Raw genomic sequence first — 72,089 nt, forward strand, 5'->3', positions numbered from 1 at the left:
TCCAAGATTTACAAGCAGCTCATGCAGCTCAATAACAAAAAAACAAACAACCCAATCCAAAAATGGGCAGAAGACCTAAATAGACATTTCTCCAAAGAAGACATACAGATTGCCAACAGACACATGAAAGAATGCTCAACATCATTAATCATTAGAGAAATGCAAATCAAAACTACAATGAGATATCATCTCACACCAGTCAGAATGGCCATCATCAAAAAATCTAGAAACAATAAATGCTGGAGAGGGTGTGGAGAAAAGAGAACGCTCTTGCACTGTTGGTGGGAATGTAAATTGATACAGCCACTATGGAGAACAGTATGGAGGTTCCTTAAAAAACTAAAAATAGAACTACCATACGACCCAGCAATCCCACTACTGGGCATATACCCTGAGAAAACCATAATTCAAGAAGAGTCATGTACCAAAATGTTCATTGCAGCTCTATTTACAATAGCCAGGACATGGAAGCAACCTAAATGTCCATCGACAGATGAATGGATAAAGAAGATGTGGCGCATATATACAATGGAATATTACTCAGCCATAAAAAGAAATGAAATGGAGGTATTTGTAGTGAGGTGGATGGAGTTAGAGTCTGTCATACAGAGTGAAGTAAGTCAGAAAGAGAAAAACAAATACCGTATGCTAACACATATATATGGAATCTAAGGAAAAAAAAAAAAAAAAGGTCATGAACCTAGTGGCAAGATGGGAATAAAGACACAGACCTACTAGAGAATGGACTTGAGGATATGGGGAGGGGGAGGGGTAAGATGTGACAGAGTGAGATAGTGGCATGGACATATATACACTACCAAATGTAAAATAGATAAGTAGTGGGAATCAGCCGCATAGCACAGGGAGATCAACTCGGTGCTTTGTGACCGCCTGGAGGGGTGGGATGGGGGAGGGGAGGAGGGGGGGAGATGCAGGAGGGAGGAGATGTGGGAACGTATGTATATGTATGACTGATTCACTTTGTTATGAAGCAGAAACTGGCGCACCATTGTAAAGCAATTATACTCCAATAAAGATGTTTAAAAAAAAAAAAGAAAAAGAAAAATTGGCTATGTATATCAAGATGTTCAACGGATTTTTGCTTATAATATTAAAAAAAATTTAATGCAGCCCAAATGTCCACTACTGAGGAAAGGTTAAGTCAATTATACTTTAACTAGATGGTATAATGTACAGATGGAAAATGATGATTATAAATATTGAATATATTTGTATTGAAAAATGCTTATTTCTATGTGGGAAAAGCAGAATGTATGTTGAATTCAGTTAAAGAATTATAGTAAACATAGGTGATACATGGAAAAATGAAAGAATGTGATATCCTGGGATGGCAGGATTGTGGGTGATTTTAAAGAATGCTACGATTGCAGTTTTAATGTTTTTATAGGCTTCATAATGGGACCACATTTTATGATCACAATCAGTATTGCATATTCAGGGGAAACTAATGTGGCTTCTTTGGTCCATTTTCTTTACTTAAGGTAAAGTTTACATACAACAAAATCTACCCTTATAGCAAACAGTTCAGAAAGTTAAAAAAAATAAAATTAAATAAAATTAAAAAAGGAAAAGATAGGAAATAAAGTTCTATCCCCCCAAATTCTATCATGCCCTTAAGAGTCAACCACTACTCCCATGCTCATCTTTGGATTTTATTCCCCCATAGTTTTGCTTCTGAAAGGACGTTTTATAGGTGGAATTATAGAATATGTAGCTTTTTGAGTCTTGCTTATTTCACTCAGCATAATGCATTTGTGATTTTAAAATGCTATTGTGTGTATTGGTAGTTCTTTCCTTCTTATTGCTTATTGGTTTCCCATTGTATAAATGTACCACCATTATTTTATCCATTCTCCAGGGGAGGGTCATTTGGGTTGGATGTAGTTTAGGACAATTACAAATAAAGTTGCTATAAAAACAAAAACAAAACAAAACAAAAAACAAACAACTCAATCCAAAAATGCGCAGAAGCCCTAAATAGACATTTCTCCAAAGAAGATATATGGATTGCCAACAAACACATGAAAGTGTGCTCAACATCAGTAATCATTAGAGAAATGCAAATCAAAACTACAGTGAAGTATCACCTCACACCAGTCAGAATGGCCATCATCAAAAAATCTAGAAACAATAAATGCTGGAGAGGGTGTGGAGAAAAGGGAACCCTCTTACACTGTTGATGGCAATGTAAATTGATACAGCCACTATGGAGAACAGATGGAGATTCCTTAAAAAACTAAAAATAGAACTACCATATGACCCAGCAATCTCACTACTGGGCATATACCCTGAGAAAACCATAATTCAAAAAGTGTCATATACCACAATGTTCATTGCAGCACTATTTACAATAGCCAGGACATGGATGCAACCTAAGTGTCCATCGACAGATGAATGGATAAAGAAGGTGTGGCACATATATACAATGGAATATTACTCAGCCGTAAAATGAAACGAAATTGAGTTATTTGTAGTGAGGTGGATGGACCTAGAGACTGTCATACAAAGTGAAGTAATTCAGAAAGAGAAAAACAAATACTGTATGCTAACACATATATATGGACTCTAAAAAACAAAAAAAAGTGGTTCTGATGAACCAAGGGGCAGGACAGGAATAAGACGCAGACATAGAGAATGAACTTGAGGACATGGGGAGGGGGAAGGGTAAGCTGGGACGAAGTGAGAGAGTGGTATTGACATATATACACTACCAAATGTAAAATAGATAGCTAGTGGGAAGCAGCCGCATAGCACAGGGAGATCAGCTTGGTGCTTTGTGTCCACCTAGAGGGGTAGGATAGGGAGCATGGGAGGGAGAGGCAAGAGGGAGGGGATATGGGGATATATGTATATGTATAGCTGATTCACTTTGTTATATAGCAGAAACTAACACACCATTGTAAAGCAATTATACTCTGGTAAAGATGTTAAAAGAAAGACATACTGTATCAAAAATAGAATATAAAATAATTGAGAAAATATACTTCAAAGACGTATCTATAATAGATATACCGATGTTCTGATGTGATTTTTACATCTTTATTATTGTTCATTCTGTGACTGGTAGAAAGAAATGTAGCATTATGCAACTGACTTGCTCTATGCCCTTGGAAACAGGCCATCCAAATTTGCTGTTTTGGGTATGTTCCCATACTCAAGTATTCTACTCCCCTTCCTCTGTTTTGTCAATAGCAATTTTTGCAAAGTTGTCATTACTTCGTAAAATTTTTCTCATTTTTCATATTAAAAAATGAGTTGTATGACTAGTTTCATTAACTCAGCCATTTTGGACCCATTAATTTCAAGCCCCTCCTTATTAGTTAGCAGCCTATTTTTGTATCATTGCTTATTCCCTAATTAATTCAAAATAATTCACGTTCTTTAATCATTCTTCCAACACAGAACTTTTGTTCCTTCTGTTATTTTATCCTTGAAAGCTTTTCTTTCTATTTTCTTTTGTTGTAGTTAAGAACGTAGCCTTTTTTAACCTTAAAAATTTAGTTGAGTCTTTAGTAAAAATATCTCCTTATTGATAGCAACCACCTGGCAGCAGTTGGGGAAAAAAAATTGAAGGATAGGTGTTCATGTACTCCTTTAACAAATAAGTTCATTAACATTTAGGGGTTGTCAGCAGAGATTCACTGACTCAATTACCTGTTGAAACCAAAACACAGGTAAAGAGAAAAAGCAAAGATCGCAAATGGCAGTAAGGAAAAATAATTTTACGTCTAATCCAGGTTAATGGTTGATTCAATCTGTATTGAATAAATAAATAGCTAGAGAAACAAACAAATAAAGGTTGACTGTATGATGCTCTCTCCCAAGAATCTGTGAGTTGCTGAATCCACAGGAACCAGCTACAATATACCCTATATACCCATTTTATAAAGCAAGGTTCTCTTAGGTCTTACTTAGCAATAAGTTTGATTTCTAGCCAATTATGAAATAAATGAAGAGAATAAGTCCTGACCACTTAATTACTGTCATATGAGATGATTATGTCCCAGCTCACATTTTTAGGATTCTTTTTTGTTCTACTCATAGTCTTGCACATTTGTTCTTATTGTTGTGTCTTAAGGAAAATAATTAAGAAACTCTGATGCCAGTACTACCTCCTGCCTTGTGAATATTTCTCTTAGGTACACTGTGTGAGTCAATAACAAAGTGTTTAGTATTTATATTATATACATAAATTTCATAAATTTATGACTGAAATTATAATATATGACACCCAATTGAGCTCTGAGAATGAAAACTGTCTTAACTGGTGCCTTTGTGTGAGTCTGCGACCTAATCAATTTAATTTTAATTTATCGCCACTGTGCCTTCTTGCTAATTGTTCATATATTTTTAAGGAATATCTACCATGAAATATACTGTGGTAATTTTTTTATTTTTTATTTTTATTCATTTATTTTTGTGTTTTTATTTAAGATACAGTAAAACTGACATTTCAGGGAGAAACATGCAGTTGCATGAGCCTTAACCATGTACAAATTTGTTTAATCACCATCACAATCAGAATACAGAACAGTTCCATCACCCCATAAAAGTCCTCATGCTACTCTTTCATTGTCACCCCATTACCCATCTCTGCAACCACTAATATTTTCTCTGTCACTATAGTTCTGTCTTAAGAATATCATACAAATGGAATTATACAGTAGGCAGACTTTTGAAACTGGCTTCTTTCATGTATAATGCCGTTGAGCTTGGGGGTTAGGCAAGGAGTTCTTGGACGTGATACTGACAGCACAATCTATAAAACAAAAAAAATAACAAATTGGACTTAATAAAAATTTTTAAAATTTAGTATGTAAAACACATTGTTAAAATAATAAAAAAGATAAGCTACAGACTAGGACATATTTACAAATCATATATCTGGCAAAGGATTTGTATCTAGAATATATTTTAAACTTAATAGTAAGAAATATACAACCTATTTAAAAAGTGGCCAAAAATCACAGAAGAAATAGTTTTTATTTAAAACATTTTGTGACCCAATGTTAGGAAACAATATGCAATGTACAGCTTAATTTTTAAAGATTTTTTTCCATTTTTTTGCCAAATATTAGTGTTAACTTTCCTAGTAGATGCTTTTGTTCAACTTTCATTGATCCATCTAATAAAGCCCTTCATTGCTTTTCTAAAAGCCACATTAGAGCAGCTGAATGGATAAAACAAACGTTGTACTCACTTTGCAGGCTTCTGAAAACTAAGTGACAATGTTTATTAAATGAAATGGACAAACCTAGAGAGGACATGCAGAAGACCTGTATTCTGTATAACAGAGAATGCTTAAAAGACCATAAACCATTATACTATTTCTAGATGTATTATCTCTTTCAATGTCTTCAAACCTCCATCTTCAATACATCCTAATTTATAGCTATTTTGATATTTCTGTTATTTTAAAAATAACAAATGCTTCTTGCTAGAAAACCTAATATTCACTTAAAGTAGTTATATAAGGAGATGTATTAGTTTGGTAAGGCTGCCATAACAGCATATCACAGACTGGGGTCTTAAACAACAGAAATTTATTTTCTCACAATTCTGGAGGCTAGAAGTTTATGATTGAGGTAATGGCAGCATTGGTTTTCTCTGAGGCCTCTCTTTTGGACTTGCAGATGGCTGCCCTCTTGCTATCTCATCCTTCTGTGTACAGGTGCCCCTGGTGTTTCACTCTGTATGTCCTAATCCCCTCTTCTTATAAAAACACCGGTCAGATTAGATTAGGGCCCTCCCTAACAGCTTCATTCTAGAGTAATTACCTTTTGAAAGGCCCTATCTTCAAACAGAGTCATATTCTGAAGTACTGGAGGTTAAGACTTCGACACATGAATTTTGGGGGCACACAATTCAGCTTCTGCCAGAAGACATAGTAACTATGCATGTGTTGTTGTTCATACTGATACATTAATTGGAGAATTTGAAATACTTGCTTATTTTACATTCGACCAATAACATTAAGGAAATCAGTTTACTCTACTATGATTCTCCAGCATCATATAAGGATATTTAACACTGGCATTAGCTAATTGCACATAGGATTTTAAAAATAATATTAGTTTTAACCATAAAAGTATATTTAAAAATGAAAATACAGATGCAATTTTACATAACAATAAAATATCCAAAATTTGGCTTATCAATCAAAATCTTTCAACATTCTACTCTTTCTCTCCAACCTTAATGCTATAAATAATTGAGAATTCACTCTATTTAAGTGGATTGCTTTTTAAAAAATGAAATAGAAAAGTTAGAAATATATTTAACAGCTGCTTAATATTTCAAATTAATCTATGGATCTTTTATAAATGATTTCAGAGGTAATTTTCCCCAAATACATCAATTTAATTTAGAAAATATTAGTGATAAAATTAAAACTGAAAAATGAACTAGATCAAACTACCTTACTTCAGAGTGTGAAAATTATTAGTCTATGGTTTTGTTTATAAAATTTTCCAGCAAACACTAATCTGCATGTCCATGGCTAAGATCCAGAATAACAATTCATTCATTTGCATTAATTTTCTGTGGTGGATTATATTGATTCTGGCTCTAGTACAATAGCAAAAATGATTATAATATATGTACATTGAATATTATAACTAACCCACACTCTCTCTAAACATCCATTGTCAACTAATGAGGTCACCATTAGTCTAATAAAATTAAAACAAATCTTTTTTATAAGTGAAAATACAGCATACATATGCATGTAAACAGTATTTAGGCATTGGCCAGATACGAGCACACAGATAGCCTAAATTGACATAAATGAAACTCTACAGCAGGCAGAGCAGTTACAAGTGAGGAAATATTGTCTCCTTATAAACACAGTCAACAATGTATGGTGTTTGACCTAGACATTTGATAATAAAACACAGAACAAAAAACCTTGAAGGGAGTCTATAACATCATTCTTGAGCACAGACAGATTCCATGGTTCAGCCTCCCAGGGAGAAGTTCCAAAATTGCTATGCAAGGCAGTGGAGCCCAAATGGAGGGGGACTGACTTACTAAGGAGGCTAGAATTTCTGGGCAGGGTCAAGAGACAAGGGAATGTCAGAAATAGAGCCCAGGACAGACTCTAAAAAGGAATAACAGAACAACTGCTGGCAGGTGAGAAATGAGCAAAGATTTCAGAAGTAATACAGTACTGAAGAAACATTGGATTTCTGACTTCGCTACAGTGGCTAATTTAAATATACATATATAATTTAAAACACTATCTCATAATTAATTTATTAATAAAGTAAAAGCAACAAAATTTATTTTGAGACAATCGGAGAACTTTAAATATTGACTGCATATTCATTGTTAAGGCATTTTTGTTAATAATATTTAGTAAGATAATGTTATTCTGATTGTTAACAAAATGCCCTTATTTATTAAGATATGTATAGAAGCACTTATGAGAAAAATAACATGGTTTTAGGAGTTTTAAAAAGAAATATATTACAACAACATAAAAAGAAAGGAAGAGACTAAGAAAAGAACAAAAAACAATATAAGGAAGGAAAAAAGGAGGGAAGAAAAAAGGAGGAAAGGAAGGAAGGATAACAGTTTAATAGCTTAAAACAACAGCTTATTGATTTTGTTCACAATTTTGTAGATAAGCTGTGCTGTTCTTGTCTGGGCTAACTCAGCTTCTGTTTACTGGGCCCTCTGATATGTTTGTAGTTCAGCTGATGCCTGGAATATAGAATGGTTTCATTTGTTCTAGAAGTTGACAGACTCTTTGTTGCACTTGATTTTCCTACACTTAACCTTTTACATTCCATCAGCCTAGCTCAATTTTGTTCACAAGCTGGTCTCAGGGTTCTGAACACAGCAAAAGAAGACAAAGTCCAATATGCAAGCTCTGTTAAAGACTCTGAATTATGTTTGCTAATGTCCCGTGGAGCAAAGCAAAGCAAGTCACTGGCGAATCTCAGATTCAAGGTGTGAAGAAACAGGTTCCACCTCTTGATAGGAGGAGGTGAAAAATCACATTGGAAAAGGCTTGCTAAAATGTTGGAAAGATTATGTAGCCATCTGTAATCAAAAGAAAAGGGAAGGAAGGAAGAAATGAAGGAAGAAGGAAAGGGAGGGATAAACCAAGCAAGTGTGACAGAATGTTAACTATTGAATATTGTTGTTGGTATGTGGTCTCTTCTCCTCTCTACTTTGCATATTTTGGGAAACTTTTAAACTGCTTAACTTAAAAAAAGACTTTTAAATAGAAAAGTCATCCAACAACCATTTGATTGTATTTAGCAGTTTTTCTTAATTCTCCTCAATTGCTCAGCTCCGCATAAATTCCAGAAATGTTAAAAATGAATGAATCAAAATAAATTTAAGCTTGCATTTGATATATCATTCTTATATCTTACATATTGTAGACATTGCCAAATCAGATACCAAAAAAGACTATAGACCAACTAAAATATTTTCCAAATAAGCTGCTTCTGTAATATTTCTGTAGAGTTCATAAGCTAAGTATAAAATTGAGAGATACTGTTGGCAGTAAAATAATAATCCAAGGAATATTTATATGACTTAACATTCAAACTTTTAAGAAGCACATTAAGGGTAGAGAAGTAGTCACTGCATTTGACATCTTACATATACACCTGATAGTGAAGAGAGAATAATGTTCTTTTTTCTACAAGGTGTGATCCTAAAGAAAAGAATTGTCAACAGCAGAGAAATCTGTCAGCCAAATAGAAACATTAGAATGGAGTGACTCAGGAAGTTATTTATTATAATGTAGACTGCTTTTGAAAAACTAATATCATATTACTAGGTAAAATAAATTGTCAACCTAACTAAAATAATTATGTGGTTGTATAGTGAAACAATACTTGTAATTAGGTAATTAACATACTATAAATAAGATTTTGAAATTCATTCCAAAATTCTGCAGTTTTTCAGTATTGAAGTAGGAGTGTTATTTTCTAAATATTTTCTCTCATGATAAGTTTCACCTTTCCTGGTTCTTAAAATAGACAGAGTAGGCTTTGGGGGGCATATTTTTGTCTGCTTCCATTGCTATTTTCAGCTTGTCGGCTTATTCAGCTCCAAGTCTGGGATAAATGTGAGGCAAAAAGAAAACCAGAGAACTCACCACCAAGTAATTCCTTGGGTCTCCAGCGCCCTAGCCAGTCTGACTCTTTGTCAGAACCTTTTTAGTTTTGTTTAGTTGTACTCATTCCCCCAAAAATAGAGAAAATTACATCTACTCTATCTTCTCAAAAATGGATCCCTGTCCTATTAATTTTAACATTGCTACTAACCAAAATGAAAAGAGAGGGAACTAGAGTGATTTTTAAGTGTCAGTTGATATTCTTTTGAAAATCTACTTTCTGTAATCATATATCTCATACAATCTATTCCAAAATTTGAAGTCTCTACTGGAAAGAGACAACATTATGAGTATAACTTGAATAGTGCTCTATTCTCCTAATTTGCTTTGTATTAGGTTTGCCAATAAAATATGACAAATATAAAGCAAATTTGATTTTCAAATATTTGCTAATGAGAATTCTTCAAGATTTCCTTTCAGTGAAGGCTATCTAGCTAAAATATGAGATGTCTACCTGCTTACTTCTTTCTTATTTTTTTCCACTGTTCATTTTGTTACAGTTTCCTTCACCTGTACTCACTGTAGTTCTCAGTGCCAGAACGAGCAGTTGGCTATCAGGTGTCAAAAATAAGGCAATGATGGCTCTAAAACCTCATATCTAGAGCCCTTTATATTTCATAGAGAAGCAAACAAAAACAAATGACAATTATTGAATTTACTTTAAAATATATACGTGTGTGTGTGTGTGTGTGTAGACTGTATATGTAATATAAAAACTATATATGATATAATTTGTCCCAAATGGGTTTAGGCCAGAGAGAACTAACAAAAAATGCATTCAGAATTTTGGACATGTTGAATGAAATATACTTTGTGTTTATGAGAAATGTAACAAATTGATAAATCTGAAGGAGGAGATTGAAGTCATATTTTAACTTCAGAGGAATGAGCAAAGATGAAGATATTTACTACAATTTTAAGAACACTAGCCAGGAAATTTCTCAGTAGGAAAACCTGGAAGTCAGTAGAAGCAAATTAACTGCTGAAATAACTCTCTGTGGCAATCTGGGAAATGCTCATTTTACCTTCACCTCTAGAAATGAAACTCTTTTATAAACAACAACAAAACATTTTTAAACACACTGCACACTCACACAGATGGAGAGAAAGATAAACTAATCTGATACATTTTTCCCTGTGTGGAAATATTTTCCTTCCGTGTAAAAATCTAAATGAAAGCATGATTTAAATAGATGTCAAAGGCTGTATTTCCCTCTGTTTTTCTATAATATTTTTGTATCACAAAAGTTAAATACTAACATGAGTTTAATATTTACTTCTACCTGGTTTAGATGAATCAAAAACTAAAATAAATTCAAAGTGCTTTTTTAAATAATAAATCTCATTGGGGGAATTTATACCCACTTACTTCTTATCTGTCAGTGCACTGAAAGACATCACAGAAGTTTCTCTTGGACTGTACTTTGTTCGATCATTTTAAACTACTTATATGTTTGATCAAACTATTTATAACATAAGCATGATTTGAGAAATGAGTATGCTTTCATATTTAATCAGTGTTTTTACTTCTGATTTATACCTAAAATGCAGATTCATATAATATATCCCAAATTAGTATTTTAAGTTATATTTAGTTGAACCAGGATTTGACTTTTAGAGTTAAAGTTTCAAATTTGTATTAAAGCATATATTTCTACATAAACTATACAATGCATCTAACATTAAATACCCTCTTAGTAATAAATGATAATAAAGATTGAGTTGTTGACAGATTATGGAAGGTGGCAATGTATCTTCCTTTTTGGTTTTAAACAAAAAATCAAGTTTAAAACATATTCTCATACATTTTCACAAATAATTTACACTAGTAAATATTCCTTTCAACATTTATAGTTCTTAGGAAAGGTAAGAAGGGAAGACATGAGCAGAGAGCATTTGTACTAAGGTTTATTAACTGCTTTATTCTCTACCAGCCCTCATTTCACCAAGAGTGAGTAATTTTTTAATGCATTGATCATATGGAAACATGAAGGAAATGACTGAGAGTCAAAACATTGTATTATAAAGATAACAGCATGATGTAGTAGGAAGGAACTTGGATCTGGAATCTGACAGAAGTGAATTCAAATTCTAGCTCCTTGTCTACAAGTACTGAGCCTGTCAACAGATTACTTGTCCCTAACAAACTATGATATCTCATATACAAATTAGGAAAAATAATAGCTGACAGGTTTTTTATGGTAAAAATGATAATTCTTGGTATTTTATTTGACCAGTGATGCATATAAATAACACAAAATATGTTTGTTATTCGTTGTAATTATTCTTAATAGGCCTGATAATTTTTATCATTGTAGTATTTTACTTCTGTTTTTAAATTATCTGTAGTTGCTTTCCATAATTATCAGTGAGATTGAAAAAGTCAAATTATATAGAAGAGAAGCTAAATCAGCATCATGGGATATATTGTAAGGTTATTTAATATAGTTCCCATTGAAATTATAGGTTTGCTAGAGTAAGAATAACATAATGCATATTTTTAAATTAAATATATATCTTGACTTAGAAATATAGAGGTCTATCAATATCCTCAATGTGTCAGTTTATGCTATTCATCTATATACAGCTGAAGCTGAACCATTCATATATTTCTCCAAATATACATTGATTGTTATTATTTATCATTATGACCTGGAATTAGCTTCCCAACAATGTCTAATATGTTTATTTTCTCTTCCAATTAAAGTAATCAAAATAAATAAATTGATGACTGCAGGAAAAGCTTTTTAGATAAGAGGAGGAGTTCTATAATAACTGTGAGAATTTGAAATACCATCTGACTATTCTGATAGTTTTGAAATATCTAGAATTGATTAGACAAAAACTGAGTTTGCATTGTGAATCTGTTAGCATTATTGAATTGAAAACAACATAAGAACATCAGAACAAAGGAAAAATAATTGATGCAGAGCTGAAGAAGTTGAAAAGAATAAATACTTTTTCACTGATACTTACATATATGTATTGCAGGACCAAATGGAGAAAAACAAAAACTAAATATAGAATTACTTTTTCTATTTTTTCTCTCATATATAACAATTATTAAAAAATCCTTCTATGCATGAGTTATACATCCAACAGTCCTGGAAGTATAGGTGCTATATTTTATATGATCTCAGAGGCATAAACACACAGAGTTTATTATTACTGACTTATTCTCTTACGCTGGGTTTTCCTCCACTTAACTACATTATATAGTATGATTAAGACAAAGCTGACAATATGATAAAATGTACAAACACACACACATACATATATATATATGTATAGTATATGTGTGTATATATTCACACTATGTTTTACAAACCTTTGGGACTGTAATTGTTTATGCATTTACTCACAAATTATATTAAATGATTAAAAAACAATATATTAAAACAGATTTCCAATAAATGTAATGCATCATCATATCAATAAAATGAATGATAAAAATCATATGATCATCTCAATAGATGCAGAAAAGGCATCTGACATTCTTTCATGATAAAATCCTTAACAGATTGAATACAGATGAAACATACAGCAACATAATAAAGGCCATATATGACAAACCCACAGCTAACATTATACTCAATAGAGAAAAATTGAAAGTGTTTCCTCTAAGATCAGGAATAGACAAGAATACCTACTCTCAGCAGTCCTATTCAACGTTGTACTGGAAGTCCTAGCTAGAGCAATTAGACAAAACAAAGAAATAAAGGCATTCAAATTGGAAAGGAAAAAGTAAAATTGTTGCTATTTGCTAATGACATGATCTTGTATATAGAAAATCCCAAAGAGTTAGTCAAAAAACTGTTAGAATTAATCAATAATTTCAGTAGGGTAGCAGGATACAAAATCAACATACAGATATCAATTGAATTCCTTTACACTAATGATGACGAATCTGAAAAAGCGTAAAGAAAACTATCCCATTCACAATAGTATCAAAAACAATAAAATACTTAGGAATAAATTTAACCAAGAAAGTATAAGAGCTATACAATGAAAACTTCAAGACTTAGCTGAAAGAAATTGAAGGAGACACAAACAAATGGAAAGACATCCTGTGTTCACAGATCAGAAGAATTAATATTGTTAAAATGGCCATACTACTTAAAGCCATCTACAGATTCAACACAATTCCCCTCAAAGTATCAAAGGTGTTCTTCACAGAAATAGAAGAGACAATCCTAAATTTTTTCCTGAGAAAAAAGTACAAAGCCTGGGGTATTATGCGTCTGGATTTCAAACTATACTGCAAAGCCACAGTTATAAAAACTGTATGGTACTGCTACAAAAATAGACACATCGACCAATGGCACAGAATCGAAAGCCCAGAATTAAATCTCAGTATATAGTCAGCTAATATTCAACAGAGGAGCCAAGACTACCCAACAGGTAAAGGATAGTCTTTTCAACAAATGATACTGGGAAAATTGGAGAAACACATGCAGAACAATGAGATTGTACCTCTGTCTCACACTACTCACAAAAAAATTAGCTCAAAATGGATCAAAGATTTAAACATACAACCTGATTCCATAAACCTTCCAGAAGAAAGCATAGGGAAGAAGCTCATCCTTATTAGTGTTGGCAATGATTTTTTTGGACATGACACAAAAGCACAAACAACAAAAGTAAAAATCAACAAATGGGACTTACATCACACTCAAAAGCTTCTGCACAGCAAAAGAAGCAATAAACACAATGAAAAGACAACCTATAGAATGGGACAAAAAATTTTTAAACCATATATCAGATAATGGGTTAATACTCAAAATATATGTGTGTCAACTTAGTAATAAAAACAAACAAAAACCACCAAACAATCCAATTTAAAAATGGGCAGAAGAACTAGACTTTTTTCCAAAAAGAACATCAAAATGGCCAACAGGCACATAAAAAGATTCTCATCACTAATCATCAGAGAAATGCAAATAAAAACCACAGTGAGATATCTCCCCAAACCTCTTAGAATGGCTATCATCAAGAAGACAAGAGATAACAGGTGCTGGCAAGGATGCGGTGAAAAAGAACACTTATACATTGTTAGTGGGGATGTAAATTGGTCCACCCACTATGGGAAACAATATGGAGGTTCCTAAAAAATTAAAAATTGATCTACCATATGATCCAGCAATTCCACTTCGCATTTATATCTGGAAGAAATGAAAACAGGATTTTGATTAGATATATGCACTCCTATATATATATATATATATATATATATATACACATATAGATATACACATACAATCACATATACACCCACCCACCTACATGAGCTTCTAAAATTAAAAATGTTTATATTATTTTTCATATGAGACTAGGGGCTATTCTGTTCATACTTATCAAGAATGTATACCCCAGCATTTTATATCTCCCAGTGTGGTGGTAATACTCTTTACGGCAGTGGCATGAACCATATTTCTTCGGCTTATTAGGCTAAAGGGTGATGATTTTATTGTTGATGATGTTAAGATTGGGAATAAAGAAAATAAAGGATAATGGCTGTACTTAGTGCATATTTATGTACCTATGAGTTTATTTATCCAAGAATAGTCTTTGAATATTTACTCTATGTTAGAGTCTGTGTTAGGATATTGTGCTTGGATACTTTGGTGATGAAAATAGATGAACTCTTTACCCTTATGGATCTTTCAGTAATTATAGCTGAAGTTGATGAAAAATTACAAAAAAGTAGTGAATGAATCAAATTTCCTCTTGGCATTCTGATAAATGACTGCATCATCCTGTGCAAATAAATTAATGAAGTAGTTGGTAGAAAATATTTGGGAGATTATTGAAAAGGCTATGAGTGACTAATGGGAATGGCCATTTACAAAGGGGTAAATTTTATTTTTAAGAGCATTATGATTAGCAACTTTTAAAGGAGTGAAAAGAAGAGATTTATTTCTTATGTGATATCAAAGATCTGTGTGCTTGTTTTTCTTTGCAGATCACAACTGGATGACATGCTGGTTAGTAGCTTAGTGTATTAGAAATGTTTACTACATTTTAAAGATTCCCAAATAGCTTCTCCTAATTTTTCAATGTTGCAATTTTATCTTTTGACAATTTCAGTTACATTTCCTGGATCATCCAACAGCTCCTCCTTTGTTGCCTTTGAATAAATAAGCTCTTCCAATTCAGTTTAAGCATTGTACTCAATAATTTTACCATCTGCTATCTTAGAAACAGCATATTTTATTTTTAAGCAGTTATCCCTTGAAATAATTTTATTTACATGGAGCTCTTCAAAATTATTCAATGTTTCAGACCCCACTTGATATAAATACTTATTTATTATGCATTTTCATTCAGTACCTCCTCACAACATGCTCAGTATATTCAAAGAGTAAATGTGATCCTTGTACAATATGTTGAATATATGTACTGTGTCCTAGTCAAGAGGCTGAAGGTATATGATGTTATAGGGAAATAATAACATCTCAACATTAAGATGCATAAATAGCTTACAGATGACCCTGTATCTATCTGTAATTTGTGAATTAATAAAGGTGTTTTTCTATTTCCATCTCCAATCAATAAAAGGAGAAAAGAAACTTTATTATACTTTTAGCAAATCATTTATTTTATTAAATCCAGCATATAACAGGTCCCTATTTTGACCCCTTAATGACTTATAGTTTGTAGAATAATATAGTAAGCATCTCTCAATCTAAATTTTGGTCATATTGCCAATCAGCTGATGAGTTGATCTGCCCTTGACATGCTTATCCTTAGATATGCATGCTTGAGAAGGTCTTATCTTCCAATATATGTATTTTTTTATGTCCTATTACACTCATTCCTTCTAGGAGATACTTCAATATATTAGACTCATTCTTTTGAAAATATGAGCAGATTATTCCGCTTCTCTTAGTGTTTCCTTATACACAAAAAGGTTTAACTCCTGAAAAAGCACATATTCATGTCGGTGCTTTCAAACATATGTTCTCTAAGTATCAGATCCTTCATGTAATTGATATATAAAAGTTTGATTTTTACCCAGAATTACTATATCTCCATGAGAGTCTCATGTTTCCTACGAATATCTTCTGACATCAAATGAATGAGTCCGTCATCTTACAACTGTTTTGTCATGGATTTGAGAAAGAATGTTATGCTTACTGGGCAGTTTAAAATTATATATATATATATATATATATATATATATATATATATATATATATATATATATACACACACACACACATAAATTATGGCACAATTCAACTCTTTTACTTTAATTTATCCAACTTTGCACAAAAATTTCCACTTCTAAAACTTCATCAACACCAAGCCTTTCACTTGGATTTTTTGTTGTTGTTGTTCCATTTGCACTAATAAATATCATGTGAGTCTAATCACAAGAGATTTAGCGAAGGGAGAAACGTAGGAGAAAACCATGTTGAGATGCATTGTAAGGCGGCTGCTCAGCAACTGAGTTGTTCACATCCCTAGCCAAGGGGTTCAATTCCACACAGAAGCCTCCTAAAAAGCTAAAAGTAACCACATATCAATGCCTTTTGGAGTCCCTTGGAAATATCTTAACCTGGGAATGATGGATCTGTATTTGCTGAGTTTCTACAATACTTAATATATATGCCATTGTATAGAGTAGTTATCATTGTAATATTTCACCTCTTATCCAGTCTTTCTGTATTAATTTAACCACAAAAGGATTTTTTTTCTCACTAAAGGATTCCTAGGTGGATCTTTTAGTTTCACAAAGGAAATTACATATCTTCAGGTACCTGCTGGATAATGAAACACTAATGTGGACTTTAATTCAAGTCTCCTTCATAATTAGACTGTAGTACATCTTATAATCAACAATAATCTTAAACAGAAATGTTTAGAGAACTTTCCCTTTTCAGAAGTGTTTGGATAATCCAGAAGCTGTTCTTTTCTGGAATTCAAATAGTGCTTGCCTACAGACAAATAAAATAGAGTGCCTGGGCTACTTTTCCCCAAAACATCTGAAGCTCTAGGTGGCTAATTTAAGCTTCCAGCTTTATATTCTCTATAAGCTAATACTAACTTTATATTAACTTTATATCTGCTGTCAAAATCAGTTTCAATTATTTTCAGAATAATAAACTCAGCAATGTTTCAAAATTCCACAGCAAAATTTGGTTTTCTATTTTGAAAACTAACACTACTTGTTGGGATCATCATCATGTTTCTCAAAGAATACCTGCAACACTCACAGCAGTATCCATTACCAAATGCCAATCCTGTTGCTTTCCAGCCTTCCATTTAAAGGTGTTTTATGAGGGAATAAATATATTGGCCAATTCCCCAAAATAATACTGTGATTAAAGCAATCAACTTTTTTCTTCTCTCAGCTGCGTTCATGGATAGCTTCATCCTTCTACTGTTCCTCAGAATAAGTGGAGAGAACAATTTATATGGAGGGCGATGACCAATGTCTATGCTGTATGGATCCAAAATATTCCTAGAATTCAAAACAGAAGTTTATAACTTATGACTACATGTGCACACACACACACACACACACACACAAGTCCACTATCAATATACTTAGGAGACTCTTCATGATCTATATTATTTTGTTTGCTTCTAGGACAGTGATCTTCAACTTTTTTAAAGAAGAGCCAAATCCTTTACTTAAGACCAAAATGTAAAGTGTAGAATCAATAAATGTCAAGTGAATCTATACTGGCTTCTCTGGCTCTCTGGTTAGTGGTGGGATGATGGACCAGAGACATTCCAGAGCCTTTCTCCCCTTTCTTTGATGATACAGTTGAAGCCACAGTGAAAACAAACAAAACAAAATCTAGGCTCCTAATAGCACAGTTTGAGCACTGTTTCTCTAGGTGTTTCCGTGGTATAGAGGGAATATTTGAAAACTCATCTTGATGTTAGCTTATGTAGGAAGGGTAATGACATTTTCATTGTCCTTGCTGTGGATTCTCCATAAAATGCTCATTTCATCAAGGTGGAAAAGGAAGTATTTCAAACTCAGACATTAACTAAAATGATGTCTTCTCACATTTTCGCTAAGTAGTAATTGCAGCATAAAAAGAATCAATTGAATTTTTTAATGTTAAATATTTTAGATGAGGTTTTCAATTAAAAAAGCATCTTGGGCAGGGAGAGATCTGGGCAATAGCTTTTTGTTATTTTTGTTTTCAAGTTCCATAAGTTATTATAATGCGAAGCCAATTTTAAATCTTGTAACCTAGGCTAGGGTAAGGATTAGACTGAAATTTTGATGTCAAGTTAGTTAAGCCTATTTATGGGGTTTTAAATAGATTTAGTAACTAAGCTAGAAGGAATTATGGGAAAGAAAACTAGACAGAAAAGTTCAAAAGCTAAATAGCAACCGTAGAATCAAAAAAATTAAAAGGTATTACATGTTAAATACCACAGTCCCATTATAGAAACAAGAAGGCTGACATCATAACTATTGGCATTTGTTTATCTCCTTACAGGTTAAAAATCAGTTTCTTCTACTTTGTATCTTCCTATTCTTTACTGCTGCTTCCTAACCAGTGATCACCCCAGACCTTCTTAAAGTGTTTTAGCACCTTTGAAGCTCATGCCTTCAGGTTGTGGCAACTCTTGCCCGCACATGGATCACTGTATATTTTTCTACTATAAATCCTGTCTTAATTTCTGGAGATATCAACAGTTCAGTCAATCCTGTTTTTCCAATTTCTTGACACTCTCTAATAATCCCAGTCTCAGTCTCTCATCCCGTAGATCAACCCTAGACTATAGTTCTCAACAATGATTGTGTACTAAAATCACCTGAGTTGCTTTTCAAAAGTCACAGAAGTAAATCATAACTTCAAAGTTTACCTTAACCAATCTACCTCTATCTGTATCCATGATTTTGTCTTCTCTTCTATTATTGTGTTTTCACTGTTCAATCTATCATCACACCCTCCGTTTGATGTTGGGCTCTCTTGACACTTAATCAAGAATACCAATTATTGTAGTTTTCCCCTATATATCCTTTATCATCAGTTTTCCTTTTTACTGGATTCTTCCTCCTCATGAGCATGCTAGGTTCCCAAATTGTATGTTAGGCACAGATCTGGCAGACAGTGCTACATAACTAGATCAGATCCTATACATAGGAGAAGAGTTAGTGATAGAAAATAAGTGTTTTAATCACCAAGTAGACATTCTACTTACAGTACTAGACTCTCTGATTTATTAGATCTTAATTATTTCACTAATTTATTTATAATTTATAAAGTTCTAAAGGGAACTTTTCATCATATAAAGTTGCATATAACAGAATTTTTAAAGGTCAAGGTGGCCTTGCCTGAATATATTGATCACGTCACTTCCTCTCTTATTAACATTAAAAAATGACAGTCAAAGAGATTTCATTTTTCATTGATTTATAGGTATAGAAAGACACACTGTAAGTACAGTGCTTTGCTAAGTGCTATATTTAAAATAATATTTGCATTTAACTCTATCTGGTTACTTCCTGTGACCACATGATGTATTTAAAATTGGGGAAAATATTTTGCTATAATTATTGTAGAGTTTATGAGTATGTCTCTCACCTGCCTGAGAAGTAGAAATATCTATGAAGTTTTAAATCTTTTCTAAAAATTAAAATTGTGGGCCAATTTTAGGGATCAGAGTAGAGCAATTATATTCTTTAAACAAATTTAAGGTGACTTTGTTTAGATCCTGTTTAGAACACCTCTATAGTTTAATTTTTTTTAAATGACTGGTTAAATTAAGATCCCAATAACTTCATGAACCACACTTTTCTGGATTTTAATAGAGGGAAATGCCAAATAGAAACAAAAGTCACAATTTTATAAAATAAAGTAAGGTCCCAATACCACACAAGATCTAGATTAATTTTTTGTAAAACAGTTCTGTTATGACTTTACTTTCAAGTTCATCACAAGCCTTTCTGAAAACTTTCATCTAGGGTTAATTTGTCATTTTAGATACTCAGAATACACCATAAGAATAATCCTGTAGTATGTTTAAAATGTTATATTTTACTTTAATTTCCTTAGTTTTTACCTAATGTCCAAATTTCTTTTAAAAAATACCTAAAAATAAAATGGAAATGAGATGGGAACATCGTGGTATCTGCTTTATAACAATATAAATCTGGATTTGAATTCCTGCTGCAACAACTGTAAATTTGGACAAGTAATTAACTTTCTCAGTGCTGCACTTTTTTTAACCATAAAATTGGGATACAGTGTCTCTCATAAGAGTTTTTATAAATTAAATTATAAAATATAGTAAAGGTACTTAGCTCAATAACTGACCATAAGGAGAGCTTCATGAGGGTAGTAGTTACAGTTTCTAATTCAGTAGCTTCACATAATATTTCATGTTTATACATGAAATTATACAAAATGTATAATCTTGTAACCTTTGTAGTTTCTCAGTTTTCTTCATGTCTATAATCACCCTGAATATTTCAAACTGTCTTCTTGCTAATGTGCAGAGACTTTACCCAGCACTCTTTTAATAACAACAAAAGAAAGATCTTACTGACTGTTGGGCTTCAGTACCATTCAGTGAGTGTTTCAGTGGTCTCACAATGAAAGCCCAATGGGCCTGTGGCTTTTCTGTTTGATTAAATGGGAAGCCACAGGAACCCATACAGCTCATTCCACAGTGTCCCTCTGACCTTTTGTGAACACTTTTGTATAGTTTATTGACTGTGAAAACAAGTGAAGCAGAAAAGAAATAAAAACATACTTCTTGATTCTGTGTAGAAATAAATTAGATTATCTTATGTCCTGGTATGTGGTTAGGTTATATCTGTTTGCATGTATCCATGTATATAGAGGAAATCCATAACATAGAAAAAAAAATGTTCTTTAAACTTCTGAATTTGAAGAAAAATGTATCATACAATGTGTTTGGAATATTCATTCCATATTTTACCCAAATATTCATTTGGGTAAAATATGGTTAAAAATTCAAGCAGATTTCCACCTAATCTGACAGCTGACTATCTTGCCTATGTTTTTCTTTACTTACGAAAATCTAAAGTGTGTTCTACGCTGTCTCCCTGAGTTCTACTTGTCCAAAATGTCCCCCATTTAATAAAACATCTTTTATTTATTTCTGTCTCTCTACTCTCTCAATTCCCCACTCCCCTGTGTGAGATTACCTCATGTAGTACTAATTCACAAGTGCTTTTCTCAGGGTCTGCTTCTGGAGGAACCCAATCAAAGACACATGGGTTCCAATTAAATGTATAAAAGAAAATCTACAGCATTGTGGCAAAAGTCAACAGTTACAAGAGAACATATATTTTTAAATTAACTTGTTTTTAATCTTTGTTGGCAAAGCCAAGTTTTCTTGTCTTCCATGAACTATCATAGTCAATATAAGTAAAATATAAAGTTCTTAAAATGTCAAGAGAAATGCAACAAAATACAATTTAAAATTGCACCTACCATCTTTTGGTACTAGATATCTATATAACAAGACCACTTGCTGAGTAAGAAATTACTTTGAAATTGCTGATGGCGGCTGCTGGAAATCATTACATAGAACGGTATAACTTACATACTGTCAAAATTAGCTTTGACAGCAAACTGAGAATGAAAGATTGGAGCTTAAAACCACTATTAGTATCCAGATCAAATCTCCCAATATTTATTGAATTACAAAAAGTATATATATATGTATGTATATATATGTATATATATGTTAGAATTAAACTCCCTGGTTCCATTTAGTTAGTGGGTTATGATGATGCTTGGCCCATCTTTCATTGTTACCTCAACATGTTTTGTTTTCAAAAGCATTTATGAATCAAATGAGACTCTTCTGTAAATGGTTTTAACAAGAAAGAATCTATGGTTCATTCCATATCAAGAAGAAGTTTAAAATTAGATTGCTAATGCTGTCTGTATGTTTCTGTATTTTTCTAAATACAACAGAATACAAATAAAGTATTGTATATTTAGGAGCATAGTGAATACTACAAAATTATTTTATATCCTTTTAATTTAGAATAGTTTTATATTTGCAGAAAAATTGTGAAGACAGTTCAGAGAGTTCCTATATAACCAACACCCATTTCTCCCTATTGTTAACATCTTATATAAGTAGGGTATATTAGTCACACATAATAAACTGGTAATGATGCATTATTTTAACAAAACACCACTTGTTATTCAAATTTTTTTGGTTTTTACCTAATGTTCTTATTCTGTTCCAGGATTCGATCAAAGAGACCATATTTCATTTAGTCACCATGTCTCCTTAGCTTCCTTTTGACTGGGGCAGTCATTCAGATATTGCTTATTTTTGGTGACTGTATGGGTTTTGAGGAATGATGGTCAGGAATTTTGCAGAATTTCCCTCGACTGAATTTTACTGATGTTTTCTCATGATTAGACTGGGAATATGGGTTTGGGGTACAAAAACCACAAAGGTAAAGTGTACATCCTACCAACATGACATCACTGTTGATCTAAACCTCGATCACCTGGCTGAGGTAGTGTTTGTCAGGTTTCTCTTATCCATATGCTATGATCACCCCCAAACCTTGTTACTTTGAATCAATTAAGAAAAGGAAAATATTTAATTTTACCTTAATTTATACTTTTCTGACTCTCTTCTTTATGTACATTCAAATTTCTGACCTATATCATTTTCCACCTGCTTAAAACTTCTTTTAACACTTTTTTGCAAAGAAGTTCTGGCAATGAATTCCCTCAGTTTTTGTTTGTCTAGGATAGTCTATATTTCTGCTTCCCTTCTAAAGGATAATATCACTGAATAGAGAATTCTGAGATGGTGGGTTTTTCTTTTCAACATTTTAAATCTTTTACTCTGCTCTTTACTTGCTTGATGTAATTTCTCTTTTTATTACTCTAGAGGTAAGGGCTTCTTTTATTTGGCTTCTTTAAAGATTTTCTCCTTGCCTGTGCGTGCGTGTGTGTGTGTGTGTGTGTGTGTGTGTGTATGTATGTTTTCAGTTTTAATATGATATGTGTGAGTGTTTTGCTGTTGAGGTTTTCTGGATTTTTTATTTGTTTGTTTTGGTTTTTGGCATTTATCCTACATTGTGCTTTCTTAACTTCTTAGATTTGTAGTTTGGTGTCTGTCATTAATTTTAGAAAATTCTCTACATTTATACTTCAACTGTTTCTTCTACTCCATTCTTTTTTTTCTCTTTTTTATGTTACACCTTTTGAAATTTTTATACAATTTTTGATGTTTTCTTTTTTGCTTTCTCTGTATTGCAACTTGGAAATTTTTATTGACCTATCTTTGACATCACTGATTATTTCACCTGATATGGTGAATATAGGATGGGCCCATGCAAATAATTCTTTAATTCTATTACAGAGTTTTTAATTTCTGGCATTTCCTTTTGGTTCCTGCCTAAAGTTTCCATTTCTGTTTGCATTACCCATCTGTTCTTGCATGCTATGTACTTTTCCATTAGAGCCCATTACATATGAATCAGTCAATTTAATTTCCTAACTGATAATTGCAACAACTGTATAATATCTAATTTTGGTTCTAATTCTTGCTCTGTTAATTCAGGCTGTGTTTTCCCTTGCCTTTTGGCATGACTTGTACTTTTTTTGAAAACCAGACATTATTTATCAGGTAAATAGATAAGTAGACCTACAGTGTGAGAATTTATGTTACTCTCACTAGAAGTTGGACTGTGTTTAATGTGTTCTTGTTTTTTTCCTCATATCTTTCTTTTGGCTTCCCTAAATATGCCTCCTTATAGAGTATGTGTGACTTGTAGCTATTCCAGATGTTTTTAACTTTTAATTGAGATATGATTCACATTATTATTAAATTTCACCAATTTAAAGTGTATGATTCAGTGATTTTTAGTACATTCACAATATTATGCCACCATCACCACTATTTAATTCCAGAACATTTTCATCACCCTGAAAAGAAACCCACATTCATTAGTAGTTACAACCAATTTCCTCTACTACACATCCCCTAGCAACCACTGATAATACTTTCTGTATCTTTGCCTTTGCCTATTCTGGAAATTTCATATAAATGGAATTGCACAATATGTGTCCTTTTGTGTCTGGCTTCTTTCAATTAACATAATGTCTTCAGGATTCATCCATGTTGCAGCATGTATCAATACATCATTCCTTTTTATGGCCCAGTAGTATTGCATTGTCCAGATATAAACAGCTTATTTATCCATTCACCAGTTAATGCACATTTGAATTATTCTCACTTTTTGGCTATTGTGAACAGTGCCACTATGAACAAGTTTTTGTGTGAGCATATGCTTAAAACACTCTTGGGCACATACTAAGAATAGAACTGCAAGGTCATATGATAACTCTAAAAATAATATTTTGAGGAACTGCCAAACTGTTTTCCACTGTGGTTATACCATTTTACATTTCTACCAACAGTGTATGAAGTTTCCAATTTCTACCTCTTTCAGTTCTAATTCATTATTACTGGAGCCACCCTCTTCCCTTCTTTCTCCTATTCTCATCCCTGGCTGCAATGTTCTTAATATATTTCCTAATATATTTTCCTGTTCACTGTGTTTTTGTCACATTTAAGCAAAATAAGAATGCTATAGGGGGTTGTATTGGGAATAATGTCCTTCCTCCAGCAGAGATAAGGCTATGGCAGTTTTTCCCCTGGAAGTTAGGCTTTTGTTATCGAGAAGAACTTGGATATATTTCACAATGATTATTTTCCCCTCCCCTGGCCAGAGCCAAAACTATGTATTTCTCAGATCTTCACTGTGAAAACCATATGCTCATTTTTGAAACAATAAAGCAAGCAACAGAAAAAGGTAGTAAAAAAAAATCAAGTATATAGGTATATTAAAAAATAAAGGAATATAAAACAAAAAAATTGTGGTAGTGGATCTACTTATGAATAGAGAAGAACTAAGATGCAATTGGAGAGCAGACAATATATAACTTCAAAGGTACTTGTAATCATCTACAAGCTTAATCATTCTTAAGCTAAATGGTTTTGCCTTACAGTTATGCTTGACATCATATAATATGCCATGCCAATGCTTTCACATTGTCATATCTCTATAGAAATGCAATAAAGAGTAAATAGAAACAATTTTACTCCCATGAGATAATGCTTTACATTTTTATTTTAAGAGGGAATACATTAAATTATGCCTGAAATTAATAAAATCAAAAATTAATTAAAATTAAAATAATTTATGATATACTTTTCCTCATAAACAGAATTATTAGTTCCTAAGTTAAGAAAAACAGATTTCAAATAATAATGAGAGACTGTATCTTTTTTTAAACAATGATGATTTTAAAACAGCAGTGTCTAGGTAATATAAAACTAATGCTTTTAAGAATTTTTAAGGTTCCAACATTATTCCCTCCTCCTCTCATACCAATTTCATTACCTCTATTATTATTTTATTTTAATTTCAAGGTTTATAATATTTCTATGGCCCATAATCATAATTTCTGTCTGGAATTCCATGTTTAAATTTAGTTCATGCTTATTACCATTCAAAATATGATGGTTCCTTCAAAATTAATCATGTTTTGAATGTACGTGAGGAATGCGGTATTCCTTGAGCACTCTCACATTTGAGAATTTTTGTCTAATTTGTTTCTTAGTTAAAGGGTACATTGGATTTAGTTAAAAGGCCATGGATTTAAAGAACTTCCATTTCATGTGTAAAGGCTGAGGATATGCTAGAACTTCTACATCCTATCTCAACCCCTAAATGTGTTAAAAGCAATCTGAAAATAAAAAAAATAACATAAACTTCATCAAAAACAGGAAGCTGAATATTAGCAGTATCATAGACAAGAGGAAACTTTCTAAAGAAGAAAAGTAGATAGATTCTTACTGGAGCAGGAACCCCTACCCAGGATGAATGAGAAGAAAACCGTAGGAAGAGTGGTAGAGCCACACGGACAGCTGAGCGAAGCTGGAAGCAAAATATGGACATCTTGTATGATTAGATTAACTGGAGTGCTATAAACGGAAACAGCCTACCTCCAACACAATACCAAAAACTCAGCATGATGCAATGGGTAAGAAGTTACCTGATTCTAGCCAAGAGCTGTAGTTTAATTTTGGATTGGTATGATAAGCTGTGTTTCAGTTAGCTGATGTCATTAGTGAGAAATAAGAGTATCGTTAGGAGAACTCTGTCAAGTGGCATGTCCTGACCCTCAATCCATCCATTCTTTCTATTGGACACATGAAACAAGCTTGAAAGATCCAAGGTAGTAGCTCCAATCAACACCCCACCCTGACTCTTCCCATGGAAGGCTGGACAAGGAGATGAGGCAGTTGATTTAAGGAGATTATAACAAAAAAATGAGAGCACGGTCCAGAATCACAAAACATTTGGAGCTACTTCACACTATAAAAAAGGAACAACAAAATCCGTAAGTGGAAGATCTTTTCACAAGGAAAACATTCAAATGGCAAAAAGGAACTGAGGTGGAATAAGTAAAAATCCATTAATTGTAAAAGTATACGGTGTTACTTCTTGACTTCGCAACTTTAAAAAGAATTTTTTTTTTCCTAAGTAGAAAAAACAAGGAATTGTTGTAATTAATGTTACCTTTCAGAAATATTATAGGATTTTCTCTTGAATCTTGAAATGAATATGGAATTAATTTTTCACTGATTTTTTTATTAAAAATATTATTTCTTACCACTCAATTTCATTATGAAGTCTCAAGTGTTTTACTTTTGTTTTGTTTTTAGTTTTAGTTTGTGAACTTTCCAATTTCATGGATTTCAAAAAAAAAATTAATAAAGCCCTCAATAAAAGTAGATGCCATGCCCTGTAAGGGAAGAAAAAGTCCTTTTCCTTCTACCCTTCTAAATTTTCAGCATGGACCCCTGTAACAAAAGACAGAGTTACAAGAGAAAAAAAGACCTTTATTAGCATGTATATTTCATATATACATGGGAGAGACTCAGGGAAAGAGTAACTCAAAGAGATGGCTTAGAATTCAAGCTTATGGGCTCTTAAACAAAGAAGAATACATTTATACAGAAGTGACAGGAAAAGGGAAAGACGTTTTAGGCTTCCTAGGGCCGTAATCTGAAGGAAGATAAATATATGGGGACAAATTAATACAGTGAGGTTTGTTTTCAGATTCCTCTTGTATCTGAGAGGAATATATCATATTCAAATTTTAGCAGTCTGGAAATAAAATTGCTTATATATTCTGGTTTAGTTTGTATATTGATAACATTTTCAATATTCATCCTTACTACTTTTTTCTTTTCTTTTAATCTTATAATTCTGTTTAACCTCACAGTAATCATAAATTATAATTTTTTAAAATACATATGCTGAAGTTGTATCTAAAGGGTAATAAACATAACAGTGGCATTGAAGATATAATTTTGTTTTTGTTTTTGGTTTCCTGTCTGATCCTCTAATAAAACAATAATATTAAGCAATTAATATTAAAAATCTTGCTAACATTTTTATGAAAAATGTGTGTTCCAATGTGTGTCAAAATATAAAGTACAACTTCAAACTTGAAAATAAGTCATTAATGCTTAAAGATAGTAAAGATGAAAAAAGGAGCAGTATTACATATATCATTATAAATATCAGAAAGAATATGTTTGTCTTGGCAATGACAAAAACCAGAAGGAACTGCATTTGGTAATCCTGAGACTAATTTGCAAAGCTTAGATACTGGAAAGTGATGTAGCACTATGGCTTCAGTGCGATTTAGAGGTTAGGAAGATCACTCTGTAATTTAAGGCAAAGCCTGGAAGTACTCTATAAACATTAGCAAAAGAATTTACAGTATTCTGTCAATACTAGTATGTGGCATGCTTCTTTAGAGCCAGTGAATTTGTCATGAAGGTCTCATTAAAACGGAGTGAGTGTGCTGATCAAATCACAGCTCATAAGTCATGGAACACATTCAAGGCTACACAAATTATGGTATTTCGTTGTTTTTCTTCAGATGGTTCCTTGACGAATTAGTAAAGTTAGAAGCTTGATTTTTTTTTATTTCTTAAAGGTTTGTCAGAGGAATTTTTGAAATAAAAGTTAGAAGTGTTTCTGTCCTTTAAAAATATGGTCTACCTTTTTTCCATCATCAGGGCACCACTGCGACAACTGGAACCTTGACTCAAACTATAGCCAATTGTCTTACTTGAGCTTGTAGAAGAAATAAGGATGTACTACCCTAACCCAAAGAGAAAAATTTAGACATGACACAGATTATTCATAACCCCCATCATCACCTAAGGCTCTCATATGAGTGAGTCAGTTTGAAAAGAAGAAACCACGAATATAAAGAACTGATTTCACTATTTTATAACTTGCTACAAAATAAATGTTTGCTTATGTTTATCAAAATTGGAAAGCAATGTTGTTAAAAACCAATGTGAGGCGTTTGGTCTAAGATTCATTTAAGAGAAAAACATTGTTCCTTTTTTAAATAAAAATGTATTAATGGCATTACTGCTAATGCAGTGCAAGTCACATGATGCCATGTAAGAGATACTTAAACCAAAAATATTAATTGATTACATAGCAAAGTGGTAGTTTAAATTATTTGAAATCTGTATAGATCTACAATTACGAGTGTACAGGATTGTTATTTTAAAAACACATGGTTAATTTTCTGTTTGGTCTATTCATCTAAAGACCTACTAAAAATTTCCTTTTCAATATATATAGTTTTCATTTTAGAGTCATGAAAACCTGTCTGCTTTCTTCTCTTTAGCGTTTTTTCTCCTAAATATAGTTAAGCTCTAATTCAGATTAATTATTATTTCTTCAACCTATTAGGCAAAATTATAAACCATATTTATCCCCAAGTTTATTCTTAATAGGTTACATTAAAAAAACTTAGCTCAATCTCATTTATTCCAGTGTCTATCTAACATTCATCTCTCATGTCATTTATTTGCTTTTCAGAGATGCTAATATAATATTTGTTTTTACTAACTATTATTTGTCTTGAGCCAGTTTTTATAAAAAAGGAGATAAAATATGAATTCTAATAATATGTATTATTTGAAAACTATTATTAAAAAAGAAAGTAATTTAAAATAAAATTGTCCCTATAACAACACCCCAACATCCTACCAAATGATTTTCTGCAGTTTATAGTTGAAGGAATAAAGAAGCAGTCTCATGATTATGGTAAGCAATAGCGAAGTTACTCTTAAAGTGTAAGGAAATAAATGTTTTTGGCCATTCTGTCATATACTATATATGATTTTTTCTTTCTTTTTCTGCTCTTCTTCATTTCCCCTTAATCATAAATTCTGATTATACGCTATCACAGAAACCTTTATTCTCTGTTTTTTTTATACTTATCACTGCAGTGTTTTGCTATTAGATTAGGTTACTGTGTCCTTGGTCATACAAGTAGGTTCTTGTGGTTCTTGGGAATACAATACGGAAGACGAACTATCCATTTGGTTTCCTTTACTTCTTGCTAGATGCACTGCATTTGGAACTCCAGATGGCTGTACAACATCTATTATCCTTTTGGCTGTCAGAGTTTTCTCCCATGTATATTAGCCCATAGTGAAATATTGCAATTTCTGTGTTTTATTTTTCTTTGTATTATTTACTACCTCATTTCTTCATCTAAGTTTGTCAGCTAGAATTCAGTACCATATATCATAGGTAGATGGACACAAACATTAAAAAGCACCTTTAATTCTAGGGAAGAAAATTTGATTCCTGGAGTCATAATCAAGTTGCTCTTCTTCTCTTTTTTATTAAAATTATTTATTGAATTGCATGGTACAGTGGCCTAAAAATCAGTGGACCTGTATCCAAGTTATAATTTTGCCACTAGCCTGCTATGTGATATTGGACAAAGTCATTAACCTCTGTAAATTTCTAATTTCTCATCCATAAAATTAAAGGGCTGATATGGCAGGGGAAAGTACATATACATATTTTGGTGTTTAGATAATCCTTTTACTGAAGAAATGTACTTTAAACAGTAAATGTCTTTGCTTGAATACAGTGATAAGTATCAATCAATCAAAAATGTATTTAACCAAATATGTTATGCCCAGTATTATATTAATGAAGCTACAGGAGTACCACAAGATGTATCTTGAGTAGCTCAAAAAACATAAAATCTCATGAACAAGAGAAATTAACCTAATTATAGCAAAAGATTGTGCATATAAATTGATAAAACATATGGTACTGAAATTGAAAGTACCAGATGTGGAATATATTATTTAAGGTAGACTCGAAGCACATGAAGAAATTTAATGTGACACAGATAGAGGTTACAATTCATATAATTCATATATAAATATATATATACATATACACATATATATTTAGGGTTTGTGTTTTAGTATTGGAATCTTAAATAGGAAATAATAGCCATTGGCTGGATCAATATCTGTGTTTTTTTCCATTTTTTTAAAAATTTAGTTTTCATTTTAACCATTCCTGTATTTTATCACATTTACATTTTTCTGATTAATGAGGTTAATTAGGTTTAATTGTTTACTTTCATACTTTCTTTTGTGAAGTGGCTATGCAACTTATTCTCGAGTGATCTCTTTGCCATAAGATAATATTTTCTTTGATTTTTGAATTTCTTTTTTTAGATTTGCTGTAAGAATTGTAGAAATAACTAGGAGAATTGATTAGAATTATGGGCAACTTTAAATTTAACCTAGACTCCATAAAAGTGATTTTGAAATACCATTTTGCTTCACTTTCATTCATCATGTCAACTATTGGATTCAAACTTTTTTAAACATAAATGCACCATTTTATTGAATTCAATATACTTAAAATATTTACTTGGGAAAAAAATATATTTTTTAATGAATGGAGAGAGCAAGTGAGGGAGGAAGTATTTTTAGTCATTTTAATTATTAATGAAGCAATAATAATTGAGGTGAATCATGCCATGATAAAAGCATGTTACAAAAAGTCAACTAGGATTTGAGGCCAGATTCTCTCAAGTAGTAGGTCTGTGATCCTGGGAAAATAACTGAGGCCGTTCGTTCTTCTATAAAGTGAGAATTATTGTTAGTTCAGGATTAAATTAGGAAATTAACAAAATTGTATTGCTCTGAAAACTGTTAGTAATATTTAAATACCACCACTACAAATTTTAAGTCAATAAATGAATGGAAATATAGATAGGCTATAATATTACAGATACTTTTCTAAAGAATAATGACTAGGACTGCAATTGTATAAATTTTAGAATGTGGAGAAATAGAAAGTTCTTGCTGCAAACTCAATTCCCTACTAATAAAGAAAATCACACCAAATGTAGGTACTTGGTGTAAAGATAGCCTAGGAACTCCCCAACATCAAATTTTTATATTACATTAGTATTCAAATAATTATAATGCAAAGTTTTATATAAGTAACTGTTAGTGATTAAATTATATAGGAGAAAAGAAGGGGAAGTTTTGCTTCTCAGCTGTAGCTAGGTATACATTCATGGAAGAGGCAATATTGGATTGTAATTTGAAAAATGGATGAGATTAGGGTAGAAATTTTGCTTAGGGAAGGCTGAAACACACTTTGTGCTATGGAAAATAGGTTAAACTGGTAAGACAAAAAAGAAAAATGAAAATATGTGTTCAGGTGGACTGAAGGGACACAAAGAAACCAAGGGATGATTCAAAGATCTTGTCAGAGATGGTGGGTAACTAAGGCATTAAAGTTCAAGGAAAGATTTAGAAATGTATATCCAACTTAACTTAAAATACAGACTAATGGTACTGCATGTGAATTTCTAGAAAAAGAAAATATTGCCACCTGTAACTTAATGTAAATACTAGGCCATTTACAATAATGCTTAAATATGACTCTGAAAGGACCTAGTTTAAAAAATTCTAAATGACTGACAGTTAAAAAGATAAGGTAGCTGTCATATTTTTTTTTCTTTTTTTTTAAAATTTTATTTATTTATTTATTTTTGGCTGTGTTGGGTCTTGGTTTCTGTGCGAGGGCTTTCTCCAGTTGCGGCAAGCGGGGGCCACTCCTCATCGCGGTGCGCGGGCCTCTCACCGTCGCGGCCTCTCCCGTTGCGGAGCACAGGCTCCAGACACGCAGGCTCAGCAATTGTGGCCCACGGGCTTAGCTGCTCCGCGGCATGTGGGATCCTCCCAGACCAGGGCTCGAACCCGCGTCCCCTGCACCTGCAGGCAGACTCTCAACCACTGCGCCACCAGGGAAGCCCGGTAGCTGTCATATAAATAATTAAAACATACATATTGTGTATCTTAACCGGGTCTGAAAGAAAGCATATAGTAATTTCAGAAACTTAATATTTGAAAACACTTAAATATGTATAAACTTGTAATAACCCCAAATATAACCTGCATATATTTCACCATAATATTATTCATTGGGATACCACATGAATAACCTACATGTATTTCACATAATGTTATCCATTGGGAAAAAACGTGGTCTGTGGTTTGAAATGATACAGATTGCCTTTCTGCCGACTTCACTAGACTATCTATATTTTAAGGAATAATACCAAATTGATTAGTTGCTTAGAATGTATGAACACTTTTTTTTAATATAAAAGCTTTCACTCATCATTGAGGTGATTATAATTATAAATCTATGGAAAATATATGAATAAGCATGCATTATTTTTCATATGTAAGTGGTGATATACAATAAAGTGCAATATTTCATTCCAACTGTATGATAAAATTTCCATAACGTAATAAGTAAGATAAGAGAAAATGCACCGGGGCTTCCCTGGTGGCACAGTGGTTGGGAATCCACCTGCCAATGCAGGGAACACGGGTTTGAGCCCTGGTCTGGGAAGATCCCGCATGCCACAGAGCAACTAAGCCCGTGCGCCACAACTACTGAGCCTGCTCTCTAGAGCCTGCGAGCCACAGCTACTGAAGCCCGTGTGCCACAACTACTGAAGACGTTGCACCTAGAGCCCATGGTCTGCAACAAGAGAAGCCACAGCAATGAGAAGCCCGTGCACCACAACGAAGAGTAGCCCCCGCTCGCTGCAACTAGAAAAAGCCCACTCACAGCAACGAAGACCCAACACAGCCAAAAATAAATAAATAAATAAATTTATAAAAAAAAAAAAGAAAAAAATGCACCAATTTGAAAAAATGCCTTAAAACCCACTACATATGGAAATCTGAAATGCATACTGGAATAATTTTAAGCCTAAAGGATCTCAGTCACTGTCTGTATCTGGGCATTACATATGTGAATTTGACACTGGGCCTAGTAGGAGTATCAATTACAAAATGGTAGATATTTATTGGCTATTCTAAGGTGCACTACTTTTAGTCTCATAAGAGGCTGAGCATTATAGTAGCCAGGAGATTAGGTTTCTTCCTGATGTATGCAGATGTTTAGAATATCTGGGAAGTTACACGTGAGCTAAGCCAGCATCTGGGTACAAAGTCTGATCTAGATTAAGAATAATATCTTGTATTCAGCTTGATTTATTTTCACTTTGGTTTTCTACTAAGTCAAAAAATAAAGAAAAAATAGGATACACTGAGTAAGGACACTGGTAAGTTTGTGGAAAAGGTCCCCTGGGTCCTTCCAAGTCCTCACAAGTGAAGTCACAAATGCTGGGAGCTGTAAAGAGAGATGTGACCACAATTCAGAGCAGCATATCATCCCTGACTATTGTCTTTGATGAGATGAGGTTTGAAAAAGACCTCAAAAATGTCAGAGCTGGTACAATATCTGCTTTTTAAAAAAATAAATGGCTAATTAGAAATAAATTTTTAATAACAATAATCCTTGAAATAAAATTTGTATATAAAATACCCACAGTTGCACACATATATCCAGTAATCAGTACTTTTAATAAAATATGAAGGAGAAAATAAAATTAATTGTAATGAAAATATATGCCTCACCTCTGCAATAATGAAAATTTGCTCAGGCATGGTTAATAATATTCCCAGTAAATTAAAGCTTTGTACCTTCAAATAATAGAAAATGAATGTAAAATATATAATTCTCTGCAAGCCATAGACTACAGTTGTGAACACAATAATCATTCACACCCTAGTCTTCTACTTGGCTCGGTTTGGACATGAGATTAATACAATGTGAACCAAAGTTATTTATCTGGTGCATCACATCATTTCATGAAAAGTCTCCAAATACTTTTCCACCTGAATTTTCTGACAATGATGACAGCCCTCACTCCTCATTTCCGTAATTGAATGCCATTGACCTTCTGAAACTTTCCAACAAACTAACTTCACTATTTTCAATAAAAGATAAATATTCCTACTTGTTGTGGTACTTCTGCATTTATTAGAAATACAGTATATCTTTTAAATCACGTTGGTGTTGCTTTCGCTAGTGTTCTTGTCACAAAATTGCATTGTTTTCGGTTGGTCCAATCTTCCCCAAAGCTCTGATGTTTTCAGTGCATGATTTTGCACAGCACAATGTGTTTCATAAAACCATTTATAATAATTATAGCAGAATACCTAAAGAGCAACATGTGCATGAGTTACGGTGAAGTGCAAGAAACAGAAACCACCTAAAGTAACTTAAGCATAAGTGATTTAATATAAGTATTGGTGTGTATAAAAATATTAGTTTGAAGGAGAGGCTCTAGACTGGGACTCCAGGAAAGACACCAGAATAATACAGAACTGAATTAGAGGACAGTATACCTCTTAGACCACCATGAAATTATGCTGAAACCCAGCCTTGCCAATGCCATGGCTGCAACTTCCTCTAATTACCCAAGAAGCTGGAGAATGGACACCCATATCTGTTCCCCAGAATAAGAAACTGTACTGGAAAATTAGGAAGCCACCATCAACACCGAACTATTTCTTGTCATTAAGAACACTGGAGTCTAGAAATCATAGTGTTTTTTGCAGAGAACTCTCATTTGCACAACCACACTTGTCACCAGAAAGAAACAAAAAAGGAACAAAATGCTCTCTGATTTCCTTCTCTCTTTTGAATTGCATGCTAGTGCAACTGTTACCAGAACCTAGTGCAAGCCAGAAAATCAGCAGTAGGGATATCTGTGATATGTAGCCTTTAAATAAGCATCTCCTCAAACTAAAAGGAAGTAAATGAAAGCTGAAGGAGACAAACCATAACATGCATCACAATACATAATGTTTGGACATGACTACAATAGAAGACAAAACAGAGTAATCAGATATTTACATCTATTTATATTATGCTTGCATTTGAGTGATGTATAAAGACAGAAGACATTCCATCTGTCACATGTTCTCACAAATAAGTAGGACCCTAATTAGAAGTGTTGTGTCAATAAATACCTATCCTAAAAAATGAGATAGAATGCATGAAAGAAATAAAATTCCAATGCTGAACTTCTATCACACAAACACATATCAATGTACAATTCAGGTATTAGCAGTGGCAGAACGAGGGTAAAGTGACAGATATGTCTGCTTTGCATGTAGGCAGTAAATATGTGCATTGTTTTATTATGGCCTTTAAATTATAACAAAAGAAGACCAAAGAGTTTGGTTTTTTAATTAACCTTTGTATCAGCAAGTCTAAATAAAGTCAGAGATAAAATCTAATTCCCCAAAACTCTTTTCTGGTCTAAGTTCTTAACACCTGTTATATTAATATTGGTGTTATACACACCAATACTTGTATTAAGTCACTCACCCTAAGTGGTGTCTGTTTCTTGTACTTAACTGTAACTCATGCACACACTGCTATTTAGGCATCCTGCTATAATTATTATATATGTTTTCTGAAGCACCTTGTATTGTGCAAAATCATATATATATATGCTTTAAATTAGTGTATTTTATGAGTTTTCTGTTAATAAACTATTGTATTCTACATGGAACTTAATTCTAGAATGCTCAGTTACAGTTAGCCTCCAACACAGCCTCACACTCAGCTACATGGTTTTGTTTCAAGAGCAAGTTTGGAATTGTTTGGATCCTTGTGTAGTTCCTGTCTCCAATACTGTGGGACTACATATTCCTGCACTTAAGCAGCAGATTTGGATAAAAAAAGTGGTAACACAATAACTGTAAACATGAAAGAAAAAGACTTGTGTTATTTCCATTTTGATATTCTAAATATATGATTATGTGGAGTATTTATTTGTGTTGAAAATGTAAAAACCCAAAGTTATTTAATCTTTTGATATGCAGTATCTTTATTTTCATATATTTCACTTTCAGCTATTGCCATCAAGTTCCATCATAAATCAGATTAAAGTGAACTGTTTGAATTTCTTTAAAAATAGCATATAATATGACTTGTTTTATTAACATTTTTATAATGGCTAATTTTTTTTGCTAGAAAAAAATAATGGCATTGAGAATATTCTAGGTTTCACAAGATATCTAGGAAAAGTTTACTTAGAAATCACCTTATTCCAGTTATGTTACAAATTCGCTTTCTAATCATACATCTTTTGCCTAAGAGGATTTGCAGCTAAGTCAGTTATTAGAGAATTAGCCTAAAAACCTGATGAAATTACAATTCATAACTAAAACCAAAGAAGAATAGAAAATACTAAAGAGTGAGTGAGCTCTCCTTTTCCCTTTACTCAATACCGATTATTTTGTCAGAATTTAAATGAGACTAGAGCAGAGTTTAATATGTGTCTGAGTTTTAACTTTTCTCATTGTCTGCCCTCCAGTGACCCTATTTTTAAAAATAGGTTCTACAAATACAATCCACTGGATATCATGGAATATTATTATAAGCATATTTTCTAGGGTTTCTTAGTATGTCTAAAATAATCTAATTGTGTATTTGTATATAAAGTAATCTTAACATTTTTCAATCTAAAATAAAATTATTTCTCATGGCTACATAATCCTGCCGATTATTCAGAACCCAAAATTACATTGGTGTGCAGTTGATTATTGCTACCTCTCAGGGAATAAATAATTAATAATTAGATGTGCCTAAAAAAGGATATAGTACTTTGTGATACAGCTGTGTAATCTGTGTTTACTCATAAATCATACTGAAATTTCAAACATAGTCTAAGTCATGTTTATCAGACCTTCAGTTTTTTATTTAAATTTTATTTTATGCTTTGGAAAAAGCAAACTCCTTATTTCTTTGATATGAATGAGAAAAACGGATATGCATCAGAATAGTGTAGGATATGATTGTTAATATAATTATTTCCAAGCAGTTATAATTGATGTACTTGGATTTTATTGGTAAGTAAAATGCTCTATTTGTTTTGTTTATGGCTAGATCTTTGAAAAAAAACATGTTTCTCCATTGTACAATTTTAGCACTACAAATGAATTAGCTTAATTTCTCCTTGGTAATGAAAGGCCTACTCCATACCTTTCTTTGCCTAGAGGACGTTAGAGAATTCTTCTCCCGTTACATTTTCCCTGCCCCTAGCTGGTACTGTATCTGTCGTGCAATCCAGAACAGTCCTTTTCTTTGTGTAAGTGGCAGGTGTCAGGGTTTATGGCACCTTCGCCCTCCTACTAGTGAGGGGAGAGTAAGACTCAATATATTTTAAAATCGAGTATAAATCAAAGTTGATGAAAGGCAAACTTGAAAAAATTCCATATGCCTATAAAAACCCCCAAACATTTGTGAGGATTTCTCTTTATACCTTTACTAGATGGTGGAGAGCAGAAATGAGAGGAGAGAAAATTACAAATCATAATTTCAACTAACTTCATAGATCTCATCATTAGTGACAACTGAGGTACATGAACACTTTTTGATGTGATTTGGAACAATCAACTGTCCTCTCTGAGATTTTTTTTTTTTAAACACAGGAAAGGGACTTTGAACAAGAGGATGGCTGTGTGGAGTGTATGAGTTTCCACGTCTGAGGCATTTATTCAAATTCCAGGTCTGTTACATTCTTACTTATAATACTTACTACAAGTTACTCAGCTTCTCAGAATCAGTGACCCCCATTTCCATCCCTGGGTATTGCTATATATGTAAGTATTTCCATTATGGACCAAAAAAATCCCAGTATAATAATAATACCGCCATCACATTTTCCTTCAGAAGCTATACCACACTTGTAAACATTGTTTTTGGAGAGATAATACCAAGAAGAGATGTCATATTTTAACAGTGAACTATACACAAAGTCAACAATGGAGGAAGAGTTACATCTGCATTTCCTCTGCATAAGGTCTATCTTTTAGACATTCAAACACAGTTCCTCTTTTGAATCTATGTCTTTATGAAGAGATTAGGGTTAAATATATCCATTTACATTGAAAGTGAATTGTGTCTTTATGCTTTTCATAGTTCCCACATTTCTATTTGAGGGAATAATGTGATATCAGATCACTTCTCTGCTTTTATTGGATAAGAGTTCAGTGTTCTATTAAATGGCTTTATGATAGGTTTGCTAAGTTCCTAAGATGTCCTATCTATCAAGGAATATGGCATGTAGTTGTAAATGATAGCAATTATTAATAAATTATAATGATTTTGTTTTGAAATAGTAAGTAAAGAATTGATGCTATTTTTAGATATATTTCTATTGTATAATATTTGTCATTTTCTACTGTGTTGAACACTATTAGTAATGTTTACTTATGTTGATTTTAGAAGCTACCACTAAAATAGAATTTGATTTTACTGAAATTTTAAAAACTCCTATGACTTTCATTTGTATTGCTACACTTTAAGGTGAATTGTGCAGTCCAATCAAGCTGCATTTATTCACTAATTTGACCATTTACCCAACAAACGTATTTTCAGTCTAAATTTCCAATAATAATACGAGCTTGTAATAAAGTGCAAAATCTTAGACTCTCTGGTATTTTCATTTCTAATTCTCTTTATTTTAAAAAATGTTTTAATGATTTTACATTCTGGTGAATATTGCCTTTCCCTGGCTACTTAAAATTGAAATTTTGATATTTTTGACCATTGCTCTGTTATTTCTTGACACTTTCAACCATTCTTCAAAATCCACTAGAACAAATGTTATCAGTAGATTGAATGCCTCAAAGAGTTAATTTTAAATTAAAAAAGTAAAACCAAACACAATTTAATATCCTAAAGATAATAGGCATTGACTTACTTGTTATTTACAATAGATATTATTTAACTCAGGATACTTAAGTGGATTGACAGGGAAAAAGAAGACTGGAATATATAAATGGTCTAGTGGTCAATTTTTGTGATCTTGATTTTAATTTGGAAAAGTAAATGAATTTTTTTATATATTAAGGATCACTGAACATTTATTCCTCAGTGATTTTTAAATACCTGTCCACATCTGTCCTTGAAACTTTTCTTTCATGAAAGAATACATTGTTCTCAAGCTGATTTTAAATACATAGAGAACATCAAATTCTGCTAACCAAGGCAGCCACTGTCTAGGTCTTTCACCATCTTATCGATTTCAAATAATGCAATTAAACAAATTTATATATATTTATTAACTATAGGCATTATGTTCAATTATAGTACTTTAACGAAGCCTATCTACCCTTTCCCCTACTGCTTTGTCCAAATTTATGTTCACTGCATTATTATTATTTTAATTGCTCTATTAATACTCTTTATAATATAAAGTAGAATTAAATATCAAATGAGGGGAAAACTATGATTGCACCAGCTTATTGCTTTGAGAAATATTTCATTCAGTCTGTGGGTCAAAGACAGAGATCTCAGTTGTAGCCTGTCAGATTCCCTGAGTTTAAGAGTCTAGAGGAACCAGGGAGGCTAGAGTTTGCAAGGCAGAGTATCAGAGAAAGAGGTCTTCACAGAGAGAGAAATCCAGACAACAGTGGCAGAACCCCTAAATATCCAGACAATACTGATAACTCATAAATCTGAGGAAATTATCCAAAGCCAGGAAAAAAGAAAACACCTGAAAGGATTAGAGGAAATGGGACCCATATCCTGCACAGTACCAGGAAGAGTGCTAATTGCCAGCAGTCAGACTGGAAAATTTCACAGTTCATGGGGAATTGGATACAGTATTCAGAAGAATTTTTTCTTGGGAGTGTGGAATAATTAGCTCTTTGCTAAAAACTGATTATGTCTTCCTAACAAATCTTAAAAGCCATACCCAAGAGTATCAGTTTTCAAGCAACTAAAGTGTCTCCCAGAACAAAACCCAAGAATATTTATAGGAATACAAACTATTCAGCTTGATTTAAAATAAAATTAACAATTCTTGGCATCAAACTAAAAATTACTAGGCATGCAAAACCAGGAAAATATGAACACACGTCAATGAACTCAGCTTCTCTCTAAACAAGTCTTTTTTAAACAAAGAGAAAAATAAACCCCAAAGAGACAAAACAAAAGAAAAAATAAAGATCAGATCTAGAGAATACAAAAGAAATTTAAAAAATCAGTAATGTCAAAAAATTTTTTTGAGAAGATCAATATAATTGATAAAGTAAGAGTAATAAAGTAAGAGTAATAAAAAAAGGTTAGAGAAGTTACAAGAAATAGCAATACAAAGAATGAGACAGGTGAAATCATTACAGATACTACAGATACTGAAATGAAAATATGGGAATATTACAAGGGAAATTGTAATTTTTCATAATATGTACATTATGCAAAGAAATTCTACAACCTTAATGAAATGGACATATCACTTGAAGGAAACAAACTCTCAAAGGACACTCAAAAAGAATCTGAATAAATCTATATCTATTATCAAATAAACACACCTGAATTTAGGGAGAGATTATGTTTTTCCCAAAAGAAAGTCTATTGCAATAGAGAGAATACAGTGATATCAGAAAACTGCAAGCATCACACAATCAAACAGAAAAAGACTTTCTATCATAGATAAGGAGGGTTAAGCAAAGACAAGCAGGATGTTTTAAAGGAACGTTGCGCATCCAGAGGAAATGACTAATGAAGTCAGATAAGAAAAGTGTCTCACTGTGGTCAGCCAATTCTCTGGATAAGTGGATGAAGCAGCATGTTCCACTTTTTACAGCTTGCTCAGGCTTGGGAACAGAAAGAGTTCAGGACATAGTAAGAAGGAGAAAAGCCTAACTAAAGTTTGGTTAAGACAAAGCAGACAGTAAGAAATGGGCAATTGTGAGCCCATTATGAAAGAAATTGAACTTATATCAATAGTTAAAAATCATTTCACAAAGAAAACTCCAGGTTAAGATGCCTTCACTTGTGAATTCTTCCAAACATTTATAAAATAATTCCAATGCTAGATACATTTTTCTAGAAAATTAAAGAAGAATACTTCTCAAGTCATTCTATGAGGCCGTTTTATGAATCATTATTCTAAAAACAAATACAGACAAGCACATGAAAATAAAAGAAAGCTTCAATCCAAAATCCTTCGTGAATATAGGCCACAGTTTTCTAAAACAATTTAACAAATCGAATGCAAGATTATATAAAAGGGATAATACTTCATGAGCAAGTGGAATTTATTCCAAGAATGCAAGGTTAATTTAACATTTGGAAGTCAATGTTAGAGTATCAGGAACTCTAATTCATTGCTGGTGGGAATGCAAAATTGGAAGGCAATTTGGCGGTTTCTTACAAAACTAAACATAGTTTTATCATATCACCAAGCAACTACACTCTTATTTATGTGTCCACCTGGTTATCCACACAAAGCTTTTCACTTGAATGTTTATATCAGATTTATTTTTAATCACCAAAATTTAGAAGAAACCAAGATGTCCTTCAATAGGGTAATGGATAAGCAAATTGTAGTCAGTCCTTACAATGAAATACTACAGAGCAATAGAAAGAATGAGCTATTTAGCTATGTAAAATCATTGATGAATCTTAAATGCATATTGCTATTTGAAAGAAGCCAATCTGAAAAGGCTCTGTACTGTGTGATTTGAATTATATGACATTCAAGAAAAGGCAACAATATAAAGATGCTAAACAGATCAGTGTTTGCCAGGAGGTTGTTGATACAGGTGGGTTGAATGGTGAAGCACAGGGAAGTGAAAGTATTCTAATTCAGTACGATACTCTAATTGTGGTTACATGAAACTCTTTATTTGGATAATCCGATAGATCTTTACTGAATAAAGAGTGAACCTTAATGTATGCAAATTATATAAAACATTTAGGGAATAAGGGGAAATCCCAGCATGAAATGAAAACTGTAACAAAAGAAACTAATTGTATGACAAATGTATGAAATCACAAGAAAGGGAGTGATAAAGACTGTGACCTAAGTAACTTTGGAAATGAGTGCAGCCTGGAAGATTAAAAGTAAAAGGAACTGTACATAAATACTGCACTTTAGTTGATAAAGTTGTTTAGTTGTTTCCCATGGGGGTACAAGTTAACAATTGTGGAACTGCTATACCTGTATACTGAAATCAAACAATTAAGTAAATAGATGGTGGATGGTGGATGGTGGATGGTGGATCCAGATTTCTCACTAGACAGGTTATAGATTAACAAAAGGAGGAGGCAGAATGAATCAGGTGCTAAGGATTAGAGTGAGAGACACAAAGGCAAGTTTAGCTTAACATAAATACAGATGGAGAGAGAGGGGAAGAGAGAGAGATCTATATACATGGGTTAGCATACACACAGGTGTATCCTGGTCTAACAGCTGAGAGAACCTAGAAGTAATGACACTCTAGTAGCAATGAGCACACTTGGCTTCCACATCTTGGTTGCTAATATTTGTCTCCAATAACGGAAAGAAGGGGTCCTTGGAGAAATGATTGATTTTAGAATTGAGGCAGGAGTTATACAGTTTCTCCCTAATTGATCTGTAGATTCAATACAATCCAAATCAATATTAAACAGTCTGTTCTAAAACTCATATGGAAAAGCTAAGTTAGTAGAATAGCCAAAGTAACATTTTAAAAGAAGTACAAAATTAGAGAAGAACACTACCTTATTTCAAGATCTACTTCAAGACTCTTTATAGCAATCCAGACAGTGTATCAATATTATGGGCATAAAATAGGCAAATATATCAATAGAACAGAATAGAGAGTCCAGTACATCAATGTACACAAAACTATTTTTGAACAAAGATGCAAAGGCATTTCATTGGGTAAAGAATAGTCTTTCAACAAAAGTATTTTAACCAATCGAATAACTGTATTAAGAAAAAAATGAATGTTGACCTGTATCTCACATCATGTACAAAAATTAATGTTTTTAATCAATCAACAAACCATTACTGCCTTGCTCTGATGCCCAGCATAGTGCTTTGTCCAGGATAGGTGCTTAATAATATTTCCTCAATGCTGAGCATAAATATTCCCATTTGAGAAAATGTACCTGGTATCTTGAAAATTTCTTTCTTGTTTGTTTTGGTTGTGTTTACCTAAAACTTCTGGGTGCACCTTTCCCTAAATTTCAGAAGCCTAGGGGAATCACAGTTCAGGTTTTCTTTTAAATCTATAGCCATACATTCAAAAGAACTTGCTTAAAATGTGATAATGTGATGTTTTATGGGGACCTCAAAAAGAGCCATTATGTGTTGTTTGCTATAAAATCACTCTTTTTCCTAGCTTCACCATGATGCAGCTTCAGAATGGCTCTTTTAAATGTGCGTGAAGATATTGAATGAGGTATTTGTATCTTTGTTGATAAGCATAAAATATTTAGGATTGTTACCGTGTGTCATTGATTGACAATTATATTTAAATTTAAATTTGGTGGCATTCGATATTTATTTTCTCCAAGCTCATATAGTATTATAATCATCTGCATTATTTTCATTACGTTTATTTTCATGCCTTATCACTGTGAAAAGTTGTCTGCAAGTTTGTTTCCTTTAAAGGTTGTGCTGCTTTTCTCTGTAAAAATTCTTAAAGTGATTGAATACATAGTACAGAACAATTCCTTCCTTTGCATAAAGTGTATTTGAACATAAGACTAAATTTATTCTTAAGAACAAATCTATTAAATACATAGTCTCTGGATACATTTATAGATGGAAATAGACATAGCTGTATAGATAAATGGGTAAATTGTTCTAGATTAACAAAGATAAAATCCATCCATAAAATACCATATTTCCTTAATCTAAAAATTAATCTCAACCCACGCAATTTGAAATTAGCACTTATCATATCATATATTTTTGTGTTCTTTTAATGACCACTAAGGCACTAGGGCAACTGAAATATTTTGGTTTTTAATTTGAAAATGTTATATCAATCATGAAGGGAAGAATGTATCTATAGTGTTAGAAGAAACATGTTTTCAAACCAAAACTCTGGAGGGTGAAAGAGCATGTAGATCTGCCTCCTCAGGCTTTTCCAGAAGAGAGTTGTTTTCAGAGCGTTTATTTATTCATTTAACACATCTTTAACAAGTACTTATTTTGTATATATTAAAAATGGGTCAGATACCAGAACAGTTTTGCCCTTTCTAAGGGTTCATTTAAGAGTTCATAGTGTAACAAAATATGCATAGGATGCTTTAAAGTTCACAAATAAATTTTACATGCATTTAAAAAATTTTATTATCAATTACAGAGTGATAGTGTTTTTATAAATAAGAGGACAGAAAATCATCATGTTTCAATGAGAAGTAAATGAAGTAAAACAAGTCTGTACCCCTAAAATTCAATACAGAACTCTAGTAGGTTAAACAATATTGTGAGGTTATTACCTCTAACAACTAACCAAATCTTGAAGTAGTGCCCCATTTAGTAAGAATGATCTATCTATCTAGGGCAGTATAATCAAGAGAAGAATTTACAAAACATTTTACTGAAGCTTCAATTTGTATTTTCCAGCCTATTCTAGAGAAGGGACATTGAACAGTTTGAAATGTCTCTTCTTTCTTACTCAACAATGTTCTTTTCCTTCAATTTCTTATGATGATCAGAAGGGCTCAATTCTGCATCCCAGTGGTATCTTAATGGCTGTTCACCGCTGTTTCAACAGGTCCCCTGGACAGTATCTTTTTTCTTCCCCTTTCCTTGGCCTTTTAAAAATCTTTTTCTCTCAGTTTCTCACACTCAGCCTTTTCCTGTCAAGTTTAACAACTTTCAGCTCATCAGATTTATGAAATCCTGGAATGCAAAATGAGAAGGAGGAAAAGTGGCTTTCAGAGTTTTCTGCCCACAGTATGCAATAACTGCAAGATAATTAGATATTTCATATTGCTCAGAGTAACATTTTTGTGGGCATCTCCTGTTCTACATCATGCTAAAAAAGTATTCATTAATTACTGTATCATCATATACATATAAATCACTGACCTATTTTAGCAGGAAATGATTTAATATAGCAAATTAAGTGCTTAGAGCACCAATAGAATGTGTCAAAGAGGAGCTGACCTCTAAGGAAATCATGAAAGACCAGAATCACAGGAAGCCACCTCTGAAAATCTCAGCTGCATTTTAGCAGTAAAGCAGGTATTTGGCATCAATTCGTCAGAAAGCTGATGTGAAAAGCCTCATCTGCCATTTAAATGTGTGTCTGTCTACTGTTCTTTAGGTAAAATAATGGTTTATCCTTTTCTTTCACATAAGTCTAGCCACTCTCCAGGGGAAGAGATTACACAAGAGCATTGAAGGTACCTTACTATCAGAAGGCAGTGATCATTGGGAACTATTTTAAAAGATGCCTGCTACAGATATTTTTCAGAATGGCTCTTAAGTGATTCCACTCATTATTTACTCACTTGCACTTAGAACTGTGTTCACAGATCTTAAGCTGGAATGTTTCGTTTTTGTTTTTGATATGTTACAAACCATTCAAGCATCTAATAGGTTTAGAAGACAGTGGATTATTTGGAGCTATTAAGTGATATTATCAGGTCAATTTTGAAGCTGAATCTGCTCTCTGTACCCTGACACCGAATTAAATCTCAGAGTTTTGGGTGAAGTAGGAAAGAATAGCTTTACTGCTTTGCCAGGCGAAAGGGGCCCCAGTGGGCTCATGCCCTCAGAAGTGTGAGTCCCATCCTGGAGGGGGTAGTGAGAAATTTTATAGTAACAGTCTAAAGAGGGTGTGATCAGCTTGTGGACATTCTTCTGATTGGTTGGTGGTGAGGTAAGTGGGAGTCCGCATCATCAACCTTCTGGTTCCAACCGGTCTGGGGTCTAAGTGCCTGTGGGCAGCATGCCTTCATTAACTTTTAACTTCTCCCACCTGGTGGGGGTTTCAGTCTGCAAAACAGCTCATAGATATTGTTGTGTGTATCACTAGATGGGGAACCAGGACCTTGCCCCAACGACGCTGCACTATTGTGTCTCTTGACTGTCTTGCATCCCCTCCCTTCCCTAATTAACAATTGTTTGAACCTGCCCTGGAACTCAGGGACGATCATGGAGGCTGAATGAAGCCTCTCCTTTAATCAAAGAAATGGGGGAACAGAAACGCTTTTGTGCCCAGGAGCCCCACAGGGTCCTGCTCGGTATCAATTTCAATTCTGCTGTTTTTCAGTTTGTTGAAGCCACTGGACTGCAGTTATAATGTCTCTTTTCAACATTATATTTAGCTCAAGGTGCACTCCAAGGGTAAGCTATAGCTAGTAAGATGGACTTTGGTGGTGCCCTGGCACATTATACCGAAGGCCAACTCTTACCACGCTAGAACTTTAAGACTGTTGCAGCAGCCACGTTTCTCTTGGACTGCCCAGAGCTCTTTACAGTGATACAAAGTGTATTGCAGATGGCTTCCAACTTCTTGTCCAGCATGTAAGGAGCTCCGAAGAGATCACTGTGTCCTAACAACAAATATAAAGCTGAATAAACGGAAACATCAACAACTTTTCTTAGATCTGTCTGAGAAGTTCAGTCACAGGGCAAAGCACTGCTCCCCACATTGGAGAGACAGACAGGCAGATACAAAGAATCACAATGTAATAGAGCAGGATCCCCATGCAGAAACCACCAAGGAACAAGTATCAGAGTAGGAAACCTGAACTGTATTTGCTGATTGCTGGAGGCTCAGAGCAGTCAAATTGGAGAGCTAACAACTCCAGTGGAACCCAGTCAGAGGGCAGTCCTCACACTTTTGTGAGTTTCATCTTTAGGACCTCTTCCAGGTTCTCACAGTGAAGATCAGAAAGGAAAAAAAAAAAAAAAAAAAAAAGAAATCCCTCCAGCTTTTGGAAAGGAGAGAAGAAAAGTAACCAATTTGAAATATGCCAGAGCATTGTGTTCTTCTTAACAAGGCCTACCCTCAAGCAAAACTATTTTATCACAACCTAACCTACTGAGGTTTTATCAGAGCCTGACCAACCTGGGAGAAGGGAAATACCCAATGCCAGGCCAATCTGTCCCATCTAAAGCAGTGAGAAAAAAGAAAAAAAAGACAAGCTGAGAAACACTAGTGGAGTTCACAGTTTAGGGCACAGGCTAATCAAATTGCTAAGAACCTAATCATAGAATTACAGAATACTTCCCCTTCCCTTACACCTTATCACTACATTAATAAAGGCCTATTTACTGCAGTTCCTTTTAACCTGTATATCATGTCTGTGTTTCAATGAAAAATTATAAGGCATAATAAAAGGCATAAAATGCAGTTTGAAGAGACATAGCAGGCATCAGGAACAGACCCAGATATGATGGAGACGTTGGAATTATCAGATCATGAAGTTAAAACAACTATGATTAATATGCTGAAGGCTCTAATGAAAAAAGTATGATAACACGCAAGAAAAGATTGGAAAGTGTAATCAGAGAAATGGAAATTCTAAGAAAGACTCAAAAGGAAATGCTAAAGATAAAAGAAAAAAAACACTATAATAAAAATGAAGAATGCCTTTGAAGGACTCATTAGTAGACTGGACATGGCTAAGAAAAGAATCTCTGAGCTGGAGGGTGTGAAAATAGAAACTTCTTCAACTGAGAAGCAAGTAGGAAAAAAAAAGAACAGAATATCCAAGAACTTTGGGACAACTACGAAGAGTGTAACATACATTCCCTTCTGGGAATACCAGAAGAAGGAGAAGAAAAGAAAGGAACAGAAGCAATATTTGAAACCATAATGACAGAATTTCCCCCAAATTAATGTCAGACACCAAAGCACAGATCCAGGAAGCTCAAAGAATATCATGCATATGTATACCTTCACCTAGGCATACTATATTCAAACTGCAAATAAAGAAAAGTATATAAATTAAAGATAAAGAAAAATCTTGAAAGAAACCAGAGGGTGGGGGAAGTGTCTTATCTGTAGAGAAGCAAAGATAAGAATTGCATTCAACTTCTCCTCAGAAACCATGGAAGGAAGAAGAGTGAAATATTTTAAGTGTTACGAAAAAAATAATGAACCTAGAATTCTGTATCATCTGAAATTTTCCTTTAAAAGTAAAAGATAAATAAATATTTTCTCAAGCGAAAATTGAAGGAATTTGTTGTCAGTAGATCTGCCTTGCAAGAACTGTTAACAGTTCTTCAGAGAAAGGAAAATTATATGTCAAAAACTTGAATTTAGATAAATAAAGGAAGAGCATTAAAGAATGAATAAGTGAAAGTAAAATAAAAACTTTTATTTTTCTTAACAGATCTAATAGATAAGTTTTTAAAAATAATAACAATGTATGCAATGATTATAGTTTATATATAAGTGAATTAACTAACAGAAATGATATAATATATATATAATTATATATATTTATATATAATATATATAAAAAATATTTATATATATTATTATAAAGTACTTGCCCTACACATGAAGAGGTATAGTGTTATTTGAAAGTACACTTGGATTAGCTGTAATGTATATTGCAAACTCAAGGGCAACTGCCAAAAAAAGGTCGGGGGGGAGAAGTGTAATTGATATGATAAGAAAGGAAAGAAATTGAATCATATAAAATGCTCAGTTAAAACTACAAAAGGCAAAAAATAGTAGAAGACAAGAATAGGAACAAATAGCAAGAGCAACAAATAGAAAACAGTAACAAAGTGGTTGATATCAATCCAACTAGATGAATAATCACTTAATAGTCTAAATACAGCAATTGAAAATAGAGATTTTATTGACATAGAATAAAACCTAACATGCACCAAGACAGAGATTAAGTTTGCTTCAGTAAGTTAAAGTTAGATTAAATGAATGACTAATGTAAAGAAAATAAATCAATAAAAGATAGAGATTGCCAGAATGGATCAAAGAATAAAACCCAACTGGAAGAAATCCACTTTAAATATAAAGACATATATAGATTAAAATAAAGTGATGCAAAATGTATTTCACATCACAACTTGGAATATGTACAGAAGTTTAATCTGTATCTAGTTAACATATTCTTTCTCCTAAGCACCCACATCTCAATAATTATATGGGAGAACAAGATGACGGAATTTTTATTCCTAATTGTTTTGAAGTGTAGAATAATATTATTTTTAAAATAGTCCATTTAGGTAGTTTTTATTTTTTTAATTTTCTTTAAAGACAAACTATTGTTATTAAAATATCAAAAGACTTTGAAAAAATAAAGATATATATCAAGAAAAATTCTTGAAATGAAAGGAAACGTTACATTATGTGTTGGAAAAATTGCCTCTCAACATTCAACACTGAGATGTGAAGTAAAGCAGAGAGACCCCACAGAGTAAAAGCCTCATAAAATAAAGTCTAAAAAAGAAAATAGGGACTTCCCTGGTGGCACAGTGGTTAAGAATCCCCCTGCCAATGCAGGGAACATGGGTTTGAGCCCTGGTCCAGGAAGATCCCACATGCCGTGATGCAACTAAGTCCGTGCGCCACAACTACTGAGCCTGTGCTCTAGAGCCTGCGAGCCACAACTACTGAGCCTGCATGCCACAACTACTGAAGCCCGTGTGCCTAGAGCCCGTGCTCCACAACAAGAGAAGCCACTGCAACGAGAAGCCCTCACATCACAATGAAGAGTAGCCCAGGCTCAACACAACTAGAGAAAGCCTGCACACAGCAACAAAGACCCAATGCAGCCAAAAATAAACTTATTAAGCAAAAAAAAAAAAAGAAAATATAATGTAAAATATGTTGATATAACTAAGACAAAATTTAAAAACTCCCACCATCCATTATAACTATTACATCATAAAAGAAAAGGCATCTTGAAACAAACAAAAAGCAATAAAGAATTATCTTTTTTAAGGAAAGTCTTTTAAATTGACAACATTGTTGCCTTTTTTGCATGTCACCATAGACCCGTGAGCACTTCATTGCTACCTAGCACTGGCGGGAATGAGGGAACGCATGACCCAAGAACAAACGCAAGACTTCCTCTGGAACCTAGCTGGGAAAACACTCTTGTAATAAGGATCCATAATTCTTATGCATATATACATATATGATTATTTGTACCTTTACCACCTCCTGAAAAATTTTAAAGGATCAAGAAAACTTAAAATCATCAAACGAAGGTAAGAAACTAAGTAGCAATTGCAGTCCAAAAGCTAACTCCTCAAGTGGAGGCTGAGGTTCTGGGTGGGTAGGAAAGCAGGCCCTCCCAAAAGACCTCTCTCATCCAGGATAAGCATTCTGGGCTGCTGCCCGCTACAGGGACCCCTGTTGGCCCCAAGCTGTAGAGCAGTGCATGGGTTCTGGGGGATGACCAGTGAAGGACACTTTGTTAGATCTATGAGCTGATGCTGGACTGTCCTATCTCTCATCTCCACAAGTGATTCTCAGAATGACAGGCCAAAAGGAATGGATTCAGTTCCCCTACCATGTGCAGTTAGGTAGAAATGGTTAAGGAGGGTATACTAACATGTAATTAGAGCACAGAATCCCGCTCTTAGTTTTTGAAAAGAACACTTACACATACTGCTGTGCAATACTAATGCCTAATTTGCTGTAATAGAGTAAGTAAACTGAACTAGAAATGCTGGATTGATATCCAATAATAATAATAATAACAACAATGAATAACAATAATAATAATAGCTAACATTTATGAAGCATTGACTATATTGCAGTCATAGGTTGAGCTCTTTATTTTTTTTTTTCTTGGAGTATAGTTGTTTTACTAGGTAGTTTTTATTAAAGAAAAGTATTTTCTTCCTTTTTTTCTCTTATTCACTTTTCTGTGTTTCTCTTTCTAAGGGCATGTAATGGAGTTTTAAACATCACTATTCAAAGGCTAGTTTGGGCCTTACATATGAACAGGCTGGGTTCCAATACCAGACTTGAAAAACAATTGTTCTTCTGGCATGAGCTTTTGTAGTCGTTATCAGGTACGCTTTGATATTTGCAATCTTTTGTTTGGACAGTGTGCAGTAGCAATCCTTGAATAATTCATATCACCTTAACTTCCACTGGATGAATATTCCCACACTTTTATCATGTCTTGCATAAAACCTGTAAGCCCAGGGTTCCATTCTCAATTTTCTCTACAAGATCAACTTATCCTGCCACACTTGGCATATAGCAAGCCCATCAGCTTTCATTTCAGTGACTATAGCCCACCACAGCCTGGCCCTCAGGGCCTACTTCTCCTGCTGTGCTACAGGGGAACAGAACAAAACATATCTCTTTGCCCTCACATTATTCTCACTTATCCAGTGAACTCAGCTTCTCAACACCCTGAGAAGTAACTAAAGTTTACATTTTATTTCTTTGCTTTCCTCTCATAAAAATACTTTTCCCACACCCAGGAGTAGGTGATGAATATCTTTTCCTATATTCTAGTTTCTTCCTTCCTGATTTTAGCTTATATATTTTATCTAAGTATTAGGTGGAGTCACTTATTTGAGTACTCTGGATTTGATTGTTAATAAGTCAAGTCAGCAGTTAGTGGCTTGCAAGACTAAGAATGTGTTTCATAATCTTATTTCAATCTGAAAAAGTGAATTAGTTACATATTTAGCTCTGCACTACTTCTGCAATAAATTATATCATATTTTCATGCGTGTCATCATCAATTCCCATCCTCAAGCCATTCCAGACACATGAATTCTTAGGATACATTACCAAAGGAAATAATTATTTCCATAAAAATTTTATTTGAATTCTTTACCTTGTTTTTAGCCATTATCATTGTAGGTTGAGGAGTATTGTCCCTCTTTTACTAGGATCTTCTCCACTTCTCAATAACATAGTTCATTTTTAGAATAGGGAATTCTGCATGCTTTCCTTTGGTTTGTTACTTTGTATATCACATCTGGCAGAAATTCTTTCAGCTCTCTGATGTCTGAATGATATTCTTTCTTAATGTTGTTTACAGATGCAATTTTTCCACTATTTATGCATTCATTTGATTACATTAAAAGTAGAATAAAGGAATTTGAACCTTAAATTCGTGGAGGAAGGAATCTGAATCATGAGTAAATAGCCTGGCTCTTCAGGAAGCAACATTATTTCTTTAAGGCCACAAAGGTACCAGTATTAGCAGTTGTATATCACCAGTGTTTCAGAAAGTAATTGTTTGACTCTGGCTATTCAGTTACAGTTTCTACTTGCATTGCAAAGAAATTCTGTAACACACAATTTCAAGTAAATTTTTAAAATAGTGATAATCATTCATTTTTTTCCCCTAAATTAACATTATTTCCTATAAAACTGGCATGAGTGGGTCTGGATAATAATTTCCAAAGCCATAGATGTTTGCAGAAAATTTAAAGCAATTAAAAGAAAGACTGTCATGAACTAGTAGAATCTGAAACAAAATATATATGAGATCAGATGTACCCACTTAAATGTTAAACACCTCAATAAATACCTGAAGTTACTAGTAGTAATATTAAAAAGATCAGTTTTTTTGGGTGGAAGAGGGGGGTATTTTCCTAGATTCTACTACCTAGAACATATTATTGAATGATTATTATATTTATGAATGCCATAATTTTATTCATTATTATTCTTAATGAACTTCATGGAATGACTAGAAAAAGAGTTAAAACACTATAATGTGAAAAAGATTTGCATATTCTTTTTTTTTTTTTTTTTTTAAAGATTTATTTTTTTATTGATTAATTGATTGATTGATTGATTGCTATGTTGGGTCTTCGTTTCTGTGCTAGGGCTTTCTCTAGTTGTGGCAAGCGGGGGCCACTCTTCATCACGGTGCGCGGGCCTCTCACTGTCACGGCCTCTCTTGTTGCGGAGCACAGGCTCCAGACGCGCAGGCTCAGTAATCGTGGCTCACGGGCCCAGCCGCTCTGCGGCATGTGGGATCTTCCCAGACCAGGGCTCGAACCCGTGTCCCCTGCATTAGCAGGCAGATTCTCAACCACTGCGCCACCAGGGAAGCCCAAGATTTGCATATTCTTAAATATTAAGTTACTAGCTTTAACCTCCAAAGCCTGGTGTGTGCAACCAAAAATTAAACACATTTCCCTCTATAATTTTTAGTGTTTTACATATATAAATGTTTACGGATATAAGGTATATATAAATGATTAAGGCTGGATTAAAATAATAAAATGGAAATAGCGTACAATTTTTAAAATATAAGAACTATCGAATTATCTCCTTTATTCAAAGGAGGTAACTATCAAAAGATAGTCCCTACACATAAGATTAAATAGGTACCTGTCATTATAGTACAATGACAGCATTCTGAAAGCATCTCTCTAACAAAATGATTTTTTATCCAACTGTTCTTGCCTTAAATTATGCCAAAATTTATTTCTTTAACTTAGATCTCTGCCTCCTGCTTAAAAAAAACAGGGATCTGTTAGAAGTACTTTTCTTAAGTGTCATTTTTTCCTCCACAAGAGTATTTTGACTCAAAAGAAGCTCTGAGAATACTAGGAACATGAGCCAGTCTAGAAAGAGTGTTACCTATACACAAAGGGATGATGGTAAAATGCCAGATATGGGATGTGGCTTAATGGTTAAAATTATGGTCTTCAAGTTCAGAGGAACTGAAATCAAACTTTAGATTTTCAATTTTGTACTATGTGACGATGCTGAATCTCTGACTTTTCATTAATAAGAAGGAAAAAAAACTCTATTTCATAAGATTTTTGGAAATTAAAAGGGAGTATGTTTGTTAAGAATGTGTTCCCCTGTGACACACACACACACACACACACACACACACACAGTTATATCAAAATATATTTAGCGTACCTGAACACAGTGAGATTTTTCCATTATTCTGTTTTCCTCTCAAACTTCTTAAAAAACTTTATTTTGATTTTGATTTTATTGGAGTATAGTTGATTTACAATGTTGTGAAACTTCTTAATTCTTGATTTCTACTTGGATATGGCTTTTTTTTCCAGAAGGTAAAAGTGAGTAGTAGAGCCAAAGAAACAGATACTTGTTTTTCTTTTACTTTACTGATCTCTGCCAAAAGAGACATTATTTCTAAAACTTTTAAAATCAAATACTGTCTATTATTTTTCTTTGGACTTAAACTCTACTTTGCTTTTTCTATGTTAATATAATTGTACATAGTCGTGGGCAAATAATAAACACAGCTTGAAACTAAACAATTAGAGCACGGTATGATGAGCCTAAGTCATTGCTAGGAGGGAAACTTATGACTTAAAGTACACATATTTCAAAGAGAAGAAAGCTTAAAAATTTGTGACAAACTTTCATGTAAAAAAATGTAGGAAAAGCAAAGTAAATTAAATGCAAAATAAAGTTAAATTAAAAACTAATAAAGATAGCAGAAATCATTAAAATAGAAAACAAGTGAAATATCCAGAAAATAAAGACAAAAAATTATATGGCGGAAGAAAAATAACATTGATATGGCTACAATATTACCCATTTGAAATTTTATTGAATTATCTTCTAAAGATGAACATATAACAACCTTATGGCAAGCAATTCCACCCCTACATGTGCATCAACTAAAAAAAAATATGTGCAAGAATATTTATTAATATACAAAATCTGGAAATGAAATGACAACCAATAGAACAATAGGTAAATAATTATGAAATATTAATGAAATGGGATACTTCACTGCAATTTATAAAAAAGATAAAGAACTACTGCTCTGAACAATGATATGAATGAATCTCATACAAACTGTGTTGAGCAAAAGAAGTCAGATGCAATGTAGTAAGTGGTAAATGGTATAGTCCCATTTTGTCACATCAAAAATAGGCTTAAGCAGTTGATGGTGATAGAAATCAGAATAGTTGTAACTTCTGGGGAAGAATTAACTAGCAAGGAGCAAAAAAGAGCATTTGAGGTACACCTGTGGCTGTTTCTTGGGTTCCTTTGTGTATGCGCACGTGTATTTCAATAAACATGACACTGAAGATGTCATTAAGATCAGATTACTCACGTGATAAAAATTGAAAAGCACATGAGACAAAATGAATATAAATGTGCATTAAATAAATAAGATGGTTACGTTTACTAATAAAGATATAAATATACAGTAAATGTGGTATTTTTATCTTTAGAAAGTATCTAAAAATATCCAATCCATTTTTGAGGATCCAAGCTGTCTGATATACTATTGGTAGCATTATAAATTAATGAGTTTTTCTAGGGGGCATGGTGATATTATGCATGAAGAATAATATGTGTGGATTCTTTTTAAAAAAATGTCACTTCTAAATATTTATCCTAAGGCAGTAATGAAAGAAGTGTGATCATATTTATGGTAAAGTTATTGTGTTAATGAATTATTAACAGTAAAAATAGAGAATTTCATTAAAAAGCATGCTTGGATTAAAAATAGGATCCTATGTAAAGAAAGTACAAGCAGCCTACTGAAATGAGAAAAGAAAGTTTTGGTTCAGTGGTTGTTAATACATTTTTTCCATCTATTTCTTCTATTTCTTTGTAACTTGTGAGATGATGAGAAAAAGCAGGCAGGGGGTTATGAGTGTCTCTGTTTTGCTTCTTGTTTATGCTAATTTTCTGACTATAACATATGCTTTTTACCACCTTCTCTCTTATACCCATATGTGTAATATGGCCCATTATTATAAATCTAGTCATTTGGAGTAGGAGGTAGTAAAGACACCATCACATTTCTCAATAAGATTTCATGTCTGGAAGGCAAAATATTTATAATTTTGAAGGCATTTGCAATCAATATTGCCTTATACATTAAATATGCATGTTATGAAGTTGTTTATATATACAAAATTATGTACAGTATTATCTTCAACTAATATCTCCCTTATAGACTTAATACATATTCAAACATTCTCGATGTTTTAGAGAAAACAAAAGGCTAATCAAAAAATTGTATGAAAGCAGTCACTTAAAATTAAAATTTTTTTTCTAAGAATATTGAAGGTGTCTACAACATTAAACCATGTTTTAAATTAGCTTAAACAGTGAGACCATGTTTCCAATTTCAAAAAAGCTTGATCCAGAGAGATTTTATCTGGTGATAAAGCAGACAGTTTATAACAAAATTGCTATGTATGTAGTAATAGTATTAAAGCATAGTGAGGAAAATGGTAATTAAGCAAATTATATGGGTAAAGGGAAAATATAATGAATATTCTTTTAGAACTTAATAACAAAAAATAATTGCATAATTGTTGACATTATCCTGTTTTGACATGTGGGGGGAGGTTATAATTTTCTAGTTACTATTGTTTTACAAATACTCAAATCTTAGAAAAAAAGTTAAAAACAAAATTATCAAATATGAGGTTGAGTTTATACAACTATTGAAAAAATTCTACCAACACATTTCTTCCTTCCTTTCTTCCTGGAACTGAATATTTATTTGGTGTAAAATAAATATTTCATGCTAATAATGTAGTTTTTGGAAATACTGTTACAAACCAACTACAGAATTCTGTAAGTTTGGCACCTTGAGACAACCACATTTTATCTAATACCATTTTGGTTAAAACACTGACTCTTATATATGCACATCATGTACAGGTATAACACTCATGCAACAAATATTTGTTGAATGTCTACAATGGAACAGGCACTCTGGCTGCTTGAGATACAACAGTAAACAAAACAAAGATCCCTCCTTTGTGGAGTTACATTTTAGGAGAGGGACAAATAGTAAAGAATAAGCAAATAAATACAGAATACATTGGCAGGAAATATGTGCAAAAGGAAGCCAGAAAAGAGGACTAGGTAGCCCTGTCAGGGGTGAGGAGTGGTGTCAGTATTAAATAGCAGTGAGGATACATTTTATTGAGGAAGTGAGATTTGAGCAAAGACTTGAAGGTGGCAAGAGAGTTAGCTACTTGGATATCTGGGGGGAAATGATTCAGGCTGAGGGAATAAGTAAAGTACACTCTGTCAGTAAGGAGCATTGGCATTTTCAAAAAGAATGAGGAGACCCATGTGACTTGAGAGAAAGAGTGAGAAGGAAAACAGTAGATGACACAAAAGAGGGGATAACAGGCAACTAGATCAAGTAGTGTCTTTTAGGGAACTGTGACAACTTCAACTTCTACTCTGAGTAAAATGGGAAGCCACTGCAAGATTTTGAAAAAAGGGATGAGATGATCTGGGCTCATTTTTGAATGGATTCCTCTTGAGAGCTGTGTTGTGAATAGATTGAAGAGGAGTTTTTGCAAGAAGGGAGGATTTAGGAGATTGAGGGTTGACGATGGCTGAGGCCAGGGTGGGAACAGTAGAGACAGGGAGTGGTGCTAAGATTCTAAATAGGAAACACACACACACAACACACACAAACTTCTTTGAATTGAAAAGGGGAACACGATATTATATACTGTTTAACAGAACACACTTCTCTTAAACTATAGGTAATATATTTTCATATCATTGACTGTTTTCTATGTCATTTTAATATTTTCATCCCATCCTATTACCTAATATTTTAAACATTAAGATATTTCTTATATTTAGCTGTTCAGTTAAAATTTTGAATGTATCTCTTGATCTTTGCTAGGAATAGATTAATAGAAGAGAATGTGCTGGTTCAAAAGTTTGCACAATTTAAAAAGTTTACATTTTTGTCCAAAGGCCCTCACAAAGTGTATAACAAATGCATTCTTATGTGACATATTTAAGAATGCTCAACATTTGAAACCTCCTTAACACTCAGTGTTTTGGGGGTTTAAGAATACTATTGAGAATACTATCTCAGTTTTGCAATTTTTGACTCCTCAAAGAGGTAAGAACATTTTTCATATGTTTCTTGGTTTTCTCTCTCTCTCTCCCTCACTCTCTGTTTTTCAATATATAAAATTACTCGGCATTATTTTTAAGATGCTGCAAAGAAGAATTAAGAATCTGAAATTCAAGAAAAGAGAGATTTGAAAAAAAGTCAATGTGCTTCTCCAAGCAGCTAATAGAAAACTAAATTACCCAGACAGTAAGAAAGACAAGAGTAAACAGATCTCAAAAAGTAATTAGGCAACTCTGCAGTTAAAAGACAAACTCGGACACCACACAATTCCAACTCTACCTTAACTACAATAGAACTGTAGACAGTTTCCTGGCCTCCTCCTGTTCTAACATTTTCTGAGCTTCTCTATACCAATTTAATACTATTTTATAGCAAAACACTATCACAGCAGCATATCACATATTTCCACTGAAGCATCAAGCATTTAAGAAAATAGAGAAAACTTTATAGGTGTAGGTAGAAATCCATTGTTACTTAGCCAAATTAAAAATGGGCATACTGTAATTTTCTGACACAGTAGGAACACTGTAGAAAAGAATCTCTCTGGAAGTAACATTTTCCTTCCTCTGTTACTGACCATAAAGTGTACTTTCTAATTAAAACTTCTAAATGACTTTAATTACTGAAATAAAAAAAAGCCCTCTGTCAAAATTAGTCCTAAGTGCAGTGACTAGTCATTAATGTGAGGTCTTGAACTTGTTTAGCAGAAATAAAAATAAGATTCAGTGGTTGAAAATCTTAAAACACAGAGAAAAAACTTCCATTTATAGTTGTTTGAAGTTAGCTAGCCCTATATTACCCATTGGGTTATAATAGTTTTAAAATATAAATTATACTCTAAGCCAGATAAATCAAGGTTTTGGAAAAGAAATTTACACTGATAGGAAGATTAAGAGGAATTTTTTTCTCGAGGGAAAGAAATAATCATTTACCTAGCTAGAATATACTAACTGGTGTTCTACTGTATGGTCTACCTGGTCATCTTTGGGAAGAAGTTTTTTGGCAACAAAAAATATGAGTTGCTGGTAAATAGGTTCCACAAGCTTTACAAATATATTGTGAGATTAGATCTGCCTGAGGTAGTCTCTACATTGTTCATGGGTGTTGAATTAGCTAATCAGACAGATGGAAAGAACATCACCAGACACAAGGACCTCTCTTCTTCTACAAACACAAATAAGTACTTGCTATGCTTCTTTGCTAGAAGCTTGGAAAATACTCTCCATATCCATTTGACCATTATAAGCAGAAGACTGTTTGATACCAATAACAAGAAATTTCCATGACTGTCATATTGTTCCATATATAAATTTAGCTCCTACTTGACTTAGGATCTACTGCATCCCATGTGGCTCTCATCCCTTCCTATGCATGACCTGCCCCACCAAGCCCTCATCTTTACCTAAACTCAGCTTTTACTTCTTTGTTTTAGAACATGTCATATTGTGTAATTTCTTTAACTTCACAGAATATAATACCCAGAATGCTCCTTTATCTCTTCCTAGAATCATTCTCAAAGTAAACACACAAAACAGTCATCATTCTAGTGGGAAAATCTTACAGATGTAGTTTAAAAATTAGTACAGAGAGTTATCCAAAAGGATATCACCCTGCCCATAAAGTACTTTCTTTGCCTTTTGTAGTTTTGTTTTTGGTGTTGGAAAGATGAGTTTTAATTCAATTACAAGTGACTGGTGTCATGAATATTTTAGAGTTACAATGTTCCTTACAACAGAAACTGATGTGTGTGTGTGTGTGTGTGTGTGTGTGTGTGTTCATGCAACATATTGAAGTGGTACGAAGGGTAAGAAGGTAGTTAGCTACAATTGCTTTGCCCAATAAATGGTTCTCAGATATAATATTTATGTTGTTGAGAAACATCAATACCATTGTTTTCTATCTCCACCTTCTCTAATATACTTAATTTTTTCTTTTAGAACAGTTTTAGGTTTACAGGAAAATTGTGAAGTTAGTACAGAGTTACCTCATATCCCAGACCCAGTTTTCCTATGCTTTTAACATCATATATTAGTAAGGTATATTTCTCACCATGAATGAGCCAATATTGATACATTATGCTTAATCAAAATCCATACTTTATTAAAACTTCCTTAGTTTTTTTTTTTTTTTTTCCTTTTTTAGCATCTCATTCAGGACACCACATTACATTTAGTCAGCATGTCTCCTTAGGCTTTTTCTGGCTTTGACAATTTCTCAGAAATTCCTTGTTATTGATGACCTTGGCAATTTTAAGGTGTAATGCTCAAGTATTTTGTAGAATGTCCCTCAAGTGAGATTTGTCTGATGCTTTTCTAATGATTAGACTGAGTTTATGTGTTTTTGGCAGAAAGACCACAGAGATTAACTGCATCCCTCATCATGTCATATTCAGGATATATGTTATCAAAATGACCTATTACTGCTGATGTTAACCTTGATCACCTGGCTGAGGTGGTACTTTTCAGTTTCAGTAGTGTAAAGTTACTCATTTTTTTTCAATCTTTCCATACTGAACTCTTTGGAAGGATGTCACCATGTGCAGCCCACACTTGAAGGGTGGGAAGTTATACTCCACCTCTTTGAGAGTAGAGAATCTACAGAAGTTGTTTGTAATTCTTCTGCACGGTTATTTTTTATTTTCTAATTTCTCCAATTACTTCATTTAATCAAATATTCATATTCATATTAATATGGGCTAATGGAAATTTATTTTGGATTATACTCCAACAGTACTTTATTTATTTTGTTGCTCACATTGTGAATTCTTCAGTTGACTCTTGTGTCCTTTTCATATATCTCTATCAGTGTGATGTTTTCATTTAAAAAAAAAATTTTTTTTTTTAATGCTATTCTTGTCTGCTTACATTCTTTTTATGTATGTATGTATGTATGTATGTATGGCTGTGTTGGGTCTTCGTTTCTGTGCGAGGGCTTTCTCTAGTTGTGGCAAGCGGGGGCCACTCTTCATCGCGGTGCGCGGGCCTCTCACTATCGCGGCCTCTCGTTGCCGAGCACAGGCTCCAGACGCGCAGGCTCAGTAATTGTGGCTCACGGGCCGAGTTGCTCCGCGGCATGTGGGATCATCCCAGACCAGAGCTCGAACCCGCGTCCCCTGCATTGGCAGGCAGATTCTCAACCACTGCGCCACCAGGGAAGCCCCCGATGTTTTCATTTTTATTTTTGGTTTTAAGGTTTTTTTTTTTTTTTGGTTTGTTGCTTTGTTTTGTTGTTGTTGTTGTTTAATGAATTTACTTTCCTGCACTGCAAGATGCTCCAGGCTTATTGTGTGTATCTCATGCCCAAACATGCAATCAGCCATTTTACCAAGGAGCCCTGATTCCTTTTATTGGAAAAGTGGGAAAGTCTGGTGCTATTTGTGGCTCTTTGATACTATGTTTCTAGGCTCTCTGAGGTGACAAAGTAAAATACATGTGTGTATACCAACCCATGTATATACACATATCTATAAATATCCCTATATGTTACCGGCTCTATCTATATTATAGTAAACATTCTGATATCTCCAGCTCTAATCTATAATCACATGGATCATTCTAGTCTCTTCCCCTTACTGCTCTATAACTTCCCACTTTAATAATGAGAAAACTGGCTCCCACCATCTTCCATCTATTTACATTACTGTTCAATTCCAGTAGAATGTATAGTGATTTAAGAATATTTAAGTTGTACTACTGTGGGAAACAACATCATCAACTACAATACAGAATAGTTTCTTTTGCCTTTAGTCTTACAGGCTTCATTCATTTACAGAGTTACTTAGGTCAGCATCTTATTTCCCCACGCTCTTCAGTGAAAATTTTTTTATACATTTACAATAGTTCAATTCCTTTTTCACATTCTGCATTCCATCTTGGGATTCATAGAGCTTTCAAAAAACTTTTTTTAAAGGTTATACCGTAAGGTTCAGTCCTTGTACATTGCTGGATACATACTTCTCACTCTCCCCACCAATGCACTGAATCAAATGACATTAATCCCACCCATATTAGAAACTAGCTCTTAGCAGAAGGTCTCATTGGGTTCTTCCACCTGGCTTTCAAACCCTAACAGTAGGGAGTTTTAAGGCTTTGGTTTGTTATACATCAATTTTCCTTCATTGCTCAAAAGCTAACCTATAAAAATTTCTTGTCTGGCTCAGTTTTCCACTTCACATTCTTTTTCATAACTTCCAACCCCCTTTTAGAGTTGATCTCAAATAAGAATGACTCAAAATCTGTGTACATTTCAATTAATGTTCTTTCAGTTGATAAACATCATGGAAGAGTAAGGATTTCCACTTTACAATTTTATATTACAAAGCTTCATTATGGAGAGATTTCTGCATTTAAATCTTGTGTGTATGTATGGGTGTGTTGTAATGAGACTAAATACAGAGTTGAGTTACATATCATTATATAAAGTAGGCACAATATATTGAAAAATCAAACAGCTTTTCACCAACTATTTATATTTGGGCTTAAAATATAACTGTTTTTAAAAATCTAAGACTCTGGATCTTTATGATAGCTCTGCCACATTAATTTATTCTTTTACAAATGTAGTTATCTTTAACTCATTAACTCATATATTTTATAAAGAACTGTAGACTATAAACCCCTTTATTTTAAACACATTAAAATTTACCAATTTTGTTATTAGGAATATGAAATCTTTACAATCTGATTCACATGTTAATGAATGTAGACAGAGACTAATCAGGTGATTTTCTTAAATGTCAGACACAATTCTAATGCCAGAAAATAATCTGGAAGCTTATTCATGTTAATTGCATGGTACTTTTCATTTTGTTCAACAAAGGGAGATTTTTTTAAATAAGAAAACTGAAAAATAACAAGAAAAAAACAATTCCAGATGGATGACTATGCTGACAACTGCACTAACAATCTGTCTCTTCAACTCAGACATTAGCTTTGCTCCCAAGGATAAAAATATTACCCATTCTTGAGCTAAAACTTGTTTTCTTAACACATTTTGTCTGTATTCTTAAGATGCTGTTAGGCTTATGCATAATCAGCAATCATTCTCACCTTGACCTGCCTGTACCTTAACTCTTGCTCATGCTATAATCAATCTTCACCTAACTTTATTTCATTCTCCTGGAATTGTCAGAACCCTTACCTTATGTGAATGGTAGCTGTAGTGCAGTTTTAGATTTACTTTTTCAAGATGTGAACTTTTCAAAATAATTTAAATTTAATGTTCCTGAACCCAAGTAAAATAATTTTTGTAGACATATTTACTTAAAAATGTTTTTAATTTGCAAAATCCCTATATGTTCTTCTTAAAAAGAATTAGCTCTAGGTTTAATTCAGACATATGTACATATGGTACAATAATTACATTAATCTATATTTACAATTGACTACAAATTTATGCTGTAGCATAATTTTATATTGTATATAATTTTAGCATAATATTTAATTTCATTTGATGTTTCCTAATGGCATTTAAATTGTTAAAATTAACATTTATTTCATGATATGAGCTCTATATACACTTTGTTCTAAGAATTCTTCATCATTTATTTGAAAAGAAATTTCAAATTTGCCTCTATTATCTATCATTTATCTATATATTATCTAGTTATTTTAAATCATTAACTCAAATGTTTTGTAATAAATTAAATAACATAAAAGCCCTTTTAACATTAAAAGAGCTATTATTTATCTACCCATTGTCTATTACCATAGATAGCAATTTGAATAGTGAACCATGCAACTTTTGGAGATTTCATAATGTTTACAAGATAAGTCGGTTTTCTGGTTTTTCTCTCTCTGTGAAATCAAAGTACAATTTTGTTTTCTGATTAATTTGGCATATAAACTATCGAGGAATTGAAAATAAACTATTTTACCAAAAGTCATGTTTTTTTGTTGTTGTTTTAGTTTTGGGGGTTTTTATTGGCTTTTAAGTATAAAAAATTGGAATTCAAATCTTAGGTCCAAAGTCAGCAGGTACCTTCAAGGTAGTTAATTCAGTGTTGAAATAGGTTGTGTTTTTCAACCCTATTGTCTACCTTTCAGCTTTCCTAAGGTGAGTTTCAATGTTACTGAAAGAATGTGTTCCAATCTTCTATCTTCTAAGGACAAAAATTATATAAATACATGTAATTTATATAAAAATATATAATATTTATTATATACTTTATATGTATATATAATTGAGAAATATAAATTTATGTATAATTAAGTAATATAAATATATTTCTAATAACTTAATATCTGTGATTGATACGAAACTCCTTGAGGAAAACATAGGCAGAACATTCTTTGACATAAATCGCAGCAATATCTTCTCAGATCCATCTCCTAGAGTAATGGAAATGAAAACAAAAATAAACAAATCGAGCCTAGTTAAACTTAAAAGCTTTTTCACAACAAAGTAAACTATAAACAAAATGAAAAGACACCCCACAGAGTGGGAGAAAATATTTGCAAACAAGGGATAAATTTCTAAAATATACAAACAGCTCATACAACTCAATATCAAAAAAACAAACAACCGAATCAAAAAATGGGCAGGAGATCTAAATAGACATTTCTCCAAAGAAGACAGACAGATGGCCAACAGGCACATGAAAAATTGCTCAACATCACTAACTATTAGAGAAATGCAGATCAAAACGACAATGAGGTATCACCTCACACTGGTCAGAATGGACATCATCAAAAAGTCTACAAATAATAAATACTGGCAAGGGTGTGAAGAAAAGGGAACCCTTCTACACTGTTGGTGCATATGTAAATTGGTGCAGCCACTATGGAGAACAGTATGGAGGGTCCTTAAAAAACTAAAAATAGTGTTACTGTATGATCCTGCAATCCCACTCCTGGGCAGATGTCTGGAGAAAACCATAATTCAAAAAGATACATGCAACCCAGTGTTCGTTGCAGCACTATTTAAAATAGCCAAGACATGGAAGAAACCTAAATGTACACTGACAGATGAGTGGATAAAGAAGATGTGAGACATATATATATATATATATATATATATATGATGAAATATTACTCAACCATAAAAAAGAATAAAATAGTCATTTGCAGCAACATGGATGGATCTAAAGATTATCGTACTAAGTGGTCGCCAGACAAAAACAAATACCATATGATATTACTTATATGTGGAATTAAAAAAAAAAAGATACAATTAAACTTATTTACCAAACAGAAAGAGACTCACAGACATAGAAAACATACTTATGGTTACCAAAGGCAAAAGGGGAGAGGGCTAAATTAGTAGGTTGCGATTAACATATACATACTATTAGTATATATATAGTATATATACTATACTATTATATATAAAATAGATAACCAACAAGGACCTACTGTATAGCCCAGGGAACTATACTCAATATTTTATATTATATTTTATATTATATTTTATATTAACCTATAAAGGAAAAGAATCTGAAAAAGTTTTATATATATATATATATAAAACTGAATCACTGTGCTGTATACCTGAAACTAACATGACATTGTAAATCAACTGTACTTCAATAAAAAATAAATTAAAAAGGAAAAAAATGAAAAAATAAGGAAATATTATCAGCAACTGGATCAGTGCTGAAAAGCAATGCTACAATATAGGTTCAGCAGAAAGGAAGATTCCCAAATGACCATATGCTTTATATTCAATGAATAATTCTTGAATTGTTCTGCTTTATTTTTAAACAATTAGTTATATTTGACATGTATATATTTGTTTTATTAAGTTGTATTTAATTTTGGAGTTAAGTTTCAGATGGACAAAAACATATTTCAAAAGCAATCACATTTAAGAATTTGAATGTTGCTTTAAAAAGTATTCTCTCTTATAAATGTCAATTTCTTTTATTTGTCTCACAAAGTCTCTGTATAAGGGAACTGACAAATAATCCTTAGTACTTCCCTAACCAAAGTAAATCGGTTCCCCATGTGATTTTTTCCCTGTGGCATGGTGAGTCACAAGCACAGACTTCTGTGGTGGAAAGTGGTCTCATTGACTGCTCAGATAGCTAAGCTTGTTAGTAACACTATTCTCTGGAGTAGGAATCCCTAACATTACTAAATGCTGGTTGATCCAAAAGACTTACCAACTGATAAGTTAATAAGCCACTTAGTATACATTTAAAAAGGTATACCAGATTAGGAACTTATATTACTGTAAAGAATGTTGACTGGTGATTATGGCTCATAGTTAATGGCAAAGAGACACTAAATATCTGTGTTTAAAGGAGAGAGTTTGATAATTTGGAATAGATAGTTCATTCATGACTTTATGGGAGTTAGAAGGAAAGCTATATTGTCACCAAATAGCATCTTAGCTTCCACAGTATCTCAATTTGTCAAAGTAGATTAAACCACCACAAGGTGGTGGGGAGAAGAAGAGAGAGAGAGAGAGAGGTCGGTCTCCTTCCCGGTGGACTGTATAAGGAGACTCTGAGACAACTCCTAGAGGCTAAGAATGTGTACCAGAGAGACTGACATCATGGCTACATGTTTGTTAGGTTAAGAAATCTATAGGCCCACTCTGCCGTTTTGGTGACTAGAGAAGAACCTGGTGAAGAATTTCTTAGGAGAATGTAAATAGCATCTCCTGGAGTACAGAAGCAAATATTAACACAGGGAGTGGTGCCCATTTAGAGTTAGGCTGCTAGGATTAATGGTATCAGAGGGGTGTGAAAAGATCATGATGAAATGTGCCTGGGAAGAAGACGATGGGATGGCCAACTCCAGTTACTTGTGACCTTAAGAACTCAGGTGATAGGGCCTCAACTTTTACTGTGAATCTGCTTAAAGAAGTACAGAGGTTTTTGAAAAGAAAAGAAACCTTTGAAATGCTTAAGGTTTGGCTCTGAGTGGTGAAACTAGCATGGTCTAATCATTTTGGTGTATGCTGTATGTTTATGTGCTGAAAAGATCTTTAAATCCATATCAACCGTAATAAGTCAGACAAAACAGCTTTCTGAAGAGCTTTCTTATAACTGAGAATTTTCAGAGCTTATAGCCATCCTGTGAGTAAAACATTGTTTCATACCTCTGATGGCCAAAGTGTAAATCAGAGAGCTTAAAGAATTTCTCAGAGCCATACAAATTGTAAGAAACACAGATGAGTTTTCAATATAGAATTATTGGTAACATTCATTTTTTTCAATTTACAAAACTGCCTCTATCTCATTCTTTTATGTAAGTTTACACATCATCTCTTCATTCACTTTTAAAATGGAGAGATGTAAAATGAGCCATAAATTTCAAAATTTTAAAAATTAATGAATTTTAATTTTCTACTTTTAGCTTAATTTTATTGAGATATAATTCACAGGCCATAAGATTAACCATTTTAAGTGTAAAATTTATTTGCTTTTAGTATATTCATAGAATTGTGCAACTGTAACCATTACATAATTTCAGAATATTTTCATCACCCAAAAAAGAAATCCTGTATCGATTAGCAGTCACTCCCCATTCCCTCCACACCCAGCCTATGAAAGTCACTATCTTTCTTTCTCTTAGATTTGTCTATACTGGACATTTCATGTAAATGAAATAATAAAATTTGTGGCTTTTTGTGGCTAGCTTCTTTCACACGTGTTTCAATTTTTCATCCATGTTGTAACATGTATCAGTATTTCACAACCTAGATAAAATGGACTAATTCCTTAAGAGATACAATCTGCAGAAAAATCACACAAGAAGAAATACACAATCTGAATATACCTATTCTATTAAATAATTGACTCAATAATTAACAACCTTTCAAGACAGAAAGCACGAGACCCAGGTGGGTTCACTGTGAATACACCAAATATTTAAGGAATAAATTATTCCAATTCTTTACAACTACTTTCAGAGCATAAAAGCAGAGGAAATACTTCCTAACTCATTCTATGAGGCCAGTATAACCCTAATATCAGTACCAACAAAGACATTATAAGAAAAGAAAACTATAGACCAATATCTCTCAGGAACATAGACGCAAAAATCCTCAACAAAATATTAGCAAATTACATCCAAAAAAATTTTTAAAAGAATTATTCCCCACAATCAAGTGAGATTTATCAGAGGTACACAAATCTAATTCAGATTTTGAAAATCAAATAATGTGATACATCACATCAACAGGCTAAAAAGAAAAATCACATGATCATATCAATACATGCAGGAAAAGTATCTGACAAAATCCAACACCCATTCATGATAAAAACTTTCAGAAAACTAGGAATAGAGGAGAACTTCATCAACATATTCTAAAAATTTGCAAAAAACCTACAGCTAATATCATACTTAATACTGAAAAACTCAAAGCTTTCCCAAAAGGATTAAGAACAAGGCAAGGTTGTCCCCTCTAACCCCTGTTTTTAAACATCATCCTGGAAGTTCTATCTCATACAATAAGAAAAAAAGGTATACAGACTAGAAAGGAAGAAATAAGACTTTGTTGGATGACATTATTGTCTACATAGAATATTTAAAAGTATTGACAAAAAATTTCCTGGAACTGATAAGCAATATAGCAAGGTTGTAGGATAAAAGGTTAATATATGAAAATCAATAACTTTCTTATATACCAGCAATAAACAAGTACAACTTGAAATTAAAAATATATTACCATTTAGCACTACAAAGTTTTTAATTTTAAAAAATTAAAATCTTAGGTAGAACTCTAAGAAAAAATATATAAGATCTATATGAGAAAAACTACAACAATCTGATTAAATATATCAAGGGAGAACTAAATAAATGGAGAGATATTCCATGTTGTGCATGGAAAGACTCAATATTGCCAAGATGTTGATTCTTCCCAACTTGATTTATAGAGTCAATGCAATCCCAATGAAAATCCGGCAAGTATTTTGAGGATATTTACAAAGTGATTCTAATGTTTATAGAGAGGCAAAAACCCAGATTAACTAACTCAATATTGAAGGAGGAGAACAAAGTTGAGGACAGACACTACTTGACTTCAAGGGTTAACTATTAAGCTACAATAATCAAGACACTGTAGTCAAAAGAATAGACAAATATATCAATGGAACAGAATAGAATGCCCCAAAATAGACCCATGTTAATATAGTCCACTGATATTTGACAAAGGAGTAGGGGCAATACAATGGAACAAAGGTAGTCTTTTCAAGAAATGGTGCTACAACCAGTGGACATGCACATGTAAAAAATTGAATCACGACCTAACACCTTTTATATAAATGTACTTTAAATATACTTTATGTATATTTAATGCATATTTAATAAAGTACATAAAATCTACTATAATTGTACTTTAAGTATACTTTATATAAATGTATCACAGAACTAAATGAAAAATACAAAACTGTAGAACCGTTAGAAGACAACAAAAGAGAAAACCTAGATGGGCTTGGGTATGGTGATGCCTTTTTAGATATGACATCAAAGGCATGACCTGTGAAGGAAAAATTTATGAACTGAACTTCATGAAAATTAAAAACTTCTGCTCTGCAAATACTGTCTCAAGAGACAAGCCAAAGACTGGGAGAAAGTATTTGCAAAACACAAATCTGATAAAGATCTCTTATCCAAAATATACAAAGACTATTAAAACTCAACAATAAGAAAACAAACAACTACATTAAAAATGAGCTAAAGATCTTAACCAATGAAAATCTATCGATGGCAAATAAGCACATGAAAAAATGCTCAATATCACATATCATTAGGGAATTTCAAATTAAAACAGTGAGCTATCACTACATACCTGTTAGAATGGCTACAGTCCTAATGTTGGCAACACCAAATGCTGACAAGTATGTGGGGCAACAGGAACTTTCGTTTGCTGCTGGTACATTCATTTAGGAAGATAGTGTGCAAGCTTCTTACAAAACTTGACATATTCTTACAATACAATCCAGCAATCATGCTCCTTTGTATTAAACCAAAGGAGTTGAAAACATGTCCACACAAAAACTTGCACCCAGATATTTATAGGAGCTTTATTAATAATTTCCAAAACTTTGTATACAGTCAAGATGTCCTTCAGCAGATAAGTCAATTAAACATTGTGATACATTCAGACAGTGAAATACTATTCAGTGCTAAAAGGAAATGAGCTATTAAGCCATGAAAAGTCATGGAGGAACATAAATGTGTGTTACTAAGTGAAAGAATCCAGTCTGAAAAGGCTATATACTGTATGATTCACTATGTGACATTCTGGAAAAGGCAAATTATGGAGACACTAATCAGTGGTTGCAAGTGGTTAGTTGGGAGGGAGGGATGAATTGGAAGAGCACAGAGGCTTTTTTAGGTGGTGTAACTATTCTATAAATGGTGGATACATGCCGTTATACATTTGTCAGAACTCATAGAATATACAACACTGAGTGAACCCTAATGTAAACTATGGACTTTGGGTGACAAGGATATATCAATGTTTGTTCATGCATTGTAACAAATGGACCACTGTATTCAGGATGTTGAGAGTGGGAGAGGTTGTGTGTGTGTGAGAACTCTGTACTTTCCACATAATTGTGTTGTGAATAAAACTTCTTCAAAAAATGAAGTTTATTAATTAAAAATAGTAAGGAAAAGATATGGATGTTTTAATATAAAATTTCTCATATTTAAAATATGTAGAATGCAATAGAAATATGACAATGGGCTGAATTTCATTTATAGGCATAGTTCCTACTCCCACATATAGGGTGTTACATACTATAGCAGAATTAAGAACAGAATATTATTCACTTCCACAAATTGTTTCTCTGAGAAAATAAAAAATATATATATATAAAGAGATGATCTGATTTGAGACCTTACTCTTACAGGATTAATCCCTCATTATTGCTTAAAGTATACATCCTATAATTTGTAGAATTGAAATGTATATTCAAAGTGATCTGTTCAATTCTCACAATCTATCCATTCCCACAGGTGGTAGTGGAGATGGTAACAAAACTTTTTCAAATGACAAAATTGCATTTTAAGCCTCAATTTTAGAGAAAAACAGATTTTAAGTAAAAAAAAATTACATTATATTTGCTGTGAACATTTTCTGAATAATATTAAATGATATAAATATATTTATGCATGTTAAAAAACTTTTATAATTCTCTACATATATTTTATTTAAATGTAAATATATGTTATTTTACATGAGATCTGACCTGATGTGAGAATTACCTTGAAAATATTCCACATAATCAGAAAGGCAACTCTAAAAAATTTGATGACATATTTAGGTAATTTCCCATTCATGCCATTGATTTGTTTTCTCATGCACTGATCTGATTCTCTTAGATATACTTAACTTTTACTAATGGAAATATTTTTTAAAGGGTGAGAGATGGAAAGAGCAACGTTTCGTGAGTCACTCTGATGTACATTGGGAACAATTGCATAAATGGTATTTTGAGTAAAATCTATTGAAACTATTTTCATTGTTGCCACACAGATCCATCATCATGAATTTTTTAAAAAATTTTTAAATAAAAGAAATACTTCCCCCCCTCTTTTTTTCTTCTGTGAATTAATTGGTTCCTTTAACATATGTCTGCAGCATTTTCCATCCATGGGTAAACATTTTGAGATTGCAGCATGTATAAAATCATGGAAATGAAATTCATACATTTTAATTTTTCCATTTACTTGATAACTAGATGAAAATAAATAAAAAGACTAAATGATGTACAGACTTAGACATACTTTCTTAAAGAAATTACCCTCTTTCTAGATAATTTGGAAGTATAATTCCAATGAATTGTACTTTTTCAAAGAAAATAGTTTCTTACATTTATAATAAAAAGAAATATTCTAGTTTCATATTTGTGCAGAAGGAAAAACAACTATTTTTGGTTTCTTAGCTCAAGGGTATATAAATAAACCTAAAAAGATGAACCAGTTTATCATGCTTATATATTTACCATAACCTTCTTTTTGGGTAAACTAAGCCTCCTGAAAAACGACTTTGTCTTTAAGGTAATTGTGTTTATTAGTTTTTTTTGAAATTAAAACTTTTCCTTCTATGTCATATTGCCTGAAGGGAAAAAATATTCAGGACAGGCACATGGTTTTTGTCAGGTTAAGT

The 72,089-nt window shown here is 32.9% G+C and overlaps 1 long non-coding RNA gene across 1 annotated transcript; it reads right to left on the minus strand.

Moving 5' to 3' along the window:
- Window positions 1-4,449: 4,449 nt before the first annotated feature.
- LOC103013926 (uncharacterized) lies at window positions 4,450-26,098 on the minus strand. The gene is made up of 4 exons (XR_451220.1): window positions 26,004-26,098; window positions 17,377-17,624; window positions 14,286-14,319; window positions 4,450-4,780 (listed from the first exon to the last, which is right to left on the minus strand). It is a non-coding gene; the product is annotated as an uncharacterized LOC103013926 (long non-coding RNA).
- Window positions 26,099-72,089: the final 45,991 nt, after the last annotated feature.

Source organism: Balaenoptera acutorostrata, chromosome 4 (genome assembly GCF_949987535.1).
Source record: "Balaenoptera acutorostrata chromosome 4, mBalAcu1.1, whole genome shotgun sequence".
Taxonomy (NCBI): domain Eukaryota; kingdom Metazoa; phylum Chordata; class Mammalia; order Artiodactyla; family Balaenopteridae; genus Balaenoptera; species Balaenoptera acutorostrata.